Here is a 71,537-nt window from a genome sequence, read left to right as displayed (position 1 = left end):
CAAAATTTTCCGTAACCACTAAACCGGGGGCGCAAAAATCGGTTTACGAGTCAACGCATAAAAGAAGAATATTAATGTACCCTTTAAAAAAAATTCGCCACAGGTGTTTTTTGCTGCTGTTTTTGTAGACACTTCCCTTTCAAGCCGTGGGGGGAGACGTGCAATTGAGCCATAACGGTTGAGGAAACGCGTAAAACGCGTGTAAGCGACGACATGCAACACCGACGCAACCGAAACTGCAGATTGCATTCGCCACTGCAAACGGGGAACTAATTACCACCTGCTTTCGTTCTGTTTTTTTATTTTCTTGCTGTGTTCATTTGAAGCGAATTGCTCTCTTTCTTCGCGTAAGCCAACAGTTTCGGAAACGTTGGTGGTTCCGGTTGACTTCGCCAGGTGGCGCTTGATGGGGTGTGGGCCTGTGTGTGGGTACGTCTCGAAACGAAAATCCGTTTTAACAGCCAGGCGCGTGTTTGCCGCACCCAGTGCCTCATACTTAGCGACAGAATTAAGCGCCGTGTGAGCGAATCGATCATTTAGAATGTAAATTTTATGACGATAATAACCATCGGGCGCTGGTTAGTGTAACGAGATAATGGGGCACCATTAAACCGAACGCTAAGGTTGTTTTATGGCCCAATGTACACCTGGCCCGGCCCGGTGTGCGATCGTACGAGAGGTGCGAGTAACGTGGAGAGAGCGAAGGCGGCGGGCCTGTGATTTGTCTTCTGCTTGGCACAAATCCCAATGAATATGACGCTTCCTCCTCGCCAGCGCTTATGGGCTTCGGTTCTGGTGAAGATATATTTCAAATTGCGTGCTTCGTACTTGAGACATACACATGAGATGGAGCCTGCACTTTATGTGTGCTGTTCTTTTTCCTACTGATCCGATTAATTTTTAACAAGTTAGCAGGACGTATGTGTCAGTTTGATAGTGATTTATCTGAAAAATACTGCCTCTCCAAGAGACTCTTAGAAGATGAGAGATGTATCTCTTTAGATTAAAAAATATTGATGTACGTTCTTTAAGGGTTTTAAAGAGATCAAGTTTAGGTATTATGCCTCAGGTTATATGCCTCAAGTGTCTACACCTGCAATAGGGTTAGAATCATTATTGAACTCCTCCGTTCAATTCGTAATCGTAATACCTGGTATCCCTTCTCTTAGTTGGCTGAAGAACCTGTAGAATATCTAAACATTCATTGACTATTGAAATGTCGTCCAACTGAGGCTTGGATTACTCTTAGCTGAACAGTCAGTATTTGGGAAGGTCTAGTGGTTTAGACAAAACTGGTTCCAGATCCTCTCAAGACCGTTCCCTAATACACAGGACTTGGATAGATATCAATGCTCAAGAGAGTCAGAAATAAGTCTGAGATACTCACTGAGTATCTCAACATAAGTTGGAATAGGACGGTTTTTTTTGAAGGTAAGTGGAGACTTTGAAGTGTACATCTGAATGACGTCTCACATTCTTAGTATCTCAGTAAACCACGATTACCTATTGGCATAGCCAGTGCTCTAATAGATAGTGATGCATTACTTCTCAGAATGCCGCTGTTCAAGAACTTTCCATCAAGATCCCGAAAGCTGAGGTGAAGCTACTGTACTTCAGATCAGAATTCGCCAATAAAACATCAAGGTCTCTGTGGCGTAACGCTCAGATTTGGAACCAAGATATCCACGTATGTATTGGCTATTACGACGCAATATTCTGAGATCACACAGCATGTTGTTAAGCCAGTATTAGCCTACATTGTAGTTTATTTGACTTTAAAAAACCCAAGTTCAGTAAACTACTACGTCTGAGTGATTGCAAATTGTTAGCATTCGGTGAGATATTCTGTTAGCAAGGCTCTGAGATGCCGGGCTGTCAAGCCTCACTACGGCACCGATCATCAAACCGACAGAAACACAGCCGCACTCTCGGCACTTTTGGTAGGATAATCGCGATACGCTATCGTATGGTGTAGTTTGGCCTCGGCAACATGTTCACTTCGTTACGTACCGCGTGTCAGTTTGACGAGCGGTAAGATTATGATGACAACCGCAGCAACACCCGCATCGATTGCAATCGCAAACCGAACGACTAGCGACCGGTGTGTCCTTCCTTTCTAGCCGGTCCGATCAGACCTGGCGCTAAGAACCTCACACACCAGGCACGCGCGCTCGAACTGTCTGGAATGTCATCCCATACCCGCCACCGAAATAGGAATGTGATGCCGTGCCAAACGGTTTGCGATAAATAGCGCGTACCCAAACGAGCGGGAGTCGCTTGTGGCACGCGTCCACATCGTTCTTAGGGCGCGGCCACGATCGCACCCCAAAGATAGAGGTGGCCCCGGCAAAATGGCGCCGGCAGATTAGTGTTCCCACCTTGTCGATGCCTTTCCAAAACCCCGAACACTGCTTCTGCTTGGCGCCCGTTCCACGGACCTGGCGAAAACTGAAACGTTACAGGAAGGAGCGATCGATCACCGTTGTGTGACACAAACGAGATGCTTGTCACACCACTGCTGAGGGGGCTCCATTTTTCTGAAACCATCCGCATACCAGACGGGATTGGGGTGAAGCGGGGGCCACGGAAATGTTTCATGCCACTCCCGTAGATACGGGGAGAGCAGATTTTCCTTGCCGAATGGGGAAATACACACAAGATCGTGTGGTGGTTCCCTTCTCTAACCGAATAGCTTTGCTTTAAGCAGCTGCTACAAGAGTCTGGGGTCAGTGGAGTCACGCGTTAAATGTACTGCGAACTATTTTCCCCAATAACCGTGCAACATTCACCTAAGAAAAGAATTTTGACAAATAAATTTCAAGGTTCATTGTTACGAGAATCGAACTCCCACCGTTTGTAACGCATCTTCCTGCACCTTTGCACACGGTCATCCATCATATATTGCGCAACCATGCTAATAGCGATATGGTTATTAGGCCACAGCCACAAATCGACCACGTTATCAGTTAATGTGTGATCCTTCTGTACAACATATTCTTCTTATAATGACATTTGGTGCAATAACTCAAAATTCTATGTTACTTGTTATTTATTTACAGCTTAAAAACATGACTGAGCGCTTTCATCCATTTCTCATCTTTTGCACATCAAATCTGGCCTATATCCGGCAGGTATCAGCATCTTAAGGTTGTATTCTTGTTTTTTCCTTACTTCCGGCTCGTGAGTGTGAGTGTAGCATTAAAATAAAAAGGAGAAAAAAACGGAAATCTTCAACATTTTTGCAGTTGATTTTCATTCGCACTTCAAGCAGGGGACACCCGTCAGCTATATCCCATCCGTGACTCTCTGCCCGGCGTCATGTGCGTCACTGTGTCTAGTCCTTCTCCACTGACAGCTAATCAACTCCTACCAGCGTGGCGCTTAGATCTCAGCGAAGATGAAATGCGACTCTCCGCCCGAGCGATTTGTATAAGTAAATTAAACTTCGCTTAATTTTATTTCCGCCGGCGAAAATAACCCACACGCCCACACGCCGGCAAACATTCACAGGAGCGGTTGTTCTTTTTTCCCTTTTTTTTGGCTTCCCTTTTTACTTGCTTTCTTTGGAGACGCGCCACAGCTGCTGCTGTTGATTAAGGACACTTTCTTCACGGTTTGGTTGGGTTTTTGTGTGCCGAAATGTTAAGGCCCAAGTGCTGCGACATCCGGTTTCCTTCCGTCGCATGCACCGCGCGAGGGGAAAGTTTTGGCGCTCCGTGGTCCGTGGTGCTCACCTGTGCGCCAGCGCTTCGGGGTGCCGAGCGATGGAAACGTTGAGCCTCATTTAACTGCACTTCACATCGCGGAACGGGCATCGTTCGTCGGCATCGTGCCGCGGTGTGGGCATATCTCAACGAGCTAATTTAGCCGACAGTTATATCTTGATCAAGATTTCCACGGTAAGCGATCCGTTTGGGTTGTGGGTTGTGTGCCTGGTCGTAGGACGAAACCATTTCTACGGTACAGTCAAATTTCTTAACTCTCTTTGCGCACACCCGCGTTCCCTTCGCCAGCTGCTACGGTTTCAATTTTCCCGGCATGCAAATATTAGATTACATCTAGGAAAAAGTATTCGTTCCGGAAGGTTACGGGACGGAGTGCGGGTTCGTAGGTTAGAATCGGGCGGCCACGTCGAAAAGGTACAGCTCAAACCGACCAGCCCTACCCCGGGGGAGCTAACGATGAGTTTTATTTAAACTTTTCATCTTCTCCTCATGCTCCATTATTGTTTATTGTACCGTTTGCCTTCGCTTGCCCCTGACTGGATCATCCCCGGGATGGTACGGCGAACCGTACTAGCGACCTGCATGTATGTACAAGGGTTTACCGTGCTTTTCACCCACGCAGACCGGGTGTATGTGGCTTCTGATATGCGAAAACATTTTTCTTAATTAAAACGACGAATGGGTCTTCTTTGGGATGTGTTTCGCGCGGACAAAATGCCGTACCGCTGGTAATGATGATGCGTTTTGCTTCCACCCCTGCCCGTAGGTACACGGGTGAAGAAGTGTTTCATGCCTTCTTTCAATCTCTTGCTGCTTGGACGGGCCACTTAAATGCATTGCATTCACGAGTGGGAAGAATAGCGGCATAGCACAAATAAGCTAACCTTTCGAGGACCTTTTTAGGGCTGTCGTCTAATTCTGCGATGTCGTCTAGCGTGATGAGTTGGCTGGTGGAGGTTTGCAACCTTTTCAGCGTATGGTTGTGAAGGTGCAAGATGTCCATTTCGTTGCGGGTGCTGCATGATGCTGACTGTTCGACAGAGGGTAATTGTCAAATTAATGGCAAATTGTTGAGACTTCATGTGGAGTTGAGTTGATATGTGGGAGATCCTCAGCAAGAAGGGGTTAGCACATTTGATCGACTTATTAAGGACAGTTTTAGAAGAAATTCTGGAAATTTTTGAAGAATTCTGGTATTCTCAAAGAGCTTAGTTTTTAGATTTGCACGTAAAAGTTTCATGAATGTTCTATACTTCTAGGATAAATCGCATCCACCTTTAGAAAGTTAAGCATAAAAAGAAAACCAAATATAAAAAAGCTTGAAAACTTTGTACCGGTCAAATTTTGGCTGCACGCGCAACAGTAGAAAATGTGCAAACAGATGAAACCGATTCAAATGCTACGCAAATTCGCTTTGTTGTGGTGGCTGCGCGTAATTGTGTTGGGGAGCGTTTGTATCGTGCACGCTAATCGATTTCGGCTCGGAAGAAGATTGGCCAGAAAACCTTCACCAACAAAAAAAAAAACGCGACCCACCCCCCGAAACGTACCCCCTTTTCCTTCGTTGCGCGGAAAAATTGTGGTGATGGGGAACGTTGTCTCGGTGGGTCGATGGCCGCGAAATTGCAGACCTTCGTAACGCGACCAACACAAAGAACGCCCGCCCCGGTTCGGCGGAAAGCAAGAAACCAGATCACCCCCCAAAAAACAGCCCCGGTTTCCCTAAACATCGCCCTTCCACGGTGTGCAGCCGCTAAGGTGTTTGGGATCCGAATTTTGATTGGTTTCAAGCACCCAATCTCACCCCGCTCACGGCGTACACAACGCGCACAATGCGCACCCCCTCCATAGCACAAGGGTGGTAAGCGCTTGGCGGCCACTGCATTCCAACAGTTCCAAAGGACTAGCGTTGCTGTTGGCGAATGCAGTTTTTCCTCCGCTCCGTCCATTCCAAAATCTCCCTCCCTCCCCTTTTTTGCACTTGCTTTGCGGTGGCACGCTTAAAGCAATACCGCACGTTTAGCTTTATAGCGGGCGATAATTACAAACGATTGGAGGCAATCATGATAGCGAACGTTCGATTGGTTTTGCCCGAAATCGTTTGCGGTAGCTGTTACAAAAAAGGCGTATTGTAAAGAGATTTATTTTAATGCTAGAGATGTAAATATTTTCGTACTTAAGTGAAAATGTAAGTGACATGCTTTACCCATCTGAATATCTTGCGTTTTCTTGGGTCTTTAACAGATAATCGACCTGGCTTAGATAGTTAAATATAGTTAAATAAAGTTAAATAACGTTTATTAACATCAACTCTTCATTTAATAGTACTACCCTGTATATTAAACTTCTGATCCAAAACTAGAAGACTAGAGAATCATCAATCAACCTTTAATCGTTTATATGTTATGGTACTTCAATGCTTACACGGTGTTTTGTAAGGCTCTAAAGTTGCTGGTTCCGCATGTTAGCTATTTCTGCGAAATTCCGTACCAAAACTTCTGGGAAATATTGTCAAAGAAAGATGTCCGTAAATTACCGCCACAATTGAATTCAACACAATCAAGCCAGGTCAGATATCTGGGAACTCCGAAAGTAACTTCTGAGAACTCCGGGAGTAATATCCTATTGAGGTGACGTAGGACATTCTAATCTCGTCTAAATTTATCTCAGAAGTGTCAGAGGTTTTTCATTAATTCTTGATGATTTTGTCGACTTCTATTCCCCGGTGCATCAAAGTAAGTCTTTACTTCTTGCCTTATGACACAACTATTCGATCTCTGGCTTCAATAGTTTATTCAATCACAGGGTTTGTCGACTTTGAATTGATTATCTTCATAACAACTTCTAATAACAAATAAATAATTGAAAAGAAGAATTGTTGTGAAATAGCCTTGATCGCTTCATATGTCTATTAACTGTCAACGAATTTGACAAATGGCACGACAAGAATAGACATTTGTTTTGAAGCTTCCATTAATTAGGCGCTCAGTGCATCTGTCTAAGCAAGAGTATACAACCAATTCTCCTTTGGGGAGGCAACGGTGTTTACATCAAAGGTATTTCGTCCTACCACAAACTTGACATTTGACATAAAAATATTCACACGGTTTTGTCAGATCGTTGTCGGTATTTTTGTATTGTTTGCTTTGTTCAAAAGCAATTTGTACGACATTCGGCCAGAAATAGGGAAACCCCAACAGCGCTGTTCGACGTCCTACAAACCTCCTCCCACCATTACACCCTGCGGATATTGGCATGGTATTGGAAACAGTTTATAATATTGCGTTTCGTGGTTTGTTCGTGTGCTTTGCACTTGTTTAACCTAACTTATTTGCCAGGTTTGCGCATTGTTTGGATAGTGGCGGAGTGGCGGTACGGCTGGTTCCACACACCGAACCAACAAAAAAAATCTTCTTCAGAAGCGAGTTATATGACCGCAGGGCCCTCCGGGAGCGTTGACGTTTCAACTGCACGAGAACCATCCCCCTCCCCTCCACCTTCACTGCTTTCTCACTGCCTCACCTTGTTCTATTTTGCGTCACGTCTGGCGGGTTTTGGGTGTAAAGTTGGTAAAATCGATCGTGTGCCCGGGCGGTGTGCGACACGCGTCAGCAGCACGGCGGTTTCCGGGCGGGTTGGTAATTAATTTTAACAGGCAAAAATAATTGGATGCCAGCTGAGAGCGGGGCGGAAATCAAGGCTCGGGGTGGGGGGTGGGGTGTTGTGGTCGCATCGATTGCGTTTTATTGACAGTGCCGACGATGGTGGAGCCAATTTTCGAATTTTCGATTTTCTCCCCAAGGTGGGATGGAAGGTGGGGGGGGAGGGGAGGAACATAAGGAAAAGGGAGGGAGGGGGTTCGAGGTATAGCAGTGAATTTGACAATACCTTCACACTCTTCCCCACCAAAAATGAAGTCCTCCACCCCATTCTTAAACCCAACTCCAGCTCGTACTTGTCCGCTGCTTAACGGGCTACCGTTGCTACTTAATAAGCTCCTTGCGAGCAGTGTACATTGGCGCTCACCAATTTTTGCCGTTCCGCAGCGACCCGCTCGGCATGTCACCGCAAAAGAAAAAAAAACACAACGAATGCTGGCGGATTGCTGATATAATGCTAGTTAAATGAGCGTTAAATTGATACGGTGATTGAGATGTTTCTTGCACGTTGCGCCGTTCGCGCTCTTCGCATAGCTTTGTGAGCGTTTCTTGTCGGATTGGTTCGGTTCGGGAGCGGACGCGCCGGGGAGCGCAGGAGGAGAGTAATAATAACCGCCGCTGGAACTTGCCTCACAAAGCTGTGTGCGGTGTGAAGCAGCAAAACGAAATTGCACTGTTGGTTTCGCCAAATGTTAACAGCTTGTTGCCGTTTTTTAACAACCGGCCAAACAACCCGTCACATGACGTGCCCCGGGAATGTCGCAGGAATTCGTACGCATTGCCCAGTGTGTGTGTGAGTGTTTTTTCAACAGAATTTATTGCGTTCATTAGTGATTATTGACGGACCCTCCGCTGGTGCCATTTGTGAGCCGTTTTTCCGCTCGGAAAGGTTTCCGGTCCGGTGCTAAAGTGAACCGGTTTGAACGGTGCATTCCCTTTTTTGGGGATCGTTGCTATGCCGGGCGGAACCGGCCACTATTCCGGGAGGTGGATTTTATTGGGTGATATTTACCTTCACAGCACGGGGCTGAAACGGAAGAAAACCCCGAAACAAAACGTAGGACAAATTTGCACAGCAGTTGAGAAATTGAACGAACGTCCCAAAACCATGTTGTCACGGCGTAGAGTGGTCGTCTCGGGGACGGCTCCGACAGAGGGAGGATAAATTCTACAAACACGTTAATTGCAACACTTGTCGTGCGGTGTAAACTTGCCATCGAGCAGCTCGTTCAAGACGTCACACGGTCAGGGACATGGACAACTTGCAATGGCAAGAGACTTCTGACGACAGTACAAACAGGACAGAGAGCTCTCACAGCGAAAGGTCACAGGACTCACAGACGTTTTTTTTTTTCGCTTTTAAGAATTGATTAACGCCGAAGAATTGAAATTGGAAATAACGCCGCCAGCAGTCGGAGTCTTACCGGCCGCTCACTTTGCACACCATTCTGATCTAATAATAATTCAATTTAATTAAATGCATTAATTCCGGTGATTAAACACAGACTATCCGGCTGCTTGGTGAAACAATTCCCAGTAAGCCAGAAATCTAAGTAGGTCGTTACGCCACGGTGATGAGGAATTCAATTGCATCTGACGCGTATCTTTCCCGTACTGCCGGGAACAACAATCAATCGATCGGAAATGTATAAATAAATCATCTTCCACCGTTCGCGGTAAAAGTAAACCCAAAGTTTCCATCTCCAGGAAAAAAAGGAGCAAATGAAAATGGTTTCACCTGAAAGATTCCCTTCCGCTCGTCAAATTCCCATTAATACACTGTTTCATCCTTCAATTTCATCATTAGCACCACCGCGTCCACCGAGGTTGGTGCAGAGAATGATTGTCCAGAAGCGAAGCAAACATAACAGAAATGAAGGAAGAAAAAAAACCACAAGTGGGAATACTGCAGCGAACGGTAGCAAACTTGCAGCCGAAAATGTGCCGCGGTGAAATGCGAACTCTCGCCCCAGAAAGGGAGGGAGAGAGAAAGAAAAAAACAGAAACAAAAAAAAAAAGGCCCGTACGGTCCGTAGGCCTGTGCGGTATGTTTATTTTGCGGTGCATTAACAAGCCGCCCGAGCTTAACGGAGGTTTCGTGTTCGGCTAATTACATCGCGCGAGCACACGGCGGCACGCTTGAGCTTTTCCTCTCTGCAGCACACGGGGGAGGGCGAGCCCACTTATTTTATGCTGTCTCCTTCCACGGTTGGAGTTTAATTGGTAGCGTCGTGTGGACGCTAATTAAATGAATGAAAATTCTAATTCCCCGCGCTGATGTTTCGGGACGCGAGGTGGGCGCCATATTGGAAATGGAATTGCGGGAATCGTTGCTGCCTTGCGGAAGATTTTACCAGGAAACAAACGCAATACTAATCTCCGTCAATCACTCGATTGCTGCGCGTACTGTCAGAATGGAAACCTAGCTGCGGTGATGCTTTTCGGTGACCTTGGACGCTAGACGACAGGCGTGTAACAGATTGGCGCCCACGATAGACAAACTAACCAGCGGGAGATAGCCTAGCCAACCGGGGTTTTTGTACAGTTTTGATAAATGAAGTTCACTTGGGGCCCTTGTCTCACACACACACACACACAAAAGCGAAGAGGTTTGTTTTGAAGGTAAGCTAGATCCGACTCGACTAACAAATAATTAAGAAAACAAACCAAAGCATTCGCGGGATCCAATATTTGGACACAGCGGAGATAATAAATGATGGCAGCTTAATCTGCTTATCTTGATCTTCCAATCACCGCAAGATCTGGATAAATCCGAACGCCAAAAGCACCGTCCAGGGCCACCAACGTTTGACAGACGCTGACGGTTTAGTGACGTTGATGAATTGATCGTGATCTAACCGGTTCCACTTTAGGCGATTGAACGGCTGGCAAAGGGCCGCCACAGAGAGGTCGGCCCTACCTCAACCGGGAAGCGTACGGTTACCAGCCTGTTGCATTGTTTTGCTAAAATTTCCTTCTTATTTTTTGAATCCAACCCCCCCACTCACCCAATAAAAGACAACGAAGGACGGATGGGCGTAACCCTCATCCTAGAACGGAGACTACGCCACAGCTTTGCGTATCGCTCAGGGAAACCTTGGCCGTACCTGCTCAGGATCCTCCACTTACCCCACCTGCACCCGAGACACCTTGCCGATTGGACGTCACCGGAGTGACACCTGACTTCTGACAAGTCAATCTACTGACGATTACATGCAAATATCGCTCTGGTTCGCCAACAGTGCGCCCTTCCCATCCTTGACGTGACGAGCTGTTGGGTGCGCGCAAGAGAGTTGTCGTCGCTACAATTCTGGTGCGACGAAACGGACAACCCAAAACGATGTTATTGCAAATGCTAACAAATACGTCAAACCGCAGTCCCGTCCGATCGTGTCGGTTGAGCGTGTTAACAACTGTCAAACCAGGGAGGAGCGCTTTAGCGAATTAATGCGCATGCAGCCCGGGTGCAGCATGAGTGCACGCGAATGCCCACGCATAGCGCGCGGCTTTTCCAACCACCCAATTCCATTCACCCATGTGCTGGGCAGAGCTAGAAAACACGCAAGCGCAGATCTCCATTCACCGATTCGCCGAGGTTTGTCCCGCGGTACCTCCCTTCCGTTTCGCAAACACACACACCTATATCCCGGACCAGATGGTTATGATTGATCGTGCAAGATATACCACCTGCGGTATACAGCGAGATGTGGGGAGTGCGCACTCGACGGAAGGGGCGTGGGCGGTTTGTTAGTCTACTTTCAAATAACTTCCAACACACACTCCGGTGCGTACAATGTAACGCGAAAGCGCCAGTAACCTCCCTCCCGCGCGTGGACCCCGCCGGAGAATGAGTGGCGATAAATTCCGGGATTAACCTTTCGGTGGTAGAAAGACCGAAGGGTTGCTACCGGTGGGATACAATGTAGGCAGGTGCCTGCATTGCGAGGCGTATCAATGTGGCCGGAAACGTGTAACCTGATTGTTGGTCTTCTGTACCCAAGGTAACCCGCCAAAATGTCCGATCTAGTCCATGAAAAGTCCATACAACACGCCAAAATGTCCGATCTAGTAGGCCATGCTTTGCAGACAAAATTTTCTAAATCTGATGTAAAAGTAATGCGTTAGATGGAAGAGATGTTGATTAAGGGCCTGTTGACAAATTCCTGAGAGCCTGAGATGTCAATACCTCAAGGGCCTTAAAAGATGTACAGAGACTCTATTGGCTAACGGACTCTTTAAATTTTCCAGACTCAGATGCCAATATCTCAAAGTTCTTAACAGATCTACAGAAAGTATACAGTCTTTACCTTTAGCACATAAATGATAATAAGGCCCTCCTCAGCTAGAAGAATACAACTTTAAATTTGATAAGAATTGCATAGTAAGCGGTAAGATATCACAAGAATCTTCCATCCAAAAAGGGCAGAGATACCTTAGAGAGTTCCCAAGATATTCTAGACGAAGAATTGTGATAAGGCCCTCCTCAGCTAGAAGAATACACCTTGAAAGTCGATAAGAACACCATGGTAAGATATTAAAAGAATCTTCCATCTCAAAAGGGCAGAGATACCTTTGAGATCTCCCAAGAAATTCTAGGCGCTTGCTTCCTGCACACCCAAGGGTTAAATGGTGCGAATTGATTCTAACAACTGACCGCGGGTGTTGCGGGTGATCTGTCGCTCTAATTAATCACTAACATATCACTCCACCTGTTGACCCCCCCCCCCCTCACCTCCTCCTTTACGGACGCTTTCGATGGGACTTGTTTTCTAGATGTGCGACTAATATTGATCTTATGCTAATTGGTGATCGATCGTTCCGCTTCTATTCCAACGGTTATCTGTGTGGTCCTGATGTTCTCCCTCCGTTTCTAGTTGCTATTCACTCGCTTCCCCTCACGTCCTTCCCCAGCCTAGTTTCTTTACAACTTCCCTTTTGTCCTCACCAACTCCGCACCCTTCAAGATGTCCACAGTGTCACTCACTCTGTGGAGCGAATGGCGACGATACTCCAAGACCCCAAGCAAGGAAGTCGGCAGTGTCGCTTTGATGGCCAGCGCCTGTCAGAATGAAACATTAGCGACCGGGCGCAACTTCACCGACCGTACGTACGCGCACATTGGACTGTGCTTTTTTTCTTTCTTCTTATTTCTCTCCTGAACCACCCTTCTCTCGTGCAAGATCAGGTTTTCGGTTGTTATGCGCCGGTTCGATTTGGTCTGCAGCATTCCGCAAAGTATCGCATGAAGGGTGGTACGATGAACATTAGCGTTTTAAGTACGTCGTTTCCTGCTCGTTGGGTGTGTGCGCCTTATGCTGCGACCACTTATGCTGTGACCATTGCACCGGCCAGAACACTCACATTCACACATTTCTTTGTGGTTCGGTAGCGGCAGCAATGGGGGAACCATTAAACAAAATATATATGGGGAGGCTGCGTGCTTAAGATATTTATTAAATGAGAATTTACTGCTTAAATGTTTTCACACACCCCTGCACTCTGGGGGTGGCCACGGTGAGGAGTACCACAACATGGAGGAAACACCCCTGTGCCTTCATGCGCACACGAGCGAAGGGTTAGTGTGGTGGGCGTTAGTGCAATGCAACCCCAATCTGACTGCACCGCGATCGACACGACCGTTTATTGATTATTATGTGTTACGGAATGCTTCGGAATTCAAACCATAGCCGCGGCGGGGCCGCACAGTGGGCAGAACGGCGGTTGGCAGCAGATTACGCAACACATACACACAGCACGCGGAAACTACGGGGGCCCTCATGCTCACGCGGGCTTCCCTACCTTGCAGCGGCGAAGTGAAGCGAACCGAACGACAGAAATTCCATCACTTTGGCGATCGCTTCCGTGCCCAAGGTCACCGGCGCGTGTGGTACGTGTGCTTTCCCTCCGCAGCAGCCAACTGTTTGCAAAAAAAACAACAACAACAGGGAACCGAAGTTACCACATGGTCTGGATCGACGGATGGGCGTGGGTTTTCTTTTCTGCATTTGCATTTCCTTCGTACGCTGTCTGCGTTTGGGGTCCGCACCATTCTTGGCTGCGTTACTGATGTTCTCTTGCTGTTTGCGGTTTGCGATAATGAAGCAGTTTGAAAGGGAGAGCCAAAGGAAAAAAAAGATGCAACACACGAAGGAGAGGTCGCTAACTAATATTGAGCAATTGACAGGCTGGCTGTATGAAGGGTGAAAAGAAAATTGAGACAAATCGAATTGAAAAAAGTCCCACAGAGCTGCATTGGGCTTCAACTCATCAACTTCACAATTAGACACCTCAGTATGGTACATCTTGTCCAAAACTAGACATCCTGCAATACGGATGTGTCATTTGATATTTGAATTTGTTTTTGATGTCACGCCTTCAGAGTTCTTCTACTATTTTTGTGAGAAAGGATGTATCCTCCTACATTTGTTTAGACTCTTGTCTTAACTCCAACATTCAGAGACTCCCACCTTCTCTATACGGACTTCGACTATCTAGAGTCATGGATGGACATCAGAGTTCGTACTCCGATACCTGTCAGAAAAGCTTCCTGGGATAGAAGAAGTTCCTCGTGTTCTATAAATTCCAAAGCTATTTATCTTATTTTACTCAATTTTACTTCCAAATTCTTGGAACTCACAACTGTAATGTGTTTGAGTGGTTTGAGTTTGAAGGAGATATAAATATACATGCTGTAGAGGGATAGGGCTCTGGATGTACCCATCGTTCCAAGCTTTATCTGACGTCACTCTTATGATGAGCCGGAATTCTAATACTACTGCTGCACTGTTTGGCTTTCAGCTGCGAGGATGTACTTCGAAATGAGGTTTCTCTGTCGGTAAAATACGATTAAGATATCGGACATCATACGAACAATCGTGTATGGTACGTTCCTCAACAGAAGCTGAGCTGGTTGCCTTTGGTGAGGCTTGTGAGGAGTGAAGCTGGATGAAGAAATGAAAGAACTGTAACGAAGTTGGTCCAGACAGAGATCCTGTCACTATATCACGAGATTGGACTTATTAATTTGAAGCTTAAACTGAAATAAGTCGTCCGGAGTTAATGGTCGATATGTTAACGAAGTCGTTATTGCATTATGCTCGTATCGTCGTGGAGGAGTATCAGTACAATACGACTAGGATAGACCTCAAGAAGCTGCAGTTGGGGTTTATACAAAGCAATATTTGCAGTACACTGCGATATGTCAAGAGTTAGTTGAGTATAACAAGTTGAACTGTGTGGCTTTTTTAATATATTCTGACGTGGCCCAATATTCTCAGACATGGCAGCTCGTAAAAGAATAAAACTCCTCTTCAAGTTCACCTCGTCAAACGAAAGCCCTTTGAGAACGTTAAAACACCCAACAGGAAGCTTCAACACCTTAATGTGTTGGACCTTTCCCCACCGGACACCGTCCTCCGCGGGCATTGCAATGAGTTCTCGGAAGGCTAGTTTCAACGAAAAGAAATCAGGCATTTAAAAAAAAAAGCATCCCAGCCTTCACCCGTCTGTCCGCAAACCTCCCATCTTATACGCTTCCATGAGCGCGATCACCATTCGTACCGTAAATGGGTCCAAAATTTGAATCCAATTGCATGCCAACACACGGCAACAGAACGGAAGCAGCGATCCACCAGGCCGAATGGGTAACGGCGCCTAGCCAAGCGCTTCCGAAAGGGCACACCAATTGCCGAATCCCTCCACCGAAAGGGAAGAGAGGGCGATAGAAAAAGAAAAACTCCCCCCCCCCCCCTCCCCCCACCCCAACACCCTAAGAGCACACCGACTCATCTCTATTCGTGCGTGAAAATCCCCCTTGCCTGAGTGTTGTTGCCTTATTTTCTTCGTTTTTTTCTTTTCATTCAAGGGTTTTTGCTTTCGGTTTTGCAAATCCAATACGGTGCCGAGACCACGGCGAAATTGGGTTTCGGTCTTTTCGGTTGGAAAGCGCCCGATTTCCTTGGTTCGTTTGCTCACGCATCGCCGGCTAGTGCTCAATTAAAATAATGAACGAAAGAATGACGAAAAACGGCACCAAACTCTTCTGCTGTGGTACACACGCACACACACATACACGCACATAGCGAGACTCACTCCCGGAATGTCTAGCGAAATAGGCGTTTTTTTTGTGAGGCATCGACAGGCACCGGTTTCGTCACCAAGCTCGTTGCTTAACTAGAGTTCTTTCTCTCTTTTCGCTACACAGCTTCGATTGTGCACGGATCGGTTTTCGATTGTCAGAAATAAAACCGACATCAAATCACCTCGCTAACCGGCAGTTTTCTTTCGTTGGCGCACACTCGCATCTGGGCGGGCGAACGAAACATAAAAGGTGATTAGTAAGCGTCTCACCTTGGGATGAGGATGAGGAAGGTAAACGCGGTCGATGATGGTGATGACGATTAGCAGCAAACAGCTACCGGCACCCCTCCTGGATAAAGAACTTGTTTGCGTTGATTAATTTCTGGTGATTTCTTACGTTCAAGTGCACCAACGCTGCACGTCAAAAAAAAAAAGGGAAAGGAAAGAGAAAACGAGAACAGGCCGATCCGAGATCCGCTCGGTATCGCTCCGAAGCTGCACCGCGATCGTCCGAGATCATCTGGTGACGATAGTGGTAGATCCCTTCCATTACCTGCACTGACGTTCCTGGGCACCGCAGAGCACCGTTGCTACCTTTCGAGGGTGACCTACGACACCCACCGGCAAACGTGGAATGCCGTCCCTGCACCACCCCGTTCCACACCGGTGCGTCTTCGGTGCAGGGCTACGATAAGAGAGGACCTCCGTCGCTGGAACGAATCCGGTTTCGGCAGCACACGGCCCAAGGTTAGGCGAAGAAGTGGAGCACGTGGAGCGCCACCCGGTTCCGGATGGGATGGGATGGAAGGTGGCAAACGTTACATCGCAAACGCGCGTTTCCGCGTACCGAAAGCGAAAGCAAGGCCACACCGGTGGCCGCAAAACACATTTCCATACTCACCTGCCATTTATTGCAGGCGGGGTAGCTGAAGGAGTACGCAATCAAATGAGTGCAGCGTAGCGTCAATTACGGCATACCTATTACTGCTATTAGCACTACTGCCCGTTACTGGTTGGAGTTGGCGTGTCTGTGGACGATGGACGAGCCGTGAGAATTTCGGACCGCTTGAATGTGGTCCGCAGTACAACGAGATCCTACAGGACTGATTCTTTTTTTAAAGAGGAACTTGACAAGAACTCACTATTGACAAGCATTGTCTATCGGAAAAGCCCTACATCTTACAGACATAAATTAATTCTATAACTTCAACACTTTCAAGAGGACTCCAAAAATCCTCCAGATGTTCAAGGTCTCGTCTTAAAAAAGTCTGAGAACTTGCCTATTACTACTACTGCTCGTTACTAGTTAGTTGGGGCATCTGTGGACGATAGACGAGCCGTCAGAATTTCGGAACACTTAGAGGATCAGTTGAATGTGATCTCCAGTACAATGAGATCCTCAGGAGATAATGAAACTCACCATTGACAAACGTTGTTTTTCGGAAAGCCCTAAAATACATAATTCTATTCTTTAAGCTCAAAACCATCCAGGAGAATTCGAAAATCTTCTAGATGTCCAAGGTCGTCTTAAAAATGAGAACTAAGTAATGTGAGGTCGCTTAGAATAGCTGCATTTACATGTGTCAATTCTTGAAGAATGCAACAACATCCTCTAATTTTCTCTCTGTCTTCTGATGTCTCTACCTGCAGGCTGATGGATGTCTAATATGTATTGTTTAAGCTTTGATACTTAAGAATGGTTAGTCTCATTCGAAAACGTCTTAAATTGGCTATACACAAAGAAACCTTCAAAGTTCTGGTGTCTGTGTAGGACAGTGCTTTGTAATACTCTGGATATGAATTGAGGTATTGAAGAATACGATGTCCAACCAATCACTGGAGAATCAGACACAAGAAATAGAAGACGCTGAGTAAATGTCAAGATTATTGATGAACATGCAGTTGCTGTATGCTGCGTACCTCCAGGAAGCTTCTAGAACTCTCCTCCCTGCCGTACCGATCGATCCCCACCGTGAGCTGTTCGCACCTTGATCGCAGACATTCTACCACCAGGCATCTCGCCATTGCTCCAAAACTCCTTTTACTTTCTCGCGCACGCGGTACGCAGCCCGCTCGCCATTAATTTCGGTACGGTTGGGTGGGTGGGTGTCACAAATCGCTCCCAATTGCAAACCCCGCATGCATCGACGCACGGTGCACCGATGCATTCCGGTGCCAGTGCAATGGAAACGCCCGCGGGCGAACCCGAGGGGCGCCCGGGCGGTGTGGAGGGGACAAAACCGAAAAGAACGGACCAGATAATTTGATGCATTTGATGCGAGGCGCAGCGCAACCGCACGGGGGCAGAACGCGTTGCACTGACTAAAGGCATTCCGTCGTTTCCCTTCCTGCTGGAGTTTGCACCGCAATTTCTTGACACTTCATTGCGTCGTCGCGTTGGGGGATTGTTGTTTTTTTTCGGTGTGGACTTGTGGCCCCTTTCGTGGGTTCTTGTTTGCCGGTGCGCAAACCGGGCAGGGTGGCGCCCGCCAATGTTGCCACCCGCCCACAACACATAGCCGGGGCCTCGGTTTGGGCCGAATCTGCAAAGGTGAGGTCCAAGCTCTCGGTAGCTACGGTAGCTGTCTTTTCGTCGCTTTCAAATTCTTTCGAATTCTTTTCCTGCTCCGGTTGCGGTCCCTTTCCGCACCGATCTCCGGGTTAATCTACGCTTCGATCGTTCGGCGATTAATGCGCCTGGTGGTACTTGAGCACCGCACCGCATCCAGCAACAACCTTCTACACCTCACCATGGACTGGATCGTACGCTTTGGACACGAAGCTGCACGGGAACACAGCTCAAGAACCGAATGCCAACCCTTCCCAAAAGAGCTTACCGTACCGCACCGTGTGCTCTCGCACAGCCTTCCCCCGGACCGGGCTCGGCCAAGACTCCACCAGCCGGTCGGTATCGGCACCTGCAACTCTGGCGACTGAGGGCATCCAATTCCATAATTTTACCAAAGCGCCTTAATAATGCGGGGGCAGGCATGGTGTCGAACTATTTTTCCGTGTTTCTCTCCCTCTCTCTCTATCTCGCACACACACACACGCTCTTCCCATTTCTCGAACGAAGCTTGCAAGAAATAAAAAAAAAACAAAACAGCACCATGGCACAACGTACAATACCTCTAGCACTCAGCCACACACTGCACAAAACCAATACACTATCGATCGCTTCCTCGCACAGCGCGCGCAGACCCACCCGCACCGAACCCTGTTGCGGCATCAAGATTAGGGAGTAATGGTAGGCTGGGGTCCAAGAGTTTCCCGCTCTTGCTGCAACCAGCACGGGGAAGCGGTGTGTGTGTGTGTGTGTCTGTCGATGTTGGTGTTGGATGAACCGCAGAACGATGGTTGTGGAGCAGGAAAACTGTGGGGGCTTTTTTTTTTGTGCTGCAGAGAGCGTTTCAGCCGAACGCGTTTGGCTTAGACGACGATGAGGCCATTCCTCTCGCCCGCCCTTCTCCGTACCGCTGTGCACACCCGATGCTTGCGCGTTGCGTTGCTGTTCTGCTGCTCTCTCTCGGCCTTTCGGTTTCGGCCGAACCGGACCGATCGACTATAAAACGCTGTCCCGACGCATTGTTGAGGCACAGTCCGCAAACAGTCCTAGAGTCCTACGCTCCTAGGAGGTTTCAGCACTCAAAATCTAGCTAACAGAGAGCGTTGCAAGTCGTTTTTTTTTATTACAAACCCCAAAAGCACTCCTTTTGGCCAAGTGTCAACCAACGCCGGAAGTGTAGCAAGTGTTTTTTCAGCGTGTTGGTGTGCGAAACGTTGCGTGTGAGACGTCGCGATCTAGTGTGTGAAGTGTGTGGAACGTGGTGATTTTTGTTTTGTGAGCATAATAAGCACATCACAATGAAGGCATTCGTAAGTAAACACAAAGCAAAGGGTGCCGTGTTGGAGATCCGCTCCAGGAAGTGATCAATGCTCGTACACTGCTTGTGCCATCCAGCCAACCAACACCAATCAACCTTACGAAGCACTTCCTGTTGCGGCACATATACCAATACACATATGCACACGAACACACCAAACCGTACAACACTCAAACCGTTCGGCGCACTGTTGCTTACCCCGACTCAATATTGCTTCTTCTTGTCCGTCGCAGGTGCTGGGATCTGCTGTACTGCTGCTGGCTTCGGCCACGGCTTCCGCCTCCTACCTCGGTGTGGCGCTGTCGTCGCAGTACCAGGCGCATGACGGTATCGGTGGCTACGCGTACGGTTACGCCGAACCGAACTCGCAGAAGCACGAAACGAAGGATGCGCACGGCATTACGCACGGTGGCTACTCGTACGTCGATGCGAACGGGCATGTGCAGAGCGTGAAGTACACGGCCGACCCGATCCACGGCTTCCAGGTGTCCGGTACGAACCTGCCGAAGGGTCCGGCACCGCATGCCGTCCCGGTGCCGGCCTGGAACGCGTACGCGTACGCCCCGGTCGTGCTCGGCCACAATGGTGCCCCGATCGAGACGCCGGAGGTGCAGGCCGCCAAGGCAGCACACTTCGCCGCCCATGCCGCCGCCAAGGCCCGTCTGCACAAGCGCTCGGTGTACGCACCGTGGACGTATGCCGCTGCCGCCCCGGTCGTGCTCGGCCACAACGGAGTCCCGCTCGACACGCCCGAAGTTGCCCACGCCAAGGCGGAACACGCTGCCGCACACGCGAAGGCCCTCGGATATGCGCACCCGCAGGCCGGTCCGGTCGCGGACACGCCGGAAGTCGCCCACGCTAAGGCTGCCCACGCTGCCGCCCATGTTGCTGCCCGCGCCAACCATCACGCCGTCGCCCCGGTGACCGTCGCCCACACGCACGCCGTCCACGCCGCGCACGTCAGCCATGCCGCACACTACCCGCAGCACATCCCGGTGATCAAGAACGGAGTGCCGGTCGAAACGCCGGAAGTCCAGCACGCCAAGGCCGCACACTTTGCCGCGATCGCGAAGGCCCAGGGATACGCGCCGGCCCACGCACACTCGTACTACCCGCAGCACATCCCGGTCATCCACAACGGTGTGCCGGTGGAGACGCCCGAGGTGCAGCACGCCAAGGCCGCACACTACGCCGCCATCGCGGAGGCTAGCGCCCGCGCCGGTGCCGGTGCCTGGGCCCCGGCTGGCCACGAGGACGACGGTAGCTACGATGGCCGATGGGACAACCACTACTAGAGCGGTCCACCTACTTCGCGTCTTGTTGCTTGCGGCACGGTCGGAACTGCTCCCGACCCGGTCGCAACAGTAAGCCACGGCTGTATATGCTAACCTAACAATACTCGAACCAAATACTCGAACTCTGTCAAACTCCCGCTATCTTCCCGCCAACCTGCGGCACGGTCCGGAGTGCGGAATGCGCCGCATCTTGCAGTATTATACTCCACAAGCCGTTACCCAGTCCCCATCTGCCGTTGCCTACCGTCGCCCACTCGCGTGGCTTTTGCTTCTGCGAATATCCCGAGGGTATCCCCTGGGGGACCACTGCCATCCCATCCCACCCATATGCAAAGGCACATCGGTTGCTCCCGTTGCAAGAGCAAACAAACCAAACGAGCTAGTAAATTTTGAGTGCGACACCAACCGCCGGCACCTTCCAGGGTGCCAGGATTGTCTCACCTTCCACGATGCCGGAAGGATGGAGTTTTCCGTAGGGCGGAATAGCCATACTCCCGGAAGAAGGTATAGTGCGGGAGCCACCAACAGGGGTTGGACGTAAACATCTCGGACACGCCACGGTCCGGTCCTGCACCAACAGCTGCCCCAGTTGCAGCGAGCCCGTTCCGGCTCCTTTCAGAACAGCCAAACCAATCGCAAAGGGAACACCGTACATCGTCCAAGCCCGGAACGTCGAGCGAAGCTGCAGGAGCGCCACTGTGGTCGCCCGCACACCTTCACCAGTGCAACACACCCGTCCAGTCCCCCCGTCCGGCGATAGCGCGATGTGCCCGGTTGGGGATGCAACTTCCGCACTCCAGGAAGTAAGCAACAACACTCCCACCCCCACGGCAGTCAGTCAGTCATAACGACCACCTGCCATGACCATCATTAGCAAAGGAAGACCTCGGGATAGCAACGTATCAACCTGCAAACATACATGGAAAATGTATACAAAATGTAACAAAAAAAAAAAACGAACAAGATGTTCCAGCGTGAACATGGCACGGAAACCGGGTGCATGTATAAAAATAATGTCTTCACCACCACCCGGTTCCGTGCCACCCCGCCCTCTACTTCCCAAAAAAAAAACTTCACTTATTACCAATCTTCCTCTATTACCTTTACTTTTTTTTATTTACTCCAACTTCCTTTTGCGTTACGAACTTGATCAATAAAGAGAAGAAAAAATGTACCGATTTGCTGTGTTAAATGAATCAAATGGGGCAGGTTGCGGCGTGTGACTTGATTTGCTTGACCAGTGCTGTGACTATCGGTGCCTGTGGCGCTTACCCGGCCATTACCACATCGTGACATAAGTCAATGGGTGCTGGTGGAGTGGTTGGAGTTGGCTGTACAGTCGGCGATCGTGCAGAGCACCTCAGTGTTTACTCACGACACCGGTTTTCTGGTGCGTTGTTTGATTGAGTGCCCCATTTCCTGCTGCATGGTGGTACACGTAATTGGTGTGCTGTGTACCAAGGCGGGCGGCAAACGTTTTTTTTTTTTTTGGGGAAGGCAGGATATAGTTTCATTTCCTCCACGTGCTGCTTGGGCAGTAAGTTTTTGGACAGAGATTTTACAACGCTTGGGAAGCATCTTTCGGTCACCCTGAGCACTTATGACATAATTCTGGTGAATTCTCTGAGGATCCGCCCGCCGTCCAGGACACTTTAGTCGGGAGCGGAAAAAGCAACTTGAAGTTCAATTTATTTACTTCAAATACCCAACAAAATCAGCCCGCTGTAAGCAGGCGTAGGTAGCACTGAAGTCTTCCATATTCTGACCGGGTGTTGCTTGTTGAGGTTCATATCGTTCTGCCGAACTCGCTTCCGGGCGTACGTGTGCGACAAGGACGACAACGCTCCCCCTTCTCCATCACATTTTCCGAGTCCTGCAGCGAGACAAGAATTGTCTGGAGTTGACATAACTTCTTCTTCCGCATGAGACACCCGACAGATATCGTGCTGCTCGTACACAGGAAGGCCCTCGTCGCCCTCTCCTCCACTGTAACTTCTGGGTGGGACAGACAGGGAAAACCACCCACCACCCCCCCTCCCACACACACAAGCCAGAGAAAAGTGAAATTCGATAGCATTCTAATAAATTGTCCAACTCTCGGGGCGACCAACTCCCCGCCCCGCCTGATAATGCTGACAAGGCCGGCAAACCGTGTCCCATGAGCCCGGTTTCGCATATCACAACCGCACGGTAGGAACAATGTCCGAAACATGGCTCTGGCGAGCTAATTTTGGTGTGCGGGCACCGACGCACCAACAATGGGGTTGGCTTTGCGGCTTTAATCGGTTTCCGTTTGCCGATGACACTGACAGAGATACGGGACCCGGGGACCCGGTACGACCGGTCCAAGATACGGTGCGGCGTCCGAGGCGTTTCCTCATTGTTCGACGGTCAGATGGTCGGCCCGGATCGACCGGAACGAGCTCTTAATCATGGCTCAAAACCGTCACCGTCAGCGTGCGGAAGAATGGTACGCCTCGAGTCGAGCATCCCTGGTGAGTGCCGCTTGGTTGGCGTTACCGTGCTCGTGTTGTGCTGCTGCACCCGGGAACACTGGGTTGCGAGAGGGTGGGTGGTGCTGTCGGAGGTGGGACGGTGGGACGGTATGGTAAACTCAATTTTGCCAATCGTTCGTACTGCTTTTGTGAGCGCGTTCGTAATGCTGTCAGTTAAGATGTGTGATGCGTGTTGCCTACCCTACCAGGCGCATTAAGCGTTTACGAGCAGTGAAATGGGGGCTTGCGTCGACGAAAGCTCTCGCAGCAGCCAATCGGTTTTGTATGCACATCGGGTGCGAGTGAGTGTGTGTGTGTGTGAGAGAAGGAGACCGGACGCGTGACCATTTCATCGTTGCATCCACTTTACCGGCACTGCCCGATAGAGAGCCTCACAATCTAATCAAACCCCCCTCCACACACACGTGCGCACCTCGTAGCTGTCCGAGCTGTTGTTGGTTAAAAATAGATTTCTGCTCGCTCGCTTGCAGCTAAACGCAATTCAACAGCGTGAAGCGTTGCCTCGTCTCGTCGCACATTGCAATACAACCCCCGCCGGGGGGAAACTAACACGCGACAGCCACGTCAGTGTGCAGCAGGACAAATTACTTGCATACTTGCCGTTTGCTGCCCCGCAACCCGGTCCGGACCCTAAACGGTTTACTGGTGCACCGGGTGCTTCCGGTTCCATGCCGACGGTGCCGGCGTCAGCACCAACGCAACTAATCGTTCGGCCCCGCTCTGGACGCCATTGTTTCGGCGCCATTAAGCGACACATGCACACGAGCACACCGAGCTCGGACGCATCGTTCCAGCGGCAGGTGTTGCTTTCGTATGAAGACTGACAGCTGGATGGATTGATCGGTATAATCACTGTCATCGAGCGGGGGGAGTAAAAAAAACAGTACACAGCAAACCTGGGCACCGTTTGGCATGGATGTAAAGTGTCCCTACACACCGAGTGCCATTTCAACACCGGATCGCACGACTCCACCTGGGCAAAAATGGAAATGGACTGGAAAATGTACCCTGCGGGGGATAACTTCGTGCAGTAATGATGTGGAGTTGGTGTCTTTCGATGGGTCATATGAGCTCCGGGCGGATTTGTTCCATCTGACCTACTGATTCATTACAGTGATTAGAAGTTCTTTACAAAACCTTTACATTGCTTCGATCTCGGCGAAAAAGAGAAGCAGGAGATGCAACTCCAGTTTCGAGAGTAGTTACTTGCGGTATTGAACTACCTTGTACAGAGTGGGCAGTCTTTTTAAAAGCTCATTTCTGCTCCAAAAAGGCACATGTTGTCCGTAATCAAACCAAAGATCCTGTACTGTTGCGTCAAGTCTCGGGAATCGTCATATGCAGAGCGTCATAACGCGCGATGCGGTGCGTTCAGTGCTCTGTTTTGCAAAACGAAATCAATTCATAAGAAATCTGCTGGAGTTTATGCTGATCTAACTCTTTTTCATGCGGTGATGCAGGAACTGATGCGGGTTCCGCATAGGTTAGGAAGACCCTGCGGCATATATTGACCGGTTTCTCATCATGAATGTATTAACTTTGTATATTTATTGCCTTATGTTTTGCCTCATGCCTTGTAGAGTCAGGAATAGTATTCTCTTGGACTTTATGTTTGGCTTTCAAACGCCTGAAAGTATGCAATCATAATGGTTCTAATATGAGGCCCCAGCCCAGTTCCAAGTCTTTTATCGATTGACGTCCTAAACACACTACAGTGGTAAACTGTCAAACTATTTGAATATCTTAAACGATTCCTAAACGAATTCCCAATCTGGAAAACCCAATTTGAACATCCAAGAAACAGAACGGCTCCTTGTTCCTGTGCAGTGCGAGGTGTTCCAAAACAGGAACACTTGAGATTCTTCTCGCACTGCACCACACTTGAGACCGAATAAAGTATAACATTTCAAACCTGTTCGTTTCGGTTCTCCACGGACTGCTCCCGATCCCGTGTGCAGTAGAACGGCACACCATGTCCAAGTTGTCAAACAATCAATTTTTATCGCTCGTCTAACCTTATCGGGTGCACCAGCCCACCTCAACCGAACCGATCGAATGGTAAACACGAGTGGGATTGGCGGATAAACACCGGCATCGGTACGAACCTTTTAGAAGTGCGCCTTGCCGGAAAGCGACAACAAGGCACACGAAAAAACAAGAAAAGGAAAAAAACAAGCAATACAAACCTAATCACGCCACAGCCACTCGGATGAATCCTCATTCTGATCGCGTGTTCTGACCGTTTGGTGTGTGTTTTTTTGCCTCGGCCCAACCTTTGCACACAACGCAAAGATGCCGCCATCATGCAAAACTATTATTATGATGTTTGTTATGTTGTGAAAGGAACACGACGGAAATGGTGGCTTTGTTCGATAGTGTGCGTGTTCGCTTTTTACTATATTTCTCCGAAGGTCGGCGATCAGTCGGCAGTCACGGATTGGCCAAAACATCGTACGATGTAAAACCCGGGCCCCCTTGATCACTACCGCCGCCCACACGCTCCTACGTCACGCTTGCACACAGAAATCTTCCCCCAATACCGTGGCGTTCCTTTCCATCCGGCGAGATAAGCAAGGAACTCGGCCACTGTCAGCACTGTTCTCGAGCCGCCACGCTAGAATGCTAATCACTGCAGATTAGCTGCCAAGAGTCTGTGCCTGTGTTGGGTACGTGGTAGTGGTGCCGGCCGTTAACCGGTACTGCAGTGTGAAAGGAATGGGTTACATTAGGACGCTTTCTTCTTTTTTTACATCTCGCTGTTCGACACTCGACCACTAGCGTAACACGATAAGGTCGGATTTTGAGAACCGATTTCGGTGTATCGGTGTATTGCCGGTGTTCTCGTTCGCATTTCCTTTTCTATATACACACACACACGCGTCGGTGCATGTGGGTCGCGTTGCGACAGCGAGATATTTTCGTGTGTTATCACAACCGGCCGTGCTTCAAACTGCATAATTCAACTAAATAATTTATTATTGACAGCTGTCAGTCCCGGTCGCCCTTTGCTCGTGTGCAGAGATACAGCAGCAGAACGCGTGATGGCAGATCCGAGAACACAGTCAGATAGCGCCAGGGTGGCGTCTCCGCGTAATCGCACCGGTTGTATGTGTATGTGGCTTGTAGGCGCTTATCACCATCGTTACCCCAAATAACAAAAAAAACGCACCATGCAATAGAACAAACCGTTTAAAAATTCACGTTGTCGGCGTCTGGCTGAGAAGCGAACGGTTATCTGTGAGTGAGGCTGATTTTTCGACCGTCCTCTTTTCATTTCCAGTCGGTGAGATGGTGGTTCTCGGGACGGTGTTGGTGAGAAGAGGAAGACGGCCATCCTGCGATAGCCGGTACCGTGATTCGGGCGGCATTCTTACTCCGAGCGAACCACTGCTCAGTCCAGTACCTGCGACGTTCAGCTCTGGACGTGTAAGTCGCAAAGCATTCTTTACCGAGTGAAGCTTTCTGTGAGATCTCCAGTGTACGGAAGAGCATTTGTTGAACGGACCGTGTGTGAGAAATTTGAGATTTTTTACTTAAAAGTGTTTATAGTTACTAAAACGCATTCTTGAGAGCATTCTTGAGGTGGTGGGTGTGTAAGCAATTGGCGCTAGCGTAATGGCACGAGAGTTTGGTAAGGTACAGCCTCAGAACTCCTCCCGCAACATCATCAGCAATCAAAGCAGCAGTAGAAGCAGCAGTAACAGTAGCCTCGATAGCAATCACGCAGAGAAAATGCGCACACCACTGCTGGACGAAAAATGGACATCCATTCTATACACCTTGGTCGGTAAGTGTCTCACTTTTCTTTTGCTACAAATTGTTCAAGAATTCAACAACCGCACCGCAAATTCTTCTCGATTTTGTTCCTCATTTACGCACACTGAGGCCAATGTTTGGAACGAATGCGGATCTGAAGGTACGAATGCGTTGAAGAGGTGGTTGGTTTGTTTTTTCCCTCCCACGTGGATACTCGTAGTTGCCTGCTGGCAATCTTGTTCCATTCTTAACTTGTTCCTAACTTCCCGTCAGTCGGAAGGATAGCCATTTTTTTGCAACAAGTGAAAAGTCCATTGGTATAACAGCGCCGTTGGCGTGATAAAACAAACAGCCAAAAAGCTTTAGCATCTTACGGCCTAACTTTGGATAAAGCAAACCTCAAGAATGATTTTTTTCTGCAGTTGGGTGAACATGATATACCTTCAGTGTTGAATACAGACCAGACGCATATGGATTACATTTCGGGGAAAAATGGCAACAGAGCAAAATGTCGGATATATCTCTAGCAAAATCTTTCGAGGTTGTTGAATATTGAATTTCTGAGACTCGGACGACATCCATACTGAGTCTTAGAAGTAGTATTCTGGGTCAAGATTACACCAGTTCCGGGTATCAAAATTTTATTGTGCCATTTTTTGAAGCGCAATAGGACGCGTCATCATGCTGATAAAGTACATCCTGGTCATTGGTCAAGGTATCTACCTCAAGGTTTCATGAGTGACTTCTTTCGCTGCTGTAGGTAGAATTGGGGTATTTATTGAACATAAAACTGTAATGAGTTAGAGTTATTTAAAATGTATATGCAGAGAACGTCACGAGATCAGATTATTTGAAGAATATAATTGAAAATGGCGGTTTGTAGTTGGTGGACCTCACGGCGAATTTACTAATAGCAAGTGTTCTTCCGCAGCCGCTCTCACCTACGTCACGGCTGGCACAATGGTGGGCTGGAGCAGTGGAACCTTCCGTCGCTCCGTCTCATCTTCTTCGGAACACGTTCCGCTACCATTGCTAGACAACTGGAGCATCTCGCTAGCCGCCACACCAGCCATCGTTATCACCGTGACGGCCTGCGTTGTCCATCGCTGTTACCGCTGGATCGGCACGAAAGCCTTCCTGCTAACGGCGTCCCTGTTGGCGATCGGGTCGAGCGCGCTGGAGGCATACGGTTTTACCTACTGGAGTGCTAGTGCGGCCCGCATCCTGGCCGGGATATCTGCAGGCATTGCGTTCACGCTCGTACCGTCGTACGTCGACGAGTTCGGTGGTGCGACTCGTCTTAATACGCAGAACCGACCTCCACTGGATGAGATTCTGGCGGCTGCCCTACCGTTGGGTGTTTTACTTCGCTTCGCTGCTGGTAAGTGACCAGGTTGCTCTTTTAAGCGCCTCTTTTAAATTGCGCTCTGTTACGCCTTTCAGAGCTACTCCCACAGCCGGCGGATCCGCTGTGGAACGCCCTTCGTTGGGGTGCACTGCCCGGACTCGCCTTCGTGGGATTGCTGTTCCTGCCCGAATCTGCACGGTTCCTCTGTGTGACTGGACGTGTGTCGCAGGCCGCTGCCATCTTGCAACGCACCCATGAGCCCACCGTACACCCCGGTCTGCAGGAATGTTTCGCACGCTGGCAGCAACCCGGCCCGGGACTGCTCGAATCGATAAAGCATCAGACGAACCTCACATTGCTGCTGCCACTGCTCGCACTGTTCGCATTCCAAGCGTTCGTCGGTGCACTGCCGATGCTGTTCTATCTGACGGATCTGCTCGAACTAGCCGGCCAGCAGCAGTCACCGGAACAGGTGTCCGCCATGGTGGTAGCTATCTTCACCGCAACAGCAGCGCTCAGTCACTACCTCAACCGCAGTCAGCTTCAACAGCGTCCGTTGCTGGTGCTCAGCGCGCTGTTGATCGCAGCGGGGTCACTCGCCCTAGGTTGGCACTGCCACGAGCGACGCACACGCAACCTCGATCTGACCGAGACGAGCACCGAGTGGCCACTGTACTGTTTTGCGCTCATCTACGCAGCATACGCGTTCGGGTTCCACCGATTGCCCGGGACGTTGCTCGCAGCGGAGGCGACGGATGAGAATCTGTTCGCTTTGCGAACTCTCGCTACCGCCATCTGCTGGGGTTCGGTGTATCTCGCCGTGCGGCTTCTTCCCGTCCTGCTGAGCACGATCGGGCTTGGCTGGGTGCTCTGGAACATAGCGCTGATCGCCCTGTCGGCCGCCGGTCTGGTACTGCTCTGTCTGCCCGGTCAGGATGACTACGCACACAAGGCGTTGCCAGGTATTGGCACGAGCTCGATGACTTCCTCGGTATGCTCCTCCGGTTCGGACTCACCCGCCGCATCCAGCTGTTGGCCATGCTCCACCACAACCTCACCCCCGGATACAAACGTGCCGGAGATGTTCAAGCACAGCGAGAACCACACGGATCAGGTAGTTACAGGACCGGAACTGGTTTGAAGAACTTCAAATGTTAAAGCTCCCCAATGTGGAAGACAAAACATGGGGGAAATGAAGGGAAGAAAAGACTGATTATACATCCATCTTGTGTTTCGATGTTTCCAAACTCGAAGAATCAACTGTAAACGCTATCAGCGTGGTGAAAGGAACGTCCAGCGTGTTCTGACTGGCGTTCCACGTACCCTTTTTGAAGCCGTTTTTTGCTGTTGTTGCGGTGTGGTCTGTTTGTTTGTTTTTGTTTTACTCACCATGACAAAACTACTCGAAAATAACACACGTTTCTGGCACATGATTCATTAGAGCAGAGTCGACGGGCGAAACAGCGAAAGGAATACAGATAAGACACTTTCTTTCTCGTTTTGTCGCTTAAATTAAAAAGAATGAAACGAACCAAACAGATCAAGATTGCGCGGAACGAAACTAGCTGATAATAGAACAGGCGAGCTTGTACTTTGCATGAATTGAGCTTGAACTCAGGCGGCGTTGATGGAAAGGCACAGGAAACGCGTCGACGCTACGCTAATCCGAAACCCTTAAATACTCAACGCTATTGTTATGCGTTGTGTTAGTGAGTAAGCAATAAACACAAAACCCCTTTTTTGCTGGGTTTGTTTTGATAATATGTATATGAAAATAGCTTAGAAGCAGGTTGGCGGAGGGATTTTTGTAAGAAAGCAGGCGAAAAAAAAAAACAACAGAATTTTTAATAAAAACACACCCAGGATGTTTTTTTTATATGTATATGTTTGAACAAATTGAATCTATTTGTCTGTGGTTTATTTGGAATGTTGATCATCGTGTTCATTTCCCACTCCATTTACTTTCTCTTTTACGTTTTCTTACCTCTCTCTTTCTCTGGTTACAATGCACAATTTGTTTGTCTGTTTGTTTTCGTTTGCGTCTGATTGTGTGTGATGCTAGTTTGTTTTCCTTTTTTTCTCTTTTACTATTGCTCTTCATTTTGTTTCGGCCGTAACATTTTATATGTTCTTTTTAATCTTTTCTTACTTTACCATTTTCCTCTTCCTTTCTACACTTACTTTTGCTTTTTGTGATTGTATTTTTTGAGTTCTGTTGTTAGTTTGCTAGTTCTTTCCGTCTTCTTTCCTTTTTTGTGTTTCCGTGCGTCACACTTTAGCCCTGCCAACATTATCCTTTTTGGGAAAATAAAGGGAAAATAGTACATGGAGAAACTGGGAATGGATCAATGATCACACTTACATGAGGATTTAAAATAAAAACGGAACACTATATGGCGTGGAACAGTGGAGAGAGGAGAACAAACGAAAACAGATAAAGAGTAAGAATTATGGACGTTTAGATCTATTTTGATAGCTATCTCATACAATTGATTAGTCTGTAGTGCTCTCTCATTCCCGGACTCAAGGAACGAGCTATTGGAATATGGGGGCGAAAAAATACGTATGCATCGTTATGATTATGTCTTTTTGTTACCATCTCTAACGGTTTTCACTGATGCTGTTTGTCACTTTGTATTAAAGATTTTTGCCTTGTTTTGTATGCTTTGTGTTCGTCTCTTTTCTTCTGGTTTTAGTTTCTTTTTTCAGTGTAACTTTAAAACATTGCAGCAAGTTTGTGTTTCTCTTTTTTGCTTTGTTTTGTATTGTTTAGCTGTTCTCATCTCCATTGTTTACTTGTTGTTTTCTTCAGTATTCTCTTGTCTACATTTTACCCACTTCACTTTGCCACTCTATGTTATATTCACATTATGTTGTAAGTAAATTCTATTCTTTTAAGCAGTTAATGTACATCTATCTCTCTTTTCCCTACATGTATAACGCATACAGGTATTGGTGAAGCTTCCACGATCGGTGTTCGCCTCGGGTGAGTGTACGTTTTCTGTTGTTTGGATTAGAACTTTTGTGCTACATTTACAGTTGTTTAACAGGTGTTTTCCACGCACGCACGTTTGCACAAGATCAGCACGTGTGCGTGTGTTTTGCTGTGCGTAAATCGGTTTTAGCGCGTGTGTGTGTGTCGTGCGTGCGTGTATCAATCGTCCCACGTTGCAACATACACACCTACAAAACATAACACAGACGTAACAGTGAAACAGATATCTTCATCGTCCCGGGATATCCCAGCGCGTTTTTGCTATTTCCTAACCTCTCACTCTCTCACTAGTCAGGAAGCATTTTTGCTCTCATTCTCTCTCTCTCACTCTCGTCGCGCACCGCAACGAGCGTGCGTAACGATAATAAATGTTTTGCCATAAATAAAACCACTTCGCGCGTTCGGTGCAGCAGCTTGTTTATGGCGTTAATGCTATTTTAAGTTTATTTTATCCTCCACTCATCATCATTTGGTTTTTCTTCATCATTTCTTTTTGCTTTGCGTGCTGAAGAACAGTGCTGCACTGCCAGCATCTCTGACGGGTTTCTTCCATTTTGTATATTTTTTGTCCTGTTTCATTCTTTTGTTGCTTTTTGGACCAGCCACCTTGGTTTTTTTTCTCGAGTGGAGCTGCTCGTTAGGATGCATTTCATGCATGTACGACAAGAAGATCAACTAGACAACAAGAAACAACAATTAGTAGGCGCATATTGTACTCGTTTTTTTGCGATTTGGGTTGCGTTTGACGGTGTCGGTTGTGTTGTGTATATATACCTTAAGGATTCGTATAAAAGATTTTGTTTTGTAATAAGAAGAACGAGAGTTAGTTTACCAGTGATTTTGTTTGTTCAATAGTAAATGTTTTGTTTTCACTTTTTTGTCATACTTTTTTGTTTATTAGCTCTCCCTCACAACGATGCCCTTTGTTCTGGTGCCTTTGTGTACAACGCACACTGACCAAGGTTCAGTAACGCACACGTGAAGCGTTTCGAGCACGTAGGGGTTGAAACCTTCGCTATGCACTGCGGATAGTCTATCTTACAGGCGCTTAACTGCTGCCATAGATGGGCCGCAAGCTTGCAGTGAGCTTATCCAGTCGGAAAAGCGGAAAAAGGAAACGAAGAAGAAGAATACACCCCAAACACATGCAAATGGCAATCATGTGTGTGTGTGTGTGTTTGTGGCTACTGTGTGATTTAACGGCTTTAAGTCTTTTCGGAGTTGGTTGAAACCGGAAGGAAAACGCGGGAAAATCATCCCCTCACTCCATCACCATCACCCCCCTCACACAACTGTATTAAATATGTGTGTTTTTTTTCCTGTTGTTTTGATTGTAATATATTGTAACGCATGCTGCGTTTGGCGCAAAGCGAGGAACGGATTTTCGTTAACAAACACAAGCACCGCAGCACCAAGACGGGAATCAGCAAGCGCCGGGTGCGGTCTCCTGTTTGCTAGCGCTTTCGGGCTCGCAGAAACTTTTCCGTTGCAAACGGGGCCACGCAAACAAAACGCTTCTTCACTCGTGGCTGTAAAATGTTTGTCTGTTTGTCTAACCCCTAGCACGACAACAGGCGGCTTTGTTAATGGGTGCGAAGTTAGGGGTGGTGGGGAGATGGGATGACTTATTAAAACCTCCCTTACTGGTTGCATTCATGGATTTACTCTCGCAAGCCATGCCTGCATGCGGGCTGGAGTGAGTGATGTTTGAAAATTATTGTTTTCATTGTATTTCATCCCTCCTCCCGCCCCTTTCCTGTGTCGAGGGATGGAACGACCTCCTAATGATGGTGTTGTTTTGCGTGATGTTGCCACTCTGCCCCATTTTCCATGTTCTTAACCGATTCCAGGCACACTATCACCCGGACCGGGGAGGTGGGGAGGGAGGGACGCAGTTTACTTTGCACCGAGAGTACACATACACGCACGTACATCGACAGAAACTAGAATCGGTACGGCGGATCGCTGCTCGTCTCGGCAACATCAATTCCCGCCCGTCCGGTTGTTATCAAGCATTGTCCTGCTAATTAGCCGTAATGGTGCTGTGATTTCTGTCCTGCTGTAAAGAAGTTGACAGCAACAGCAAGTTAGAGAGAAAGAGAGAGGAAGGGGAATGGGTGAGGAGGCGAGGTGGAACAACGGTAAGCGGAAGGGTAAACTTCTTACTTCCCCTAACCCAACTTCAGCGAAACCCGCCCTGCTCCAGTCGCTGCTAAGAGACCAGACAGGACCAGAAGGACTAGCAGAAGGATGCAAACAACTTGTACCATTTTGTTGGAGTGACATCGCTACCATTGTTAGCCGCCCACATCCGATGTTCTGCCTGGAAGGTTTTTCACCTTGGTTTTACGTTATTTTACTTTACTTTATTTTGCATTTTACCCGTATTATATGATAAACATTTACACTTACACTATGCTACATATTTATAGTTACACAGAGTGAAGTTACCAGACACACATACCAGATTGAAGTGTTTTTTTTTGTTGGGGTAAAACACTAAAAAGCGCTCACTATTTACGTAGATGTATATTCGGGGTTGCATAGTTTTAGGCGTATAAATTGGGCCAGGGTCGCATCGTTGTTTGAGTTGCCCGTTACTGATTTAGCTATTTTTAGAATATTCGTTATTGTTCTAAAATTTGAAATATTAATCTGTTTTCATTTTATTATAAATAAATCATTTTTTATGATAAAGAGATATTATTTGGTTTTATTATTTTTTTTTAAATAAATTATCATCCATTAAGTATTGAACCTTTTCTACTCGGCGTCATTTGGAGAGTGTTTATCGGAAGAAATCGATGCCAAATTGTAGTTGACTTGCTTATGATTATATTTATCTTAACATGAAAAAGGTTTTATTATTTAAATGAATACTGGAAATGGTTCAAATCTTTATGAAGTATATTTCAGTGTATTTGTGTTTGATTGACAGATTATAAACAAATTAATTGAAATATGCCCGATTAAAAATAATAGATATGACCTTAAACTAATTATAAAGAAAACTCCATGCACTACGAGCATAAAACATTAAGTAATACAGCCCTTCGCTTATCATTTAATACATCTATGAAAATTGAACGTAATACGATATGAACTTCCTTTATATAGTTTGACCTAATTTAAACAAATGTATTGGATGCAACCAATAAACTCCACCGAGAAACGTGATTTTCTCATGAATACCTAATATAATACATTTGAATAGGTTATGAAAATGAAATTATCATTATTGCACTTCAAAATTTAATCAATTTATAGTAAATCTCTTTGCTATCGTTTCATTAACCCTTTTCCCATTGTTTGAGATTCATATTTACGGGAAAGTTGTAAATATTTGTTGAAGCGTAAGCATGTGATGTGACCCTAGCACAATTTTTACGCCTGCATAGTATGCAATCGCGCTGCGCGTCCGCGTGGTGGGTTCTTCCCAATGTTTTACTGTACTTGTTTTCTTTTGGTTTCGAGGCGGCTTTTAATGATAATGCGACATTAGAATGATATGCTAGGTGAACGTTATGGCGTTATGTACAGGGTGACTCCCCTCCTCCCCCTCCATCCCTTCATCACCCCTCCCTGTTGCATTCGCAGTTCTCGCAACACCCATGGCGCGTGTGCGCGTGTGTGTGCTCTAGCTCTGGTCGCAAAAGTGCCAGATGGAGCGGTCCCAAAACGATCAAATGTTTAGCCGCCGGAGGCTGCGTGAAGTGTCCGGTTCGAGACGGTTCCGTAGCGGTGGTAGTGGAGCAAGCGGATGACCCTGTAGCGGTCCAATTCCACTACCACCACCAGCTGCAGGGTTTTCCATCACCAGCGGATGGCAGATGTCGTACACGTTCGGTGTGCGCACTGTGCAGCCGCTGCCGGTGGTGGCGGACGTGCTCGGCCCGGCCGCTGTCACTGTATGGGAGGTGGCTGTACCACTGGCGATGCTGCTGGTGACAACCGTTCCCACACTACTGATGCTACTTCTCCCACCATGCCCACCACCCTCCCCAACGTTACCCCCGGTACTGCCTGCGCCCCCTCCCCCACCACCACTTCCCGACCCACCGCCGGTGTTCGCTAGCAGCAGCATCCCGCAGCCGGGGCTGGACGTCGAACTGATGCTCGGCGCGTACGACGTTCGTCATCTGGAGTCGGACAGATCGCCCCCGACCGGATCGCTATCGTCGCACAGCGACTGAGCGGCCGCGCTGGGCGAGATGCTCGGTGTGCGGCCACCGTGGGCGCGCATCTGCGACATGTCCGAGCCGCGGCGGCTACCGACCGCACCGGGGAACCGGCCGCCCGAGCAGAAGCAGCGGCAGATGATGCGCTTGAACGCGAACCGGAAGTCCTTGGAGAAGAGCGCATAGATCATCGGATTGATCGCGGAATTGCAGTACCCGATCCAGAAGACGATCGAGAACAGCAGCTCGTTGATGCAGTCGTCACAGAACGGCCGCACCAGATACATGGTGAAGAACGGCAACCAGCACAGGACGAACAGCCCGACAATGATGGCGAGCGTTTTGGCCGCCTTCGTCTCCATCCGGAAGCGCTTCACCTGCGCCTTGATGTTGCGCTTGCCCATCCGCTTGCTGGCACGGGGCGATAGGAAGCTGCTGCCACGCTCGCGGTGCTGCTGCTGCTGCTGCTGCTGTTCGGACACGGTCAGGTACTGGGTCGAGCCGCCAAGTACGCTGCTCATCTGCTGCTCCTTGGACGACCGGCGGAAGATCTGGGACGCATTGCTATCCCGCCCGTTCGCTGACGAGTAGTGGACGGCGTACAGCAGCTTCGTGCCGCCAGCCGCCCCCGCCGTGGAGCCCGCCGTTCCACCCATCGAGGAGGTGGATGCCGCGCCCGTCTCGGCATGGCAACTTTGGGCCACATTCTCCGTCGACGGGTACGAGACGGAGATCTTAATCTTCTCATGGTGGGCGGTGGGATGGGACCCGGTCCCGTGGGTGGCCAGTTTGCCCCGGGTCGAGTAGCGGGACAGCCGCTCCGGGGACGCGCTACCGATGCTGGTCGTGGTACTGTGCGTGCTGCCGTTGCTGTGCGGTGATTCGTGTAACGGTGCGCTGGTCGAGCCGCGGCCCCGATGTATCCGCAGCGTGAGCCGATTGTCGTCGAAGCGATTGCCCATGCCTGTGAGAAATGTACGGGGCGGCCGTTACCGGGCCCCCGTAATACCGAGGACGGAACGGTGGAACGAGTAGGGAGGGGAAAGAAAGGACACACGGGAATGTGTTAGAGAGTGAGAGAGAGAGAGAGCGAGAGGGAGAGAACAGAGAGAAGAGAAGGGATGGAAAATAAATTGGAATAAACGTTTAGTATGAGTGTTGCTTGAAAATCAAAAACACGGGGCAAGAAAAGCTTTCGCGATGGTTTCGATATCAGTGCAGCCCACTATTGCCTACCCTCCAGGCGCAACCCTACCGAGTGTGAGGAACCGCACCGGGATTCGTGCGTCTTGTCTACGCTGCAGGCGCTTGTCACGTGCGCGACTCACGCCCCTTCCCTACTCGATCCGACAAGCGGACGAGCGAAGATTTAACGTGACTGCAAAATAATAAGGATAATGCTCGGCTGCTGCTCTGAGCACTCAAACACCCACACCATCACATCCCACCTGGACTGCAGTGCATGGAGCTGCATTCTCCAAAACTCGTTGCCGCTTGGCAACACGTGTTTGTGGAAGGTACAAAAAGACAAAAACTGAAAAAAATGACAATAAAAAAGTAGACAAAAGTGGGAAAAGGGAGGCTGGGAGGGTTGGAAAAAGCTCGCTTCGGTTTTGCTTTTTCTGTTCGGGCGCGTGAACGATTGATGCTGCCCGATGCTGTCACTCGGTTATATGCGCCTGTAATGTATGCAAAACGGCGGGCATGGTTGTGTTCGGTTCTTTTTTCTCCCCGGACAGCAGCGTTGCACGTATGCCAAGCGTGTTTTTTGAATAGGTGATTTTTTTACAAACATTGGAGCAGAACATACTTTAAGTTAGAATGCTTAGGCTTTAAGGAGACATCTGTCAAACCAGGTTGTAACATTCGAAAGAGATTTGTAAGGGATATCTAAATAATTACATAATAACAGAAGATATAATTTTCGTTATGGACTATTGGCGCCATCTGGTGTAAAACGCCTAGTAGGACCAATAGAACAATTTAACCTCACAAATTAAGATTACTAAGGGAAACTGTTTTAAGTCAAAGCTGGAATGGTCTGGAAGGTTTTGAATTAAGGAAGTATTTAAAATAGAAAACAAATGGCCCGCCAAAGCTGTGGTCGCTATGGCGGATTGATGGAAAATGTTTTACGATTTTGTTCTTTAAAACAAAAGTACCAAGAGGGCACACTAAACCAGCGCCATATTGCTGTTGAACCGGGTGTTTCGGTTTAATTTATATCTCTGGTGTGCCCCAAGAAAAATGAAAAAACAAAAAACCAAAGCCCGCATTACATCTCTCACGGTACTGGGCGCTTAGTGCCGGTTGAGCTACCGAAATCCTACCTTGGAGTGCTCACTCATAATCATCTGGCGTTTGCTGGGTAAGCGTTCTGCATCAAGTAGCCCGGTAGGTAATACGCTCGCTGCCTCGCACGGAGGAAACTTACTGGCAGAGGAACTTTCCGTTCCCGGTTTTCAAGGGCGAAGTTTTTCGCATTAAATTTTACACCACGCACCCACACTCCGCTGCGAGGTGGGCGTATGGGCATATCAGTCTTAGTACACCCGTACTACTAACACAGGCCAGGTGCTGCCCGGCGGCCGCAAATCGTAAAATTCAATAATCCCCAAACATGGTAAGGGGCCGCTTAAAATATGAAACGACCCGGGTGGAAGGATGACCATAATAATGCAACGGAACGGAAATGCCACAAAACCACATTGTGGGACGCAGCTGTAGATACTGCACGAGAATTGAAACCAAAATTCTTATACGAAATACTTAAATCAGCAAAGAAAAAAAGTAATACGAAGATGGTAAAAAAATCAATCCAACCACCATCAATTCGAACGACCATCCTCAGTTGTGCGACGGTAGCATTTAATTTCAATTCTTCGTCTGGCGTGGACGAAAAAATAAAACCTCCCATTAAATGCAGCCCTAATCGTTACGTGCCCGGAATCTCGGTCTCGCACACCGCACCACCCGAAACGAATGTGATTGACAAGCGGGTGACAGTACTGCTTCGCGCCAAAAAAACCCCGAAAACAAACACACAATGACAGGAATGTCAATTAGCACCGGTTGCGAAACGGCGTGGCGCGTACAACTAGCGCCCATCACCTTCCCCGCATCGCCCATTTGGCACCCCGGCAGTGGCATGCAGCTTCTGTTTGTTTTGCTGATTCTGCTGTCGTTGGTACGGTTTTTGTGGCGTCCATTCCTAGGTGTTGCGGTGCTACGCCCTGCGTGTCGAATGTCTAAACTGTCACCGCACACCACACCGGGAAGGCAACACGCACATTGATGGCTTTCCTGCCGTCCGGGAGCTCTTTTGATTGTCTGCGAAAGCGATTATGTTGTGTACCGGGGTTGTATCGGGAGGTTGTTGTTTTTTTTACCCGTGCGTCACATCGTCTACTAGTTTGTTTGTCTGTTTGATGTAAACAACTACACCGTTCTATTATTCTTCCTTATTTTTTGCTGTTTCTCTCCCTGTCTCTCTCTTTCTTTTTCGCGTCTTTTGGGTGACTCGTCTAGTCGCTTGACATGCTAAGCGTTCACGCTAGGGGGCGCCACCATTTGTAACTCTAGTGGTTGTTCTTTTTCTCTCCGTCTTACTTTTTTCTCGTTTTGGTATTCTGTATTCTCATCGTTCACATGTTTACTCATTTCGCCTCTGGATTATACCAGCCGTTTGTGCTTCTTTCCTTATGAAAAGATTATTTCTGCAAGGAAATGTGTTAAGAAATCTGGTTTTGCCTGTTTCGCTTATCTTCCCGTTTTCCTTCCTTTTTTTCCCTCCCGCTTTTTTTTTTTGGTCATCCTCCTTCAGCCCATGTCAGTTTTTTTTTGTCTTTATTTGAGCTTATTGTTTGTATTCTATTGGGCGCTTTTACTAAATTGCGCACTTGCCAGAACCCACCGATGGTTGGACAGACGGACAGGCATATGTATGGCAGCAGCGAAAGAAGACGGAAAAACCTTTCGCTTTCTCCGCCAACCGTTCGCGCTGCGATGGCGACGTGCTTTGCGTAGCAGCGTGTCTGTCATCGCTTTTCCCCGATCCAGATCCAATCTCAGTGATGGCGTCAACTGGCCTGCCCGGAAGTCGGAAGACACAGGTTCGATCCCCAGTTGTTTGTTGTTTTTTTTTTGTTGTTTAGCACTCAGTTTTGCTGCCACGAAGGCATAAGTAATGAGGAGTTTGTGGTTGTGATTTGTTTGGCTAGTGGCAGCACAATAATAGTGGGGGGAAGGGAGCGTACGAAGCGTAATCATGCCACCCACCATACGACGGGCGCCATTTTGTATGTGTGCCGTGATCCGTGGCCGCGCCGCTGAATGTCCGCTTATCGCCATCGGCTGACACCCGTGAGTTGGTACGTGATTTCTCGATCTTTCTCGCCAGCACCAGTGAAGCTGGTAATCTGACAGCTTCTCCAATTAGACCAAAACCGGGCCCCCCATTTGCCAGCCGGTAGTTGACCAGCGGTTGTTTGTTTGTTGTGTTGCAATAATGGCGATTTATTCATTGTATAACAGTCGGTAACAGTTGGCACACTTGGAGCTGTTTTGACTGGGTGCCAGTCAAATAAATGCCACATTAGACACACACAAAATATATGCATGCATTACAGCTGCTTCAACATTTATCGCTAGTCTAAACAAGATTGCCGGGCCAATGTATTGTCCCTGCGACATCGATACAACAACAATGCGTAACAATTTCGCGTCTCGATGTTACTTTCATGTTTGAGCAAAATAACATCAGTACAAGGCGCTCGGAAACCTTGAACGAGTGTGATAGTACACAGCATTTCCTGATTTTTCATTTCTGTCACGTTTTGTGTTGACAATAATTACTCCCTTTAAGCTCAAAAGTTAACATTTTCAAACAGCTTGTCACAACATACGTTTACTTAACTACTTCACAAAACGTTTGACAAAGTAAGGAAAAGAAAAATAAACATTATTCCCGCAGTAAACTAAACAAACACACTATTAAGTAACTGTCAAGCGTCAAAACTCAAACTGTCAAACGGTAAGCGTCAAACGTCCTTAAAGCAAACTGTCAAACAGTGACGGTCAAGAAAAGGCACACATCAAAAGCAAAATGAATGGTAAACAAAACCGAACCGAAACCAACGGAAAATGAATGCATAACAGCGCACAAGAGCAAGCAGGTCACCGAAGCCGTACCGGCTTCGGGTCCAGTCTGTTGGCAAGCAGGACGCATCTTTCGGCGCAAAATGGCAAATGGAGAATTGTGTTTTGTTTTATTATTAATAATTATTATTACTCTGCTTACTGGCTACGGACTTACGCTCATTAGTACGCTACGGTTATTACTAGTATCCATTATCATTGCTACAGTTATTATTATTTCTTTGTCAGGATTGTTTTGCTGCTGCTGCTGCGTGCTGCTTTCATCCCATTGTCGTTCACCTGCGCGTGATGGATTCTGTTGTTTTTTTTTTTTTTTATTTTCATTACGTCACCCAGCCAGACTGGCGGAGGTGTGTAGGTGGGCGTCTTGTTAGACGTCAGACGTTACGTAAGACGTAAGACCCGTACCCGGGATACTGAGAGCGTTTGTGTTAACGCGCACACATACAAGCAAGAAGAATACTGTTTTTTTTTACCACCGTCCATCCGTTACATCGAATACACCTCCCCCTCCCCCATCAACGGGCTGCTTAACGTCTACTCACAACGATCGGAGATGAGAAATACTCCATAATTGTCCGTTCGGATCCGAACGGTTCCGACGAATGGAGCGCGTGTTCCGCGTGCGCCGTCTGCGCTTACCGTGCTAATACCCTGTGTAGATGTAGTGGTTTTGCTTTGCTGATTGACATTTTGCACTCACTAACGTAGTAACTGCCAGCAGACAGGCTCCGTGACAGCTGCGTGTACGAGTTGGCGAGTAGTGTGCATACATGTGAATGTTTATGCGTGTGTAGGTGTGTCTGTGTGTTACGTGTTGGATGTCTGCAGGCCGATAAGTTGCGGAGGTCTGGAAAACTAAAGATCCGGACCGTGGTCCGCATCGGATTGTGCTCCGTTGGTTCTTCCCCTTCTCACAGGAACGTTATGGAGGAAGCATCGTCACGTCGGTCCGCTCGAGCCGGCTCGTGTGGACTGGTGGTGCGCATTGGAACCGTCGGCGAGATGTCATGCAGTAGTATAATACTTCGTTCCGCACCATCGCTGTGCTGTGACGGTTGTCGATTAGGCGTTGGACAGTGCTCAACGATGGCTACCGGTGGTCGTGTGCCCGAGCCTTGCCGGTTCATTTCCGGGTCCTTCTCCTCCTCCTCTCCGTCGTCATCTTCATCATCGTCGAAGCTACTTTCTGCCGTTTGGTCACCCCGGATCGGAGGCCGTAGTCGTGTATCGTCCGCACTGTCCGCGCCCTCCACCATGATCGGGGTCGGTGCCACACTCGCACTGTTTGCCGCCGACGACTGTACCTGCAGCAACAGCTGCTGCTGCTGCTGTGGACCGTCGACAGCAACAGCGGCGGATCCGGACCCGGGAGCTGCGGTCCCCGACGGATGACTGGCGCGTCATCTGAACACACCACCGGCCACCCCACTCTCCGCGATCTCGGTGCGAGGCGTCGACGCGATCGGCGTGAACGCGGACGGGCTGTAGGAGTGGTTCGTGGTGTTGTTGTGCGCCGAGTTCTTCTTCAGCAGCAGGTTCAGCTTGAGCCGCTTCGAGCAGAGGCACCGCAGTATGATGCGCTTGAACGCCTGCCGGAAGTCTTTCGAGAACAGGGCGTAGATGAACGGATTGACGGCGGAGTTGCAGTACCCGAGCCAGAACAGCACCGAAAACAGCATGCTGTTGATGCACTCGGCGCAGAACGCCCGCGTCAGGTACATGGTGAAGAAGGGCAACCAGCAGAAGATGAACCCGCCCACGATGATGCCGAGCGTTTTGGCCGCCTTCGTCTCCATGCGGAAGCGTTTCACCTGCACCTTCAGGTGCTTCTTGCCCAGTTTTTTGGACGAGTTGGGCGAAAGGTCCCGGGACACTCCGACCGGCGCCTCCTTGAATACGCTCTTGCGCCTACTGCTGCCCGTATGATGCCGACCGGTCGCCGACTGCTGGGAGGACTGTGAGGTGGGAGTTGCGGCCGCCGCACCTGTCCCGGTCGGCTGCCCATGGTAGCTGTGGTGATGGTGATGATGGTGGTGGTGATGGTGGTGATTGTGCAGCGATATCTGCAGGCCGGGCGCGGACACGTTCGTGGTGGTGGTGGACCGCGGACAGGGCAACACGACGACGCTACCGCTCGAGGCACGTGAGATCGAAATTTGAGGATTCGGAGAGGTGCCGCTGCTGCCACCGTCCGTACTGGTGCCACCGTTCTGCGTGTCCACCTGTGGCGGTGGATGATGCTGTTGCAGCGTCGAGTGGGGTGGCGGTGTTGGCGGCGGTACCCGGCCGGAACCTTCCAGCGACATACGGACCGCATTCTGCGCGCGTATCGTCGACTCCATCAGCGAGGCAACACCTTTGCCGCGGTGCATCCGCAGCGTCAGACTATCGTCGAGATTGTTCTTGCCACCTACAATAACAGCATAAGGAGGGAAGTGTACGGATACCGGGGAACGGGAATGGGACGCAGTTGTTCGAAAGGAAGCAAGGAGTAAGGTGAGGTATGACAGGAAGTGAGTAGTTTTGAGAGGGGGGGGGTTTGTATACAAGGAATGGGAGATATGCCGACCATGTCGTTGCAGACAGGTCAGGCGGACGACCCCGGAGGCCACCATTCACCCAAGAGCGCAAACACACATCCACGCGCGCACACACATCCAATCAATAGCCGCACATTGCAGCGTTCAATCACACGTTGGCGGATGGGGGGCAAAGAGAGAGAGAAACAGAGAGAGAAATTTATTGACTTGGAACTCAGCGGGTGTATCGGTCATAGTGGGTTATCGGTGACTAGTGTTATCATATTTGGCAATTGCTTTAACAATGGTTAATAGTGGCGGTGGTGGTGGTAGTGGTGGTGGTTGCGGTATTTTGGTAGAGGATCGTAGAGTTAGAGTTACTTTCTGTTGTGTTGGTGGTGGTTGAGCGTGTTGGCTGTTGTTAGATGCATCGTATATGTAGATGGTGTTAGTGATGTGATGATCATAGCTGTAAGTGCACACTGCATCACACTGCTGTACCGTGTGTTAGGAGAGCGCGATCGGCAAGGTGTGTATCGTGTGCTACGCCATGTTGTTTTGTGTGTGCTTTGTCTTTTGTTCCCAATTTAGTCAAAACCAGCCGAACTCTGGGCGAGCTGTGGTGTATTTGTGTGTGTGTGTGTGTATGTTTGAGTTGTAATTAACTGTTTTCGCTTTCTTTTGCCATCTCTAGGTGTTGGGTGTGGGCGCTGTTGCCATTGTTATTGCAACACATGTGTCAAATGTCACTCGAGCTACTAAGTGTACTTCACATGGCTAGATCTATTCAATTGCTCCTACTCTCCTGCCAAACGGGGACCTTTTATTTCCCCGGCCTTCGGCATCCATGCCTCTGACAGTCGAGTCCCTGTCCCCAAACAAAGAAAACCTTGTACGTGTGTGTGTGTTCATGTTGTTGTGTGTGACGGATTGTGTGGGCCTGTGTCGCGCTAGTTGAAGCCTGGTAGCACTACAGCGTGTTTCGGTAAGCCGCTACTAGCCTGCCAACTTGCCTAGGTCTGCCGGCGAAGTAAGCTCCCATTCCATCACGTCCCGTCAAAGCAGCGCCACTACCAGCCGATGGTCTGGTCGAACGTTTCGTGCAAGAAAAGCGAGAAGCGATTGGGTTTTGGGGTCCGTTCCCGTTGCACTCATGCCCGTTCGGTCTGTGGAGATGTGTTTCCGGTGTGTGGCGAAGTGTTTGTGTGTGCGTGTGTAGGTGTATGTGTGTATGTGTAGGCGCGTGTCTTTCGTATGACAATTTTTGCTTCACATACGCACCACTCATCGAGCGGCGTACCGCGGCTTGCATACGTTCCGGGCGCATTGCTGAGCGCCATTGTATTAGCTCATTCCAGCCGGGTGGTGATTGTTGTTTGGTGTGAGATTGAGTGGAATTGTTCTGTTTCTGATGATAATCGCTATAAATATAGCGGGTGTCGTTTACATGTTTGCAGATGCTTTGCTCACTAGCGCTTGCCATTGTTCGATCACGATCGTGTTGTTTGACAACTGGAGTAGTAGTAGTAGTAGTAGTAGAATAAGCAGAGATGGTAGTAGTAACAGAAGTATTGAAGAAGAAACAGTAATAGTAGTGTTGTTGGTAGTAATGGTATTTGTTTGTAGCAAAATAGATGAAGCATGTTTCTATTTGGTTAGTTAACTTATCATCTGTATCAGTGGGGATGTTTGTTGACCGGTCAGGTTGGGTGAGTAGCTTGTTTTGTTTAATGGTTTGTGTGTTGTATGCAAATTTGTTGTTGTTGTTGTTGTTGTTGTTTTTAATTATTCTTATTCATTCGGGAACACACAAACACTTGCCAATAAACATTCGAAACTCAGTATTGCTAAACGTAAGGTTGGATGTTTATATACATTCCTCATCCGTGAACGGTCTGATGAACACATGCACACAAACTCTGCTCGAAGGAGGGGGCGCACGGTGGGCGCATACGCAAACTCAGCTACAACGTTTTTTTTTTTTGCACGTTTTCTAGTTAAAGTTGTCTTGCTGACAGGAATAATCATACAACTCATTACACACAAATGGTAGTATAAAAAAAATATATATAGGAACCAAAACAAAAACAATTTCGTTCGCACAACTCGGTCAGGTGGAAGTAAATGGAGCAAACAAAAGGGAGAGACAGAAAACAAAACAAACAAGATGTAAAAAAAAAACAGCAGAAGTTTCCGAACCAAAACCCAACAACAAATCAAACCAAAAACGAAGAAAATTATGGTACGGTACAGCAACAAACATTCGAATTTCGGACGATACTCACGCATCATCCAATATGTAAATTGCTTGCACAAACACAGACGTATGGAAACGGTTGCAGATATGTAACTGGTCGATCGCAATCATGTAGTAAACATACGATATAGATATAAATATATATATGAATATGTGAAACACAACTTTCCTTCATTCCAAATGCAAACGCAAACTCAGCAAACAGCATTCCAGTTTTGATAAAAAGTTTTTTGTTTTGGGTTGTTTGGGTGATGTTGGTTTTTTTTTGGCACGCATTAAACGTTTGGTTATCGCTAAAGATAGATTTGGTAATAATACTCATGTTTGGAACATTACCATTGGTGGAGTACAAGAGTGGGAAGTTGGGGTGAGGTATGAAAGAGAGCGAGAAAGAAAAAGAGAGAGCGGTAGAGCACATAAAAGTAAAAACAATAACATAGTGAGCTAACGGGGCAGGGCGACATATTAACGAGCTAGGAAAGGGGGAGGGGGTGATTAAAAGGGGTTAATTGTTTAATGGTGTGTTGTGCCATTCACAGCGGTCCGATTCCGTGTTCGAAGCTCCGAACGACCCCAACATGAACCGGCGGCCGTGTAACACAGGAAGGGAAGAAAATAGTGTTTTAGGGAGGAGTTTACGATTTACGAACAGAAAGTAAATAAACATAGTAACGCTATCATAATAACAAGGACGAAAGACCAAACACATCCCCTACTCCCATAAAAGAAAACACTGTGCGTACCCCCTGTAACAGCCACTACACGGAAACGATTTCACAAATGCGTCTAAAAACATACGGGAGGACCAAAATTTGATGTACATTATGCTATAGAGTAAATGGAAGACTTAATATACGAACATTTTTGACGTTCATTGGAAATGGTTGGGATGGCGGTAGGGTGGAGAGGGAGCGATGGTTGAAAGAAAGGGTTGGAATAAGAAGGGGTGTAAGAGGAACGGGATCTAATTTGGAGGGGCGGGGGGAGGCTGGTGGGGCGTGTGAAGAATTTTCAACAAAATAAAACCGGCTCGTACGCAAAACCAAACATTCCAATTGGTTGGCGAAACAAACTACTGTCGAAGGGCGAATAGTGTTTTAATAAAATTGCATATAAAAGAGCAGCTAAGATGGCAGATTGATAATAAGGAGTAATAAAACACAACAGATTAAAATGCACGCTTGGTGGAACTCGCGTGTTAGCGGATGGGTTGATGTGGACTAGAAACATTTACACTTAGCTACAGCCACACACACACACACTCACATAGGGGTAGAAAGGAGTAGGGGGGTCGTGAGTATGAAAGGTGAAGGGATGGAAGAATAAAAAATATAAAAAAAAACAAGAGACCAAGGATCACTAAATTGAGCGTGAGGGATGAAAATCGATCGTTTTGCCGTGGATGATTGCATGAATAAGTAACATTACAAGTGAATATATTAAGAAACCTCACAATGGATGTGAAAAAGGGTGAAACAGAGCTATGGTAAAGGGGGAGGAAGGCCAGCTGACGGGGGGCTTAAATCAGAAATCAAACAATGTGGTACACACAAACACACCGAGCGAAAACGCGAACGAAGTACAGGTGCTTCATGATGTATGCGTAGGGAAGGTGTGAATCGATGCTGATGATGTACTGCAAGAGAAGGAAAGGGTGGAGGTGTGGTGTAGTAGAGAAAAGTAGAAGACATTTTGATGAAGGGCAATTCTGAGTCCCCAAAACGGCGGCGGATACTTCTAATCTGGGTGTGGAGCAGATCAGTTAGATTTTAACACAAAAAAACTGGTTAATAATGAAGAAGAGAACGAGAGAAAGAGAAAGAGAGAGAGAGAGAAACAGACAGAGAAAGAGCGAAAGATAGAGAAAAGACTACAACATAAACATTATCTAGAACGTGAGAAGGATAACGCTTCGCTTACAACAACCTTGTACAAACTCGCCAACATAAAGGCTTTAAAACCCTGAATGTATGCAATATTTATAACAGGAGACGCTGTAGGGTCTAGCCTAGTCAGCACCCTATCAAGCAACCGAGCGCAATATTTCTCCTTGTATTATACCCTGGTCGAGGTCTGGAAAGTGACCAACTTCTGCGTCATCACTGCCTTCAATGTCAACCATCGCTGTGCGAAACGACCTTCAGGAGTATTGAAACTTCAAGAACTGCTCACAATATCTTTTCCTATTATTTCAATGCGCCTAGCATATAGGCAACCCGCTGCACTACAAGTACGAGCTGAGGTTGATAGTGGCGCCACCTGTGAGAATAAGCAATAAGCCTAATTTATGGATGGCCAGAGAGCATTTTCAGTATAAGGTGAAATCCTGCACAGTAATATTTCGATGCTAGTAAAAGGTGAGATCTTTTATCGCGTAGAGTTATTCTTGAAAAATAGTCTGAAAGATCTAACTCTGTAGCAATACAATACGTGGTGAGATACTGGAATTAAGAATCCTACAAGGATTAGCAATAGTATTAAGTTAATTCTTTTGAAAATTGTACTAAAAATTAGCTTTTTCCGTTGCTCCAAAATAACTCCCGCTCTTGATGCAAATTGCTAAAGTTCCATTCTATTTATAAGCTTAATTAATGCTGCTAAAAGCGCTCATTATTCCACAAACCTAGTGATGTACCTACTGTGCGGCAGCATAGTTTTTTCCCATCAGAATCTAACAACTCCCAAAACGTACACCCGCACAAATGGGTTCAATATTATCGACCATGTTTCGAGTGCGAATGACACTAATCACCACGATTAGCTTACTGATTCATTAGGCGCGTTAAGCCCCCAGCCTCAGGCTGGGGCTTTTTTTCCGGTGCCAGAAGGATTTTCTCCCCGGCGGGGGTTGCTACGGGACCATCCATCACCTAACGAACCGCAGCAAACGAAGACGAACGAGACCAAGCAGCGCGGAATTACCCTGTGTGGGAGAATGTACAGCCAATGATACGCATTTTTTTCACGTGTGTGTGGAGTTCACGGCGCTTACGGAGACGCTTGGTTGTAACTTCTACCCATGCGTGGGGGATTTTGCTGTGGAAAACCCAAAAGCAACGGTTATAACGGTCGGTGTAGGAATGGGAAATCGGATATCTGCAATCAAGGAACGACTACATTCCGGGGCACATTCACAGAACGATAATCGGTACGAGAGAAAATGGTTGGAAATTTAGAACGAGCGATAGAAGAACATGCAAAAAATGGCGTATGAAGAAACAAATCTGAAGATGGTAAACTGGAACTGGAACATTTCATTGCATAGAACGAGGAAGGGGAAAAAAAGTCCCTCAAACACCGATCCCCGCACGAGCGAAAGCTCCATCAAGTTTCGGTGCACAGTACGGACAAAACAAACAAATTAAATAAACACAGACATATACACACACACGTACGGACACACACACATCGCGAACAAAATGCAAAATCGAGCACAAGCGTAAACAGCTCGAAAAAGAAAACTCTTTCAAATCAAGCAAACGGACCGGAGCTGCTTTGGGCTGCTTGGGGCGAACGGTCAACACCGGGAGGAGGTCAGACGGTTCAACATACACCGAAACAAACAGAGCACCGAGCAGAGCGGTTGAAACAATCCGTAAACAGAACGAGCGGTAAACGTAAACAGATGTAACACATCGAACAGTTTTCTTTGACCGTGTGTGGGTGTTTGAGTGGCCGTGTGCGGTGTGTGTGTGTGTCGAGGGAAACCCTGCCTTATCTTGCTGTTCAGGTACGGTGGATTGCACTGCAAGGGCACGTTTACACAGTGTGCTTTAACTCTGGAAATGCCTGTTGCGAGCGCGATAGCCGAATCGTGTTTGATCTGGTAGGGCAGTGTTGTGCTGTTTGGATGCTTTCGTCCAGCCCTTTGCACCAGGACTGGACCCGGGTGTTAGATGATCGGTTGTGTGATGGGCGGGGGGGGGGAGGCGCTTTTGATTTGGTGTATTTTTGCTTTTGGGCAATTTGTTCCTCCTGCAACTGCGGTGGAATGTGACGGTTGGGTGGCAACACGACAGCGGATGGGGAGGGAGATGATGACAGGGTAACAGAAGTAGGGTAAACATTAAACGAAATTCCAAAGGATTAATTTGAGTTGATTGAAAAGAGTCCTCAGCATCGATTTAGGAAAGATTGACCTGATGACCTGACCTATCGTTAGAAGGATCGCAGATGATATAGGATAGACCCCTATTGACAGAGAGATAACTCGAGAGACAAACAATTGGGCAGCAGTCGGACATTCAATGTATGAAAATAAAAACCAGACTCCAATATAGTCAAAAACCGTGGTAGGATGCAAAAATAGGAAGCAAAACATTTGGTGCCGTGACCAGGAGCGACTGAATCGACGCTTATAGCTTGGAAAGATTGCATACTATTCGTTTCGAAACATTTTGCCAAACATTTACCACAACCCTTAGGATGTTGTAAAGGAAGCCTGAAACAACAGCAGCTCAAAAATGGCTTCGATTAAGAAATTAATTACAGTGCCACGAAGGCAGAACCATCGGAAAGGACACCTTGGGCCGAATTTCTTCCCAAACCTCGCTTGTCGAGTAGGTCAGTAGCAAAGCAACCCAAACTTCCCAGCCCGGCCAACAATCACTACACCCCGCCTATCGACTCGTCGTACCAGTGGGGTGAGAAATGTGCTCCAGATGTCGGATAAAGGTACCGCTATAAGTTTCAGCTCAACCGGCGCCCGGCTCGGATGCAATAATCTCGCGTCTCGGATAAGATTGGCGGGAAGCCCATTAAGCGAAATCCGTTCTTGCAGCAGCTGCCCAAAAACCGGGTGGCACAGAAAAAAAAGGACACATTTTAATGCTCGTAGTGTGCTGCCACAGACACACACAAAAAAAGGAAACACCAGCGGAGAAAGCGAGCCGTGCCTTGCGTGCAGACGGTGCGAGCAGTAGCAGCGGGAAATTTAATTACAGAAATAACGTCACCCCGAAGTGAGTCGATCAGCAGCACCGAAAAAAAAAAACGGAAGCACGGAAGCGAAAAATGAAGATGCAATTCAATTAGTTCAAACGCGGTACGGGTTGTTTGGGTCGTCCTCTCACCCGTCCCTTCCCGTTGGACTTGTCTTGTGAGTTGGGGTTTTTTCTTGTTGCGGACCGCAGCAACGCAACAGAACGAGGAATGTCTTGAGTGTTGGATGTAGTAACTCTGTCTCTTCGAGCGAAATGTATCAACCGAGCGTTCCGTGTCCTGTTCTGTGACTCCCACCGAATTCCTTTTCCTATCGGAGCCTCACACTAGGCGAAGAAGTTTTTAAACTGTCTCCCGTTGCTTCGTTTGGGCAGTGCAAAATTGAACCGCACGCCGACTCGCACGCTAGATTGCTAAATGATTGTACCAAGGCAAACGAACGGGGACGTGCGTTTTCGACTCACGTGCGCTTAAGTGTTGCTACTGCTGCTGCTGCTTCACCGCCTACTGACTGTTCCAGCGTTATCTAATTACTGGCAGAGGAAGCGGACGAAGACGGAGGACAGTCCGGTGGGAAATAGCCGGGAGGCTCAAGAGTTCCGAATGCTGGGGCAGTCATATACGGTGACCGTTTCCGAAGCGATGACCGGACCGGGAAGATTGCCCCGATGAGGTATTTGTTGGGCTGCCGGTGACAGGTTGCCGTCACAGCAACTGCCCGACTCACCCATCGGTTCAGGTTGTACGGTTCTGGCAGAGTGGTTTTGATGCGAGTTTATTCGAGCGCACGACCACGCCGAAGTGCGATCGATTCGACCCTCATCAGACCCAATCAGCACGCTTGTGAGTGTTTAATGGGAGCTGGGCGCACTCAAGCCCAGGTGTCACAACAGGCACACATACGTGGTTTGTTCACTCGCAGCAGACACTTTGGAAGTGGTTCCGCAAGGGTCGGATGTTGAACACCGGACCCGACACAGTACGTGGGTGGACCATGGCGGACAGTACCGTATCTCGTTCTAGCTCCGTTGCCCGGCAAATCAACGTGTCGTTTTTACTCACCAAGATTCTGCCCAACTGCTTCTACTACGGACACACACACACGCAAGAGTTACACAAAGGCGCATCATCAGGCACTTCAAGATCTACAGCACACCCCTTTCGCCGAGTCCGGTGCCAGATGTTGGTCGACGGGGCGGAAGCAGGGGGAGTGGATGCATTCATTATGTTTTGATTATTCATGACTGCATCCGGATGCGTGGGTGGCCTACATCCCTGCGACGAGGATGTAAGGAAAGTTTTGCCAACCCTCTGCACAACTCACCCGCCCGAAGATGGCTGACGGAGGGACCTCCAGGGCCTTAGTGCAAGGCTCGCTTTGCTACTGCCCAAACCTGTACGGTGCTGTGTTTGTAACGTTACAGCAGTCCAACATGTCGGATGGTGCAATCAATCGGTGATGGTGACTGGTGAAGGCGGACACGCAAACCTGCAGCCTGTCGTTGAATACATCAGCAAATTATTTCGAGACGACTCTTCCCCCTTCCTGCACTCTCTCGTTCTCTCTCTCGCACGTTCGGACACACACACACACACATGTGTCACAATTCATTAGGCAACGCATTCAATCCTGTGCGCTACCTCCCGGTAGGCTAATACCCCAACGCATCTTCGTAGAATTAAAAATCAATAGTACCGAACGCCACCAGGAACGTCCACTGGGGCGATTTTTGCAAGTGCCACGTTAAATGCGTGTGGGTGACGCGGGTGCTATGGTCTGGTACATGATTAACAGGCTCATCTGCCTGTTCCCCAACGGGTGAGCGATGGCGAGTACTTCGCCCAGCGAACAAATTAAACAAACAAAACAACTACTCAAAGCCCAAGGGGGGGTGGAGGACATCACTAGCGAGTGGACTAAAAATAAAACCCATTAGCCTGTACGAACCCTTGAGCGAGGGAAGTAGTTTGCAACTGTTGAAAGGGAATGCAACGGGGCGAGGGAGACGGAGGGGAGGTAATAGTGAAATGGAAGCATAATGGGATGAGTGCGGGGTGAAGCTGTACAATGGATTCTGCGAGTAGCGAATTGCCCGCGAGCCAGTGACGTGAGTAGCAGTGGAAGTTTAGTGTGAAGTTAGCTGTCAAAGCTGACAGATGCGCGCCTACGCACGTTGCGGTTTTGGAAACAAAGGGCAATGAAGCGGAGAAGAGCGAGGAGATATTCTACCGGGGCGGAGGGAGGAGGGTACAGAGATGCCGAACATACACCGACAAACAAAACATCCACAAAACAAGTACAACGGTGGGGGGGGGGGGGGGGGATAAATAAAGCTAAATATGTATATCTCACTATGTACGACACAGGTGCGTGGATGAGTTTAATGCCAAAAAATAAGTAATAATAATACAAATCGACAGGAAAATACAAATGGTTAGGAGTGTGATAATGGAGTTAATAGGTGTTGATTGATTTTGTTTCTTCTTCTATTTCTAATGCTGCTAGAGGGAGCCAGGGCGCCACGATAGTGCGGGTTGATGGGGTTTGGATTATGGCACAAACGGGGGCAGGTGTTGGACAGTGCGGAAGTGGTTGGATAGCGGAGGCTGTTTCGCAAAAAGGATTAATGGGCTCAATAGCGCACCCACACACGGTGGCAGGAGCGTCAAATACGAGCAAAAGAGAGCATAGAGTGGGGAGGGTTTGGTGGGAAACGCATCGTAAATGGGTTGGTGGGCATGGAAGGCATGGGTAAAGAGAGGTGGGAGGTTAGGAGAGGGGGGGGGGGGGGGGGGGGGGAAGGGAAGGTTGGTTTACGGATTGTTGCTTACCTTTGGTGGTGCGAAAGCCCTGATTGATGGCGCGTGTCGTCCGGACCGCTGCCCGGTAGATCCGCCAGTAGAAGAACAGCATCACGAACATGGGAATGTAGAAGGAGCCGAGCGCCGAGTAGACGACGTAACCGGCGTCGTTCGTCAGCTCGCACGTCCAGGGACAGGGAAGTGGAGGCGCGGGGGACGGTGTCACCGACACCAGTGTGTAGTTTCCGTATTGATAATAAACGTTCTCTTTCACCTGCGACGAAGAGAATGCACAGAATTCAGGAAGAAAGCGAAACAGAGATAGAAAGATTAAAGTAGAGAGAGAGAGCTGGATACAGAAAGAGATGAAAGCAGATAAACGGGCCGGCGAGTGTGTGAGTGCGTGGGCCTCGTGAAAGAGATGCGAATGCACAGATAAGAAGAGATTCGGTGTAGTTGATGCGTGATAGTTTGTGTAATTAATTTGCTAAATCGCACACAAACAAGACGACACCGGGCTACCTGCCATGGCCGCTACACCTGCATAATACAGTGGTCAAGTGAGAGTTTTGTTTACCGAACGGTGCCTTAAAGTTCGGACGTGTTTTCGGAGCGTTGAAGCGTGTGAACGTAATCGGTTTAAATTATTCCCCCTCGCCAGCTTTACCGTTATCAACCCAGCTGGAAGGGGGAAGGTGATGGTGAGTTGGGGGGGGGGGGGAAGTTTTGTCTGTTAAATAGAAAACGTTCACACACCAGCACCGGACAGCTACTCCGTTCATTTGCATCTGGTAAGTGTTTGGCACCGCTCTGGAACGTCTGGTTGATTATTGATTTAATCTGAGACCATCACCATTTTCTTTATTTATAGCGACCAACCACTTTCGGTGGTTACTGTTTTCGATTGTTCTCTTTCTTTTCTCTCTCTCTCTCTGACTCGGTGTTTGTGTGCTTGCGTGTTACCTTGCAAAGGACGGGATGCTAGCAGGAAATTAATCTTTGCCTTGATGAGGCTTTGTTCGGTGGACGGATAGCTGATGATCGGGTGGCGAAGAACATCAGGAATCAGCGAAAGAAATTGAGGTAGAGTGAGATTGCAAAAAAAAACCCGAAACGTAAAACCATCCAATACCTTCACCTCATCCAAGGGATAGAAGGAGCTTGTGTGTCCTGCAGAAACTTTCACCTTTACAATGTGCTCACCGACTATGCAAGGGCACACACTCGCACACTTCACACTCACACAAAGGTAAACAGTGCTGCAGATTGGAAAATCTCGATTGTGCCCGTTGAGACCAACGGAGGACACTGCGGTTTGGCAGGGTGAGATGAGATGCCACACCAAAGTAGCCTGCCGGAGCCTTTAACGGAAAGCTAAAAATAATTACTTTTCCCATTCTGTTTGTTTGTGCTTCGCGCTGGTTTACCTTATAGCCCGCCCGTCACACGGGGGCAAAAGCGTGTTCGAGTGTAAGGTAATATAAAAACCACATTGAAAAAACAAAGCGAGGGAGAGCGAGAGAAGATTGAACATGAAAAAAACAGTATCTGATAGAGTGAGGTGCCAAGAGACTAGGACAGGCAGAAAGATCCGGACATCACATCTCATCTCCGGACTTCCGGGCCCTGGACACAGTGCAAACCACTAAAGGCTGTTAGCGTCCCGTTTAGGTTCCTCCCTAATTCATCCTTCTTCCATCTCCATTTTGCAGAGAAAAAAAAATCCCTTTGCTTCAACACCGCTAGTACTTACTTTCTGTTCCTTCCACCCGACCAGCGGTGGAAAGCAGATCACGAAGGACAACACCCACAGCCCGGCGATGAGCGACTTGGCGCGCCTGGTCGACATTATGCTCGGATAGGTGACTGGCCGGGTTACGGCAACGTACCGGTCCAGCGAGATGGCGCACAGGTTTAGGATCGAGGCCGTACACATCCAGACATCGACCGCCAGCCAGATACGGCACCAGACGTCACCGAATATCCAAACCTGTGGAGTAGTAGATAGTTACCGAAATTATGTTAGTGATTTTGTACGTAGTATAATTTAATGATTTTGAATAATAAAACTTGTTCTCATATGTAATGAGTATATCTATCTCGTCCCGTGCAAGGTTTGCTCATAAACTGATGTCAAAAATAGACGCTGCTTAATAAGGTATCTATCTGCTTAGTTTTATATTCGCTATAACACTATGATAGCGACAGGTACTTTATGTTAGCGCTCTTCTACACCGTTTTTGAAGCGCTCCGAGAAAACTTTTTTACCGCACCTCGCACACAACTTCATTATATTCTGACAATCAATTACCTGATTAACTTAGCACAACTAGCGTAATAAAAAAGTCCACCAAGGGGATGCGATTAGATCACCTTTTTTCCCGGAACTCTGCTAAGCATCCTGGGTACGCCAAACTTCCAATCTTCGTGCACCCGACCGAAGGTCAAAGAATAAAAGCGTGTAATAAAAAAAAACCCCAGTATTGAAAGTAAAGTACACCCCAATAAACCCCAACGGTGTTGAAGTGCAGCGAACCGAAAGGCGGTCACGAGCTACAGCATAATCTCATTTGCACATAAATGATGTCCCACGGCACAGGGTAGGTGACACCCGGTACGTAGGCGCTGGGTATCGTGCAGGATCGGAACCCAAGCACGCGGCCAGCATGCAGACGAAGCCGGATGTTTCACACCAAACAACCGAATATGGCGGATGCGAGTGTACTTGGGATTTAAAACCGGCGTGTTCGGTAAGCTTCTGCACGCCGCTGCCAATAAGAAGTCGAACGGTCGAGGTTGATATAATGTCCCCGCCCCGGGGAAGGATGTACTTCCGGCATGGCCCTTTCTGCCAGCGTTCGTTGGGGTTAGATCATCCCCGGTTGGGACGGTCCCGGCCAAAATGACCTTCCTAGTTTATGTACCACTATAAACACAAATGACGAGAAAGGTGTGTGAGCATTCCCGGCCATCTTAGCCGGGATGCTCCAAATGGGTGTCAATTGGAGCAAAGCGAGTGTGTGTGTATGTTGCTTTGGAGTTACAAAATGCGCACTCACTATCGCATGCAAGCCAATAAAAAATTATAAAATCTAATATGGGGACGCCTAGTACCTTGTTGTACTTGTTGCTAGAAAAAATTATCATAAAAATGCAAACTTTTACAACCTTTAAATTTTATTCTAAATTAGCTACACATCACTAACACGAGTATAAATATGAATCTAATCGTAAAACTACTAGCTAAATCACAACAAATCATCAAAAGGGGTCCAGGATTTGTAGAGTTGTATGGATTTAAAGCACTGCTTCTTCAATATTTATAACAAATTTTCAACAAAGCTGACTTTAACAGCCTCATTCTCAAAAACCAGATAAGTTAGAGACCTGCTTTTTTATGTTTCTTTGTTTAATGCGACAGATTAAAAAGCATGTTGGGTTTTTGCCGCTCATTGAATGTTAATTATGTCGCACTTTATCTCGCCAACTGTCCAATGGTTGCCCATCGGTGCGGTTATTACACATTCAAATCATCACACATTACGCATTCAAATAGATCACCCGTTCCACGTGTACTTTATTCATACATCATGCAAAGTGTATGCTGGACAGGATGATATAAACAGGCAAATGAAAACGGGGGAGTGAATTTCAATCGGGCGCATGGTACTTCAAACCATTGTGATCCTGCTGCTGATCCAGTGTGTAAATGTATTCGGCGGTATAGTGCGTGGGGCCGTAACTGTATGACTGCAGATGGCAAAGGGAGGGAACGGGACGGGTGCGTGAAGGCGAACTGCTCCAAGTGGTCAATTGACAAGGACCGCTAAGGGCCAATACTTACGAGTAGAAATGGATAAAAAAAACCCCCAACTGCAGAATAAAAATAGCGAAAACGAAATCATCCCATCCTACCGTGCGCTTTTAAATTACCAAACTCCCCGACCACAGTCTTTGCCATCCTCTTCAAACCTTCGGTGCGGAGGGATTTTTCCGCAGTTGAATGCACTTCACAAGCTCAAGTGTGTCGCCACTCAAAGGCTGGGGTGGTACGTTGGGTCGGTTCGGTCGAAAATCGATACCGGACGATACGCAATTTCCACACCACCCTCGTTTGCCCGTGCTTTCCCTCCCCTCCCGCAGCAAGCGCCCGTAAGGAGTGAAGTCCTCTCGAGGGAAATGAATTGAATGTAAGGGACACGAAAAGTGGACAAGAAATTATGCTTTGCGGTTTGCTCTAGAGAGAGAGAGAGCAAGAAAAAGTTTCGTCTACTTACAAACAAGAAAAAAAAATTGAAAAGGATGAGGAAGGAGTGTGGGAAGTAGGATGGGAAAGTATGAATGTAAGGGAGGAAAGAAAAATAATACCCAACCATCAAGAAGCACAAATAGTCGATAAAGCTCTTTTTCGCGCGACCAATATTGCAAGGCGCTTCCCACCCGCTTAAAGGTGTGTCAGATGCGAGGGGTTGGAAGGGGTGGAGGGTGGCAGAGGGATGGGAACCAAGAGAGACTCTAGGGGAAGAACTCTTTCGTAACGGACAGAAACGTGCAAACGGACCCATCGAAGTGGTCCTACAAAGTCCCACCTTCCCCCCCTCCCCGCAAACCCACCTTCACCCTCAAAGGATGCTTTCGAGCCGAATTCAGTTGGGAAATTTAACTGCTGTGTGATTTTTTTTTGTTTCTTCCCCTTGTCTTTCACTCTCCCGCAGTAGCTTGCTTTCGGAGCGGTTTAATGTGAAGTGGTTACACAAAAGCAAACTAAGCCACACAGCGCTAATAACATGCCACGCAATAAATCTAACGAGGCACCAAGAAGAGCGCAGTGGAAGAAATGCGAACCACCCCTGGAGGGGGGGGGCGTCTTACAAATTACTCCACACCGGGCCTCCATTGGTTTACATGCGGTGCGAGGAAGCAGGCGCGGTCAGGATCGTTGGTTAGCTTTTCGGCACCATTTCGGAAAAATGGTGAAAGCCGTACCTCTAACCTCGAATCAGGACGAAGCGGTTAATAACGAAGGCAAGCAAACAAACGAGTGTAAAAAAGAAGCAAATATTAATGTGTAAATAAAACAATGAAATAAGGAAAGAGAGAGAGAGGGAGAGATTACTGGGAGATAAAGACCACAAACAGTGGGGTAGATCATACTTTCAACTAGTTTTTCTGTATGCGTTTTGACGTTTGCCATTCAAGTTTTGCAACCCAGGTTGGTCCAGGGAAAAGAGGATTGAATTGTTTCCCTAATACCCAAAAAACCTCTTATTTTTCTTTTTTCTTTTACTTTGATCGCTGATTTGACTTCTAAGGTGTCATGTCTTCAACATCGGGTTGGATTCGTGGTTTGACGCAAGCCAAACCAATGAAATCGCAAGCGGAATCATTTTCATCCTATATAGATTATTTAGTTTTAGTTGCAAACGCTTCGTGATGAGGTTGTCCAATGCTCATTATTGTTACAAAATTATAATAAAAACATTTATAAAGTTTCAATTTAAAATCGTTTTAAAAATCAGGTTTGTAAATTGTTTTATATAAATGAATTTTAATGCTATATTTTATAAACTTTTATTGAGGTTCCTCAAATTGTGGTTCCGCTAAAATGATACCTAAATCTTACAGTCAAAATGTTACACCCTTTACGAATTGCTTCAGCATGTTACAACCACGTACATGTGTTATTTGACAGATGCCGTGTTTAGATTTAAGCGTTCTAACCTAAAGTATGATCTGCCCCAATGTGTGCCCTTTTTGCGGTGAATGAATTATAAATTTTCAATTATCACCTAATCGCATTATCACTTTTACACAAAACGTGTTTTAATCACCAGCCGCGGCCTCCGGAACGTGCGAATAAACTCACCGTGGTTAGATGTGTAAGTGTATGTGTGGGAGGGAAGGAGAAAGATAGAGAGTTAGAGAAAAAGGAAGGGACGACTTACTGTTTCAAGCGAGTACGTGTGCATCCGCTTAGGGCAAAGGCAGAGAAGCTAATAAACGACCTCCAGACACCCCCACTCTCGCCATTTCTTTCACCCGCACATACGTGCATCGCACCGTGCACTCGCGCTGCTTGGGTCCTTCGGCATGAGGATGTGCTTTGAGTGCTTTTATTTGTTTTGTCTACCACACACTCACACACTCTGGCACACGCAAGAGTGGTAAAGAAGAAAGAGGTGTTCTCCTCTCCACCACCAACACTACCCCCCCACCCCCTCCCTTCTATACATGCACCCCTTTGTTCATTCCCTCCACAAATTCAGTCAAATCAACGAAAGCTCGACCTTCTGATGCCAAAAAAAGGGGTTGCTTCGTTCACGGGTAAATCTGAGCCTGTGGGTTCGTTTATTATTTATTCGTTTCTGAGTTACTCTTTCGCCGTCGGGGTTTCTTCCCCTTGCCCTGTGCTGTGCGCCAAGGTTTTCGACACTTTCACCTTTCCCCATACACCACTACCACCCACCGTACCGGGAGGCAACACATTTCCATTCCGCCGCCATCTTTGAGGCTCGCTGGCGCGACGCCATTGCCATTCGTTTTGGTAGCGTTTAAATTCGTGCATAAATAGTCATGTTTTCTGTGTTTTATTTACAGCTCGATCTCCTTCCCTTTGGCACCGATGTTCGTACGCTGTGGGTCGGTTGTGTGACCAAAGGGGCAGCCCTATATCGCAGCAATTGCAACGCAACGGGTCGGTATCGGGGGTGGTATTGGGTGCCGGATTTATGGTAACGATCCCAGCGGGGTGCTTTTGGCTATGGTCGTTGCGGGCGTTTGTTATCCTTTGGGATCTATCCGTGCGGTCTCTACCAGCGGCACGTTTCGGCCTATCTTAATGGACGTACCAACGGTTCTGCACGCCAACGACACCGAAAGACCATCGCGAAGGTGCCCAGATGGTCGTTGTTCTCACGCACCAAAGCGTTCACATAATTCGAGGTGTACTAAGGGGAGTGGGGAGGTCTAAGGATAGGGGAACTCCTGCTCCACCAGTCGACAAACGTGACGCGATGATGATGGTTGGCTGAGTTTTGCATGTGGACAATGCGACCAAAACGACGCAACCCGGGGGGATATAGTAGGTAACAAAACTAAAGAGAGATTGTTTTGACCTGTGTTGCTTGAATGTTTGGAGGAAACTAACGTAGAACAACTGCAGAAGATTATGAAGAATTACAATTGCTCAAATTTTATGCACACGGGTAAGGCACTCGAGACATAGGCGGATTAAGAACCTTGGAAAACCTGGGCAGAATGGTTGGGAGCTGACCTTGGGAGATACCTCTGTTCTACATTTGAGGACCTTCTAGCATCCAGAAAGGGGTTTAAACACCACAAAGTCGGGACCGTTACTATCACAAGCCACATACTCCTCAAGGATCTCTCAAGGAACGATTCAAGGATGGGGAGTTACTCCACAGTCCGGCGAGGGATTTCGTTCCAATATCGCTCAAACTTCGACGTGGAGTTTCGTGATATCATCAACTCCGTCGAGGACAAAATTTGATGGTGAAAACCACAGGAAGGGTTAAACAGTGCACTTCACCCAACAACATGGACCAGGGTAAAGGATAGCAGAACCCAAACCCCGGTTGGATCCTGACGTATTTTGTTAGACATTGGATGTAGAGGTGAAACTTTTTTCGAGACTTCATGCTGCTCAGATTCGGTGCGTTATTCTTTGCAGACAGCAGAACTCTTGAGCTTCATATTGCATTGTATTTATCTCTTAACATACCTCCAAAGTACTGGAGGAGATATAGCTATAAGGAGTGCTACTAGAAATATGTAGGTCTACAGTTACTAAAATTGGATGTCCTCAACTATTACTGCAATATATTTGCCGAGGTTAGGTTAGGAGAAAATTGCACTTTGAATTTGAAAAGCCGAAAGAACTCTGATTGGATGTTACTAAGCAGTTACTCAAACTCCAATTTGATGTACGCAGATGGTAGATAGATTGAAAAATGACTTTCAATGAAGCATTGAAAGACTATTTTGTAGTCACTTAGATGTTCTGTGTAATTTGCTTAAGATCGCTTGGAAAACTCTCAACTGGACAAACTCCCCTCTTCGACCTTTTGGTTGAACTGAAGAGAGCGATTTAGATAATGGGAAAAAAAGATTGAAATACACGAGATAAGATCCCGAAATACCACACACATAACCTCTCCACTGGTGACGTCCAGAAGAGCTTGATCCATCTCCTCTTCGTGTTTGTTTAGCGTATATCATGAACCGTTTCGCAACTTCAAGGATATGCACGGAGCGGCCAAACCCAACCAAACCGCACAATGCAACACGGGCGCATATAAATCAAAGCACCCAACCGCACAGTCCAATCGATAAGCCGTATCGCCGTGTCAAGACGACGAACCTCCCCGCCGGACGAAGGTCGAAACCATTATTTCTCTAGCCTCGCTTACCCGGCCACTCCAGCCCGTAATTAAAGTTGCGCCACCGTCCCGGCGTGGCAAACGAACGCCAAAATAGTAATCGGACATATGCAGCACGCCGTTTCGGAAACGGATGCGACCTTCTGGTGCACACACGCGAACCGGCGGCGGTTTGTGCGGTGCAAGCAAATCGAATACCTTAATGATGCACGAAAAGCGCTCTGCTTATCCGTTGATGGGTGTGTGTGTTTTTTGTTGGTCTTCTTTCCCTCGCTCACCGAACGAGAAAAGGGAAAATCGAGCGCAAGCGGATTGAAGTTTGGTAGAATATCGCTCACCCCTACCAGACACCAGCTGCAACGACCGAACACCCCCATGCGGAGAAGTGCCTTCCGAAACAGGGTCGTAAGAATACAGGGGGGGGGGGGGGGGGGGGGGGGGGGTTGGTGTGGTAGGGAGCAAAAAAATAATGAAAACTATTGTAAGGGAAAACTTCGACGGAGAAGCGCCTTGAACGGCAAAAGTTGAGCAACCTCTCATACTCCCCGTTCCGTTAGGTAACTACTTCAAACGTACCGAGTACGGGCAAGCTTTTCGCGTACATGTCGGGTTTTTTTTCTTCCTTCTCCATTTGTTTCGTCCAACGGTACAGAGGCCGATTTATTAAAACCACTACACGTGTCCTTTCCACCCGTCCGACACAGGGGAAAGATGGAGGGACCTTTTGCACAATCGCTCTATTCAAAGTGTTCAAAACCCGCGTCTACTCGGAATAAAACTGCAAGGAAAAAAAGAGAAGGAAGGGAAAGGGGGGGGGGGGGGGAAAGAAAGAGAGAGAATAAACCTCAAAACAGCGCTATGGATATCATTCCATAAGGTTTGAGTAGGCTTTTCCACGGCGTCAGATAGAAACAAATGGGACAAACGAAGATTGGGAGGGTGCGGGATGAGGGGGGGGGGGGGGGGAGGATATGGGCAAGCGAAGGAAATATACGTTAAACACACACATACACAACCGCCATATTCATCACGGAGCGCAATGATAAAGGTGATCGGTCATAATTACGCAATGTCCCACTAACTTGTTGTGCGCGTTGCCGCCATCTAGGCGCAATACTATAATCGATCTTTGTTTGTAAAGTTTTTTTTTTAATATACTTTTTTTTTACCGCGGTGGAAGTTGTTTCCAAACAAATGCTCATAATTCCTTCTAGAGTTTCGCGTTTTTGCCGACTTCAGATATATAACGCCCAACGGTGGGGAGCTGTTGAACCCACCGATATTTTCTCATTCACTTATATCGCGTAAAGTTGCCTCAACACACAAGTCGCACACCAACCGAACAAAAACGTGGTGGTGCTTCGTAGCCACTCCATAAAGAAACCCACCATAATGCAACATTAAACCAACTGCAAGCGTGGTTTCCTTGCGATTTTAGCAGTCGTACAAAATTTGGGAAAACTAAACTAAAGCCAAAAAAACAACCATGTGGAAAATCATCCACCGGGGCGGGGGTTTACCTTACGGAAACTTTTTGGCCCGGTCGCGTGTTTCGTCGTGCCCGGTTCTTTTGGCGGTCATACTGACTAGCTCCTTGGTTTGGTTGCCCGCTTTACGGTCGGGCGGTTTTTAAGAAGCGAGCGAAAGCGAGTACAAAAACCTTCCGCCTTCGTTCTTTGGCCGTGCTTGAAGCGACGAAAACGTAGAAACGGTAGTTTTTTTGGTTTTTTGAGAGGAAGACGGAAAGCATTAGTGATCATTTTTATCGGTAAACTTCCACACACCGTTCCGAGGCTTGCCAACTCACATCGTGGGGGCAGCTTAGGCGTATTCGCTCGGTGAGTCGCTTAGCGTGCCCGGTGGCAGGCGGTAAGCGACGAACCCTTTATTTAAAATAAACTATTTTTTCCTCAATGGCTTAGTGTAGTTTTGCTGCTTTTAATGTTAACAGTGTAAAAGAAGTCTAAATACCGCATTTGCTAAGCTGCCAATGGAAGGTTTGAGAAAAAAGTTTGTTTGAATTGCTGCTTTTTTCCTTTCGCACATTTTTTTTTTTATTGAACCGTTTCGATGAAGTCATCAGAAACACATTTGCAAAGTGTGCCGGGACAGCGGCAACGAAGGGCGGTAGGGGGAATGTAAATGTGGTAAAGAATAAAAGGAAACTGCTCTCGCATAGAAAAATAAAAAATGTCGCCCCCCTACCACCCCCCTAAACCAAATGCTCACTGAAAAGCACAGGCGAAGCAGGCAAAACCGGACGATTGCTGTGGAAGGGCGGAAGCACGCGCAACGTACCGGGATAATGGTCACAGAAAGAACGGTGCGAAATGCAATTTAAATGATTCAACAAATGAAAGGCGAAACTTGGAAATCCCTCATAGTGTCGATGAGAACGTACGGCGTAAGAGTGACACCGTGCATCCGTACCGGCACCCGCTGCTTTTCTTTAAAGCAATTTAACTGCAAAACCCAGCAGCCAATAAGAAAGAGAGAGAGAGAGAGAAAAAAAACTAGAAAAGAAAGAAAGGAGCAGGGAAGAGAAAAACGAAACACAAACGAAAGGGAAAGAAGGGCTCACTTCAAACTTAATTAACCGACGAAGTGAGCTGTCGACTTGTCGTCGCCACAGCTACCCAGTGCAGATCTGCTGATTGAGGCGTTTTCATTTCACATTTACCTTACAACACCACCGGCACTCATCCGCCATTTTCCGACCACCTCGCACCATGAGGCCAAATCGAATTGGAATAGGGCATCGTGATGGTGATGATGATGATGATGATGAAGAAGATGATGGTGGCTTACACCCAATCCTTCCCGAGAGTTACAGAGCACCGAGTGTATGGTGACGCTTCTGTGGAGGGTTTGAGCGGATGGTATTCTCTCTCCTGCTTTCCATCCCCTTTTTACCCCCGCAAAGCACTCTGGCCGGTTCGGGAAGGATTCGTTTTATCCTAGCGCACCTTTCCGCACCTATTCTCCGCAGTCTGGCGGATATTGAATGAATTTGCAACCCCGAAACTGATACCATTTTCTTTTACACGCACACACACACCCCCCGCAAGAGTGTGACTAACGCGGTGGTAAGGTTAAGGTGACAATATGACCCACCGTTCTTGCTTGGGGAGCTTTTCTTGGGAGGTAACAAGTAAAAAAAAACGCGAAAACAGAGATAGAGTGGCAACGTTCTTATCGTCACACGTACACAGTCATGGTTCGTCTGAATAATAATAGCACGCCGGGGTGGAAAAGGAGCCACAGAAAAAGCACTGCCCATTTTTTTTTCTTTTCGTGGCTTCCCACTTCCCCACCCAGTGATGGTGGGAGAAGCTCGAGCACGTTTCCATCCAGTTTGCCTCACGGTGCTTCTTGCCGGGCGAGGGTTTCCTTTAACTCGTGCACCATCAAAGCTATTGGAAGCTTTTGAAGAATTATCACGCTGCAAAGTACGTATATTAGAATCCATCCCGAGGGGTGAGTCGGTTTTACGATGGGGTGGGAAATCAACAAGATGGAACGCACCTGCGCGTAAAGCTGAACTCTACCCACACCAATGCACTGAACAAATGTTGCAATAAAATTGATAGTAAAGTACATTTCATGTTTAGTTATGGATTTTATCACCTGGTGGCGCTAAATCATAAAAAAGACAATAAAACCCTACCCAAAGCGCAAGACATTCTATTGTGTTTTATTGTTTTGTAATCTTATAATGCTTTTCCATCTCATAATTTTAAAGCTTCTTACAAAATTATTATATTAACAAAACATAAGTAATGGAAAAAAGAACCTATGGGGACGCCTGGTACTTAATATACTTCCAGTAGCAATAGTATTGAGCTTAATGAGACTTATAAGACGATCCATCCATATGAAACTCTAGTAAGAAGTTATTCATATGAGCAGTCAGGAGAAGACTCTTAAAAGATTGGCAAAATGGCATTTTCGAAGCATAAACTAAATATTTATTTATTTAATGATTTATTCCAATATGACAGCTTTTCAGTAAAGTAAATTTGTAACAATAAAACACCTCAATGCGCTAGTTTTGTAATGCGTGCTGTAATCCATTAGGCGTATATAATGCACACATCACAAAAGCGCCCAAGAGTATGCAATGCACGACGCGACAAACCGCCTAATAGTATGCAATTAAAGTTTAAAAACTGCTATTTAAAAAAAAGAACCTTTCAATCTAGTGGTAGGAGCGTAACGTCAGGGTTGAAGCAAAAAAAACCCTCAACGTTTCCTCTTCTCTTCCCATTAACACCCTTCGTTCAGCGAATCCTTATCAGTGTTTATCACATACAAACTCTTCAGGTCACATGTCACCACCACCAGCTGTGGAGGTTGGAATACAAACGAAACAAAAAACCTTATTGGAGGCAACAAAACAAGGCAAAAATAAACAGCTGCAAGCAAGTGTGAAGCGAGAAAATGAATGGAAAAACTACATCCGGAGAAAGAACAAAAAAAACCAACCTGCCGATAAAGAAACCCTGGTGCATTGGGCAGTGTGGAAGGGCGGAGAGAAGCGATTGGGAGGGAGCAGGAGGGATGGGGGTGTGCGTCTTCGTGCGAAGCAGATGAAGAGAAGCGAAATAGGGTTACGCAACCTTTATCAGATAAAATTATTGGCTTTCATAATAAAGCCAATTTATAAGATAATTCAATCTGCAACGGTACACGACCGATCCCCGGGTAGGGGGTTGTGCTTCACCCAACGGAAACGGAACGGGGAGGGGGGAGGTGTTGTGTGCGCGCACACCGCCACGAGCCCAGCTGGCATGATAAGGATCGGAACCTGAACGAAGCACGACGTGCAGCAGAGAGGCATCATCCTTGTGCCGTGTCTATGTTAAATATGGGATGGGGTCCACTGTAGCGATTAACCTTTCCACGAAGCTCGCAAGATGGCGCAGATCATCCTCGGAGATTCTAGTTTGCTTTTCTTTTTACCCCCCTCCCTTTCTTTCTTTGTTGCGGCTCCAAGTACTGGCTTATCGTACGCTTTCGCACTGCTGGGAGTTACTGCTGCTATCAGCTCGCGCCACCTCATCCATCCCCCGAACCCACACCATCGCAAATATGATCCTGGTGCTCAGTGTGCTGCGAGGATACTCGGTTCTTCTTTCTGCTTCGCCCACCCACCCGCCAGTCTGTTTGTGATAGCACGTTGCCGTGCCCGATTTTCACCCCGTTCAGAACGCGCTCAAGCACACTCACATACACACACTTGGATACGGAGTTTCCGGTTCCGAATTTTCCTTCCCAAAACTGCCACCGATCGGCTAGAACCGTTGATGCCATTTTTCTTTTCTCGCCTATCCCCTGGGCCGGACTCGATCATCAGCCAACTCCTTCGACACGATGGAAAACCATGCGAGCACGTGCGTTCGAGCTCCGTACATTGGGGATAGCGTATAGGGGGAGGGTGGTCGGAAAACTCATTTTCCAAAAGCCAAAAATGCACACTTTTTTGTTGTTGTTTGTTGCTTCCCGTAGCTGTAAATTTATGATTCACAAGCCGAATAAGAGGTCGTGTTGTCTATCGAGGGTCTGAAGAGGGAAAACGGGAAACGGGGAGTCTCCAGTGGGTGGGTTGGAAATATGGGAGCAGTGATTTTTAATACACTCTCACATACACCCAAACACACGGAAAAATGTACACACCGATAGGAGGGAAGGGGAAGGACGAGCACAGCGGGACAGAAGGATTGATAAGAAATCTGAATAAATTTGAATGAATATTGAGTTTCGGTTTTTTGTGCTGGTGGTGCGTACTGGTTTTCCCTTTTTCCTACCACCACATTTTGGCTGTTATCTTCCACCGAAGGGTGTGGGGGTGTATCTTCTTGATTCTGCATACATTTAGGGGCGTAGCGTACCCTTTTCGTTTGCGCACCCTCGCCCACTTGTAGGCATCGAAGGGGGTTGTTTCGATGTTTGCGATGTTGCCTTTGCCCGTTAGGTGAGCAAATATCCCCAAAGGAGCATATGCTACTTCATCCACCTCCCCCACCTCCCTCACAACGCACCCCCGTTCCAGCAAACGGAGAGCAGCAACCCCCTTCAGGCGGGGGTTGAGAGAATGAATCACTGATTCACTTCACTCCCAGATCCTTTGGTGGCAAACTGCAGTTTATCGTCTGACAGTCATTCGTTTCAACCCCCAACTACGGGGGTTCACATCCATGGGAAAAACAGCACACATACACACTCAACCCTAGTGGGATCCGGTTTTCCCGGTGCGGTTTGGAGTGGAGTGGTCCGGATGGGGTGGGTTTGAACGGGCCGATTGTGGTTTTTCGATACAATCGTGTTTCCCAAACCCAAACGCCCGGGTTGGGGAGGTGGGAGCGGCGATGTCCTGCGTACAGCCCGAAACCCCACCCCGAGTTACAGCTAGACCACTTCGTTATTGTTCTTTTATGCTAGTCGCCCATTCGAAACCGTATCGCTCGCACCAGGACGATAACATCTTATCCAGTGGGAACCGCTCTGCTGGAAACGCAAATTCTACATTACATTCGAGGTTGTTGCTGGGGAGTGGGAGCCCCCCGGTAGTGCCGGTTCGGGTGGGGTGTTTTGGAGGGTGGGAAAATTAATAATCTCAATCAACGGCCGATCACGTAGCGGTACGGGAATTGCTGCCCCGTAACGGGAGTGTGCTGTCTGGACGTTACGAAATTTGCTGGAAGATCACCGTGGGACTCACTTGGGCCGAGCCGTTGAGGTCAGTAGAAGCCGGCTTTAATGCCCGATCTGCTGCTGCTGGTGTGTGCGTGTGTATCGTACACTCGCACGATAACGATAACGTTCAGCCCGGTCCGGTGGTTGCACGCCTGGCGAAAGGATCATAAACATCGTCGGGCGTCATTTGTGGCTTTCATGGTGGAGGTTTTCGGATAGGTTCGGCACAATTTAATTAAGCTGCACGTATTAAGCCTATCCAGGGCCGTACGTCGGTGGTGGATGGTCTACCGGTGTCTACGGTAACGTACCTTCCAGCATCGTCCACATGTGCTGATCCAATTTTGACACATGATATGGATTGACAGCTTCCCCGCCCATGTAATGGAAGGGGGTGGATTTGGAAATTATTCGAATAAACCCAAAAGCACTAGCTTGAACAATTTGCGTCTTGTGCACCGACACTGCTTTCCAATTATAGATTTTACATAAATATCCTCTCAGCAACGCGGCGGGAAGAAAGAAATTCAGAAGAAATGTTTTTATAATAATTAATTTTCTGATAACATCATGTTCCTGACAATAAAGCAGACACTACAGAAGCATCCCAAAGAGGTTAAATATTAAGCAGACATGAAGGTAAAGTGAGTTTTAGTACAGAAAAAACCAGGTGTTGAAGCCCTAATCTGTACGGAGTTTAAAAGCTTACATTGCCAAAAGTTCCACAATTTCGTGTGTGAAAGTTTGTAAAGGGTAAGTCAACTGGGATGTTTCCTGCAGAGCAGTGGCCTCCTATCCGAGTTTTGGTCTCGATATCTTCAATAACAAAGTAACATTTCAATCCGAGGTCATATACGACCAATAGTCGAGTAGAGTCCGCATTTACTACAGTCAAGCCTCTTTAAGGCAGTGTCTCTGAAAGTCCTTTTGGCTTCGTTTACAGAGTATGATTGAAGATACCAATCAAGTGTGTTTGTCTCCCAAAGCTGCAAGTCTCTCTAAGATAGCGGTCCCTTCAGCTTGCAGGTTAGAGAGACTTTATTGTATATATTACACCATCTCCTCGCAGGTGACCTACAAAATACATCTGACATTCGCTCTTTAGTTTGAGTCCCTGCAGCACATTAGGCATCTGCTAGAGGCTCTTTCCAGAACTCCAGAGAAGGAGAGTCTTTTTTCCGAATATCGAAGCAGGTATGGCAAAGACCTTCGTTCATCAGGTATCTCATGATGACTTCTTCACTCTGTTGTACCATAGTATTTGTCGCTAGAATTAGCCTTTGAATTATGTTAGTCGCAACAGTTTTGTCAGTGTCGGATAAATATTTAGTGTTGTTTTAATTAACAATTTCTAAATTACCAAACTACGGGCCAACGGGAATGACAGTCACACGAACCTATCACATGATTATTCAGACACTCATTCGAGATGCAACAGCACAGTCATCTTTGCAGCACAGAGACAGCATTGAGCAGCAGGTTTAATAAAATATCTTGAAAACAACAAAACAAGTGCTCCGCTCTGCCACATCTTGGAGCCTTTTTGTTTGTCGCACGAGCTCTAGATCGATCGGAGTTGCTTTATTAAGCGGGCATTATCTTTAACCAGGCACGTGCCTTCGTACCGGGCATTCGTGTTGCACGACAAAACATTGACCATCGTTTTGTCGACTCCGAGGTGGATGTCGTTTATTTTATTACGCTGCTCGCCCCAAACACGAACGTGCCGCCCCCACCCCCCGGGGGGAGGGGAGGGGTGTTGGAGCACCACCGGGGCCCAAAGTGAGCAATCGTGGGCTTCGTGCAGCGTGGAACATAATTGCCATTTCGTGGTGCACTGCCGGTGCACGTTTCGCCCGCGCCCGAACGCAACACAATCCAACGGGGGTGAGAATGAGGCGAGCGTGCGGCGGTGCGGTTTGCAGTTGCAAATGTAAATGCATCGCCGTCATCGGCCAGTGCTGGCGGTGCGAAAAACACGATCGACCGTATGCGAAGATTTTCTGCGACAAGATGTTAACACTCGTGACTCGGCGATGTGGTGCGCCGAACGTTTCGCACAGCGTCGCGGCACGTTAACCCTTGCAGGTTATGGGCACCGTTACGGGGCATTAGCGTGACGGTTGTGACGGCTTGATGACGGGCCGGATATCATCGGGACTACCGGTGGTGGAGGTGTTGCCCGACTTCCGGACGCGGTGGACCCCTTTCCGGTTGGCGTTGGCGCCGGGAGTCGCGCGGGTCATGTAAGGGTTGGAGCCCATTATTATAGTCGCGGCAATTCACCCTCGTTACTGCCACCTTGTGTCGCGCCGTGTGACACTCTCCATCCGGGCGACGGTGGAAAACAGCCCGGGGTGTTGGGTGGGTGTCACAGGGCCGGAGACGATTGCACTTTGCGCATTTGCATAGAAAATCGGCGTCCCCGATCAATCGCTGCGCGCTGTACACGCGAGAGCGGACGGTTGAAGACTTCGTTTGAGAACGAGAGGAAAGACATAAGGAAAGAGCCTGACCGGGGAGGCGGGGAGAAGGTGGAGATGTCAGGTGCGTAAAGCGCTTATCGTGATGCACCGCGGAAAGCAGGAAGGAACGAGTACGAGCTCGAAATGCCGGCACGCTCGAGCAAAACCTTGCCAAACACCGTCAACAAAAACCGGCCACCGGGGAACGTAAGACGCGAAACCTTCCAACCCCCTTTTAGAAAGGAAAAAAAAAACCTACCTTAAACACCTCCCAGGTGGCCGAAAATGGCAATACAGCTAATCCGACTAATAAATCAGCAACAGCTAGACTAACGATGAAAAAATTGGTTACACTGCGCAGCTTGTGCGAGCAGAGCACGGCCGCAATCACCAGACAGTTGCCGACGATGACGAGCACGTTGATGAATGCCAGCACCGCCAGCGAGACCAGATTGGTCGGATCCGTCCACTGTACGGACGCGAGCAGGCTGGCACACTCCGACTCGTTCATGGCTCCGGTCCGTTCCGTGGCGGTTCGCGACGTTGACGACGTTGACGACTCTGCGGTGAACGCTGCTAGTGGGCGACCAGTGGGCTCCGGTGTGGTGCGTTGATGCTGGGGCAGCTACTGCGATGTGGCTGCGGCTGCGACGGCTGCTGCTGCTGCTAGTAGCGTCATGGCGTCTTTCCCCTGCGAGCGAGCGAGAGAGAGAAAGAAGAGGGGCGAATGAGAGAAAGTACAACACGAGGTGAAAGAAAGAGTGAGCTTGCGAGGATTGAAGTTCGAGAGATCGAGCATGGAAGTTGCTCAAGATCTGCGATGCGTGGGTGGTATTATTTGCCCTCCCATCCGCCAAGATGGC

At 48.0% G+C, this 71,537-nt stretch overlaps 3 protein-coding genes across 8 annotated transcripts; 2 read left to right on the top strand and 1 right to left on the bottom strand.

Annotated features, from left to right (window-relative positions):
- The first annotated feature begins 19,327 nt into the window (after positions 1–19,327).
- LOC128713936 (pupal cuticle protein) lies at positions 19,328–20,642 on the top strand. Its single transcript, XM_053808811.1, has 2 exons — positions 19,328–19,339; positions 19,581–20,642. Exons 1-2 carry the CDS (start codon positions 19,328–19,330, stop codon positions 20,640–20,642), a joined length of 1,074 nt encoding a protein of 357 aa, XP_053664786.1.
- Positions 20,643–26,773: 6,131 nt separating this feature from the next.
- LOC128711744 (glucose transport protein-like) lies at positions 26,774–29,403 on the top strand. Its single transcript, XM_053806633.1, has 3 exons — positions 26,774–26,945; positions 27,846–28,295; positions 28,358–29,403. The coding sequence occupies exons 1-3, from the start codon at positions 26,774–26,776 to the stop codon at positions 29,401–29,403; spliced, it is 1,668 nt and encodes a 555-aa protein (XP_053662608.1).
- A 5,989-nt stretch (positions 29,404–35,392) lies between these two features.
- On the bottom strand, positions 35,393–71,185 carry LOC128711877 (octopamine receptor Oamb). Of its 6 annotated transcripts, none has more exons than XM_053806767.1 (5): positions 70,934–71,185; positions 54,853–55,104; positions 53,145–53,379; positions 37,841–37,849; positions 35,393–36,399 (listed from the first exon to the last, which is right to left on the bottom strand). In XM_053806767.1, the coding sequence occupies exons 1-5, from the start codon at positions 71,183–71,185 to the stop codon at positions 35,393–35,395; spliced, it is 1,755 nt and encodes a 584-aa protein (XP_053662742.1). The 6 variants fall into 6 exon arrangements, with proteins under 6 accessions (XP_053662742.1, XP_053662749.1, XP_053662765.1 ...); XM_053806774.1 differs by lacking the exon at positions 37,841–37,849 and adding an exon at positions 44,415–44,419 and having other exon boundaries at positions 53,141–53,388; positions 54,868–55,104; XM_053806790.1 differs by having other exon boundaries at positions 53,145–53,344; positions 54,869–55,104.
- Positions 71,186–71,537: the final 352 nt, after the last annotated feature.

Source organism: Anopheles marshallii, chromosome X, assembly GCF_943734725.1.
Source record: "Anopheles marshallii chromosome X, idAnoMarsDA_429_01, whole genome shotgun sequence".
NCBI lineage: Eukaryota > Metazoa > Arthropoda > Insecta > Diptera > Culicidae > Anopheles > Anopheles marshallii.
Note: the sequence above shows the minus strand (reverse complement) of the source record. Positions and strands in the feature narration are given on the sequence as shown.

What these genes read in the sequence shown, in the direction of transcription:
- LOC128711744 (XM_053806633.1), top strand. Translation starts at nt 26,774, where the DNA reads ATGGCACGAGAGTTTGGTAAGGTACAGCCTCAGAACTCCTCCCGCAAC. An exon ending in CATTCTATACACCTTGGTCG is followed by an intron (nt 26,946 to 27,845) that starts GTAAGTGTCTCA and finishes GTTCTTCCGCAG; the next exon opens with CCGCTCTCACCTACGTCACG. An exon ending in TTTACTTCGCTTCGCTGCTG is followed by an intron (nt 28,296 to 28,357) that starts GTAAGTGACCAG and finishes TACGCCTTTCAG; the next exon opens with AGCTACTCCCACAGCCGGCG.
- LOC128711877 (XM_053806767.1), bottom strand. Translation starts at nt 71,185, where the DNA reads ATGAACGAGTCGGAGTGTGCCAGCCTGCTCGCGTCCGTACAGTGGACG. An exon ending in CCACCTGGGAGGTGTTTAAG is followed by an intron (nt 55,105 to 70,933) that starts GTAGGTTTTTTT and finishes ACTACTCCACAG; the next exon opens with GTTTGGATATTCGGTGACGT. An exon ending in AGAAAGTAAGTACTAGCGGT is followed by an intron (nt 53,380 to 54,852) that starts GTTGAAGCAAAG and finishes CAGGTGAAAGAG; the next exon opens with AACGTTTATTATCAATACGG.